A 69,509-nucleotide genomic window follows, 5' to 3' on the forward strand; every position below is an offset into this window, starting at 1 on the left:
ATAGACACAAATGTCAGTTTCTGATATTCATTGAAACATGATAGAGGAAGCCTGAGACTAAACTGCACTTGGCAGAAGTTATAAACATTTTATGCAGGGCAGATCACACATCAAATTCCCATCAGGTGATCCATCCCAATTCCCCTCAAGGAAATGAAAAAGGAAAAGAAAAATTTGCTCCAATACTCTAGTCACCTAATTTTGTACATAATGGGTCATGTTGCAAAAAGCTTGCATCTGCAGGCCCCCAGCCACCAAGGCAACATGGCAATCTCAACTTTAGATGTGATAGAAAACACTAAAAAATATCTTGTGTCCTCTTCCCAGCTGGTGGTCACTCCTGGAGGGTCCTGGGGTATATGTGCAGGGTAGAGGTAATTTCTCATTTCATGATTCCTCTCCAGGGTACCCACCCACCATTAGGTAAGAACAACTTCTGGGGCAGTAACTCAAGTTTATTAATCCCCACCCTCCACCCCCACCCCAGCAAAAAAAGCCTAGTTTCAGTCTGGTAAGATTTACCAGTCTGCAAATTTCTAATTTACTCAATGCTAAAATGGGGGAAATGCAGTAGTTGGATAGTAGTGTTGAAGGGACCCCTAAAGTTCAGGGGAGGGAACACCAAACCCAGAGGGGAGGAGGAAGAGGAGAAATCCATTCAAAAATTCTGGCAGTTTGGTTAAAAAATCTCTAGAAATGTAACAAGGAATAAAGAAATCCAATGATACAAAAATAGTTTTCAGCGGCTCTGAGGAAAGGCAGGAGCTGGGTAAGGAAAGTGAGTGGCGGGCACTCACATCACTGAACAGCCTCTGGAGGTTGTCCGGGGGTCTCCCTGAAAGAGAAAGTAAGAGACAGGGAGAGTTACACGGCCAGCAGAAGAAATGTTTCTCAGTAGCTCTTCCCTCAGTAGCCCCTTCAGTGGAAGCTAGCCAGCTTAAGCCAGATAAGCCATCCGCCCACTCACTCAGCGACTGATCTTTTTAGCTCAACACATAATTTGGAGCATATTCAGTTCAGGACACCTCAGGCACCTTTGTGCGTAGGGCAGATTATGGGTAAATTGATGACTATTCTTCAAAGACCTAAATAAGTTGTGGAAAATACCTGCATTTATTCTGCTTAACTCAAGGCAAAACTAGGATTGCTGAGTACATTTGAGGCACATTTGAACTCAGTCTAAAAATGTCCTAACAGTGAATGTTGTCCAGAAACACGAGGGGTGGGCAGCCCCTAGGGAGCCAGGAGCCCCCTGCACTGAGGACATCTTGTTGAGGGGACTGTAAAGCAACCTCTCATCCATTGTTGTTGTTTGTAAGGGGAGTGGAATGTTCATGCCTCAGATGGGCTGGTTTCTGGCGACCCTTCTAATGCTGAGAACCTAGGGCCCTAAATAAAATTGTTGACTCCTCAGAAAGACCAGTTCTGATAAGAAGGTTAAAAGCTTTCAATCATTATTCAGTCTTTTTTTCAGTCGTGTCCGACTCTCTGTGACCCCATTTGGGGTTTTCTTGGCAGAGATACTGGAGTAGTTTGCTATTTTATAGATAAAGAAACTGAGGCAGATAAGGTGAAGTGACATGCTACAGTTCACACACTTAGTAAGTGTCTGAGGCCAGATTTGAACTCAGGAAGATGAGTCTTTCGGACACCAGGCACTCCCATTATTTTATTCATTATTATCCAGCTATAAATTAAGGTCTAGTTAAGGGCCATGGATAACTACATTCTATCACTTAGGATGGTACCCTCTAGACCAGCGGTGAAACACACTGCACCCCCCCTCGAGTGGGGGGGGCCCAAAACAGACTAAAGTTTAAATGGGAAATATTATGTTTTAAAACTAAGTCAATTGTAGCCCACAGGAATCCCTATGTATGGATTAATAGCCCCCATTTCTATTGGTGTTTGACACTCCTGCTCCAGACCATCAGAGACTGATAAGCAATTCCCACCATGCGGTGCTTAGAAAACCTGTCTAGAAGTTAATCTCTTTCTGCTCCTGTTGTTTATTTCAGGCTTCAAAACTATGTTTTGGTAGCAACAGAAGGCCAGGTCTGGAGTCAGGAAGACCTGAGTTCCAATCTGGCCTCAGACACTTACTGGCTGTGTGACCTTAAGTAAGTCACTTCACCCTGTTTGCCTCAGATTCCTCATCTGTAAAACAAGCTGCAGAAGGAAATAGCAAACCATTCCATTATCTTTACAAAAAAAACCCAAAAAACCCTAAATGAGGTCACAAAGAGATACAACTGAACAACAACAAAGGTGTGTTTTAGGGCACAGCAAATGAACACATCAGGGAAATTCGATGTGACACCTGCTTTTGTGATTTAATGAGTAGGATTATGTAGGTACAAACTGGGGCCCTAAGTAGCCACTGATTATTACTCACATACAAGGAAGCTCTAAGGGAATAACTAAGTTGTACACACTTTCCTAGGCCTCAGATCCCAGTTTTATTCTAACGCTACCCTAAGGCAGACCAACACCAGCCTGACTCCAGCTTCTATGTAGCACCAACTATAACTAGAAATGGTACTGTCACCAACAGCTGCTCATGTGTCTTCCCCAAACTCAGCTGGACCCAGACCAATAATGACCTAAGAAGGCAGTTTCAGAGGATCAACTGGATCTGACCCCACCGAGCATCAGGTACTGATGTTTTAAAACAGAAAAACCTTGTGACAATCAGGTTGGCCTAAGTCAGTGGGGACTACAAGGGGTTTCCACTTCCTCCTCTATAAAATTGGCAGGCTGGATCAGATGAGCTTGGAGTCCAGTGAAACTCCTGTGAATATATCCAAACCTATCATTGGACAAAAACTCAGAAAGAAGGAGATGGATACTTACCTGTTGGTGGAAAAGGTCTTCTTCCCCAAAGTCTGCTTCTTCCTCCTCCTCTTCCTCCTCCCCATTCTCTTGCACAACTAGTGACTGAGTCACTGTTCTCACTGCCACTTCCTAAGCAAAGCAAACAGAGCCATCCTAAGCAAGCCACAAGAGGATGCCCTGGTTACCTCTTCTTACAGGGCTTCCAGGGTGGTGGAGAGCTCTGGCGAGGGAGTGGAAAGAGTGCTCCCTTTGAGGGCCAGGAAGATCTACTGGGAGTGCTCTGTTCTTAACCTAGCTATGTCCTTGCATAAGGAAACCCCCTCTCTGGATTCCAGTTCCCCACCATGCCCAGCATACAAGGATGTTGTGAGGATCAAATCAGGTAACTACTGGTGGGAAAATCAAAGGAGATTTCCAAAACCAAGATTTAAAAGGGCTCTAGATGTATAAGCTAATATAACTATGCCATGTGCATACACTTGCCTTCCTCTTTCTGAAGCATCTTACAGCACCCCCTCACCCCCCAACAACAGGAAGGCTCTGTCACGTGAGACAGAGGGCTGGCTATCATAAGAGCTTGTTTCTATCATAGAGAACCCTAGTCCTGGTAGGTTTTCTGAGACCCTGGTTAAGGGGGTTCTGCCAACCAGCTGGTGGCCCAAAGAACACATAGAAAATAAGACAAGTACGAATTCTGTCTGCAAGGGCAAAGAGCTGTGGCCCCATTCAAAGGCAGAGGATATTGTGACTACAATCCAGTTGGCCTCAGCAAAGCCCAAATAAAATACCTCTCCATCTGCGTTGACCAGGTATGTCCGAAAATTTCCACCAGTGCCCCAGCTGCTCTGGTTCTTCCACACAAGAACAGATGGTGGGCTATGAGTCACACCAGCATCTGCTGCCCAGATCTGAGGAAAAATACAGTGAGGGCTTCTTCCACCTTGTTCTCAGTTGCTCACATCCAAAGCACCCACAACCCGTATCAAAAATTTCTGAAGTTTCCAATCAGAAGCTGCCTCTCTCTGCCCTCTCATTTCCAACAAAGATATTTTTAATTGCTTTATCAGAGAGACCAGCCAGCTAGGAGACTGGCTCCTTCCTTCAAAGAAAAAAGGAAGGCTTCTAGTCCAGAATCCCCCCCGTGGCTCAAGTATTTAAGTCTTTCCTTGTCCCTAGGGCCTTGAAACTATTCTCCTGCCTCACCCCCTCCATCTCCTGCTTCCCCCCCAATCCCAGATGATTTACCTAAAGTTTAGACTCCTCCCCGCCACTTTGCTCCAATTTACAGTGTGTGCCCTGGTTCTCAGGGTCCTTCTACCTGGCTTCTGACCCAAGAAAAGTGATGACAGGAATTCTATGTGACAATAATCCAGGTAGCTGCTTCCCAAAAGCCTCAAGGGTGGGGAACTACTGCTGCCCTTTGCCCCTTCCCTCTCACACAACTAGAAGGTCTGCTTCAACCCCCTAGCCATGTGGTTCTTAAGGTGAAATGCTGCCTGAAGGCAAAAGGTGCAGAAGGCAATCCTGTCTTGCAAGGTAGTCACTGGATTATTTCTGGTCATCTAATTTTGGCTTTCTTGAATGGCACCCATGTCTCATACATGTGAAATATCACGCTGCTAGGCCAGCAGCAAAGCCTTCCATGTATTCCCCAGTCTTCCCCATGTAATCAAAAAAAAACAGGCAGCAGGTAAGGATGCTCAGGGAATAAAGCAGACACCCTCCTTTTGTAGCCTAAAAGGGCAGTGTAGCCTAACAGGCAGTACGGGTAGGAAGGCCCAGGTTCCCCCAGTTCATCAGGTAAAAAAGGCCCCTTGTTCTTCCTAAAGTCAAGTCACTAACTCTCACAGCACTTCAGAACAAAGGTTAGAGACCTTCCTTAATTAATTACATAATAAAGGAATTGTCAGGAGCAATGTCAGGACGACTCCCCTTTCGCACATTGGCAGTCATCATGCCACCCCAGACTACAACACACCAGGTACCAGCAATTGTACCAGGCAAGGTCACCAGCTGCTTGTCCCCTGCCTGAGAACAGTCAGGATCCTACCTACTGCAAGACTGGCAATTCTCCTGGCACCTAGGACTGGGGAAAGCAAGACCCCCAACCCCTAATCTAGCCCAATGACCCCAGCAGTGAGTTCTCTCTGACCTACCGTGACAGTCTGCCCAGCCCGAAGAACATACTTGGGAGTAAATTTATAGGCAATTTCTTCACCTTCTCCAATCTGTCTCTTTAGTCTCCAATTACCCAGAGACTGATCCTAGAGAAAACACACAAGGCACAAGGTTAATGGGCCAGGACAAAGCCCTAGTAGCTGGCTGGTTATGCTCATGGCTGAGCTCATAGTTTACTCTTTTATAATACATGAAGTTTTAGAAAACACTTTCCCTCTAACAATTTGTTTTCCACGTAGAGATGATAAAAACCTCCTTTTTGGTTCAACTGAAAATACTAAAAACACTGCTCTGGTCCACAAGCCTTTTCCAGACTTGCACCTGCCTTACATGTTCACCACCCCTTCTTCCCCAAAAGTGGGTAATAGGTTGAGGACTGAAGGTCTTTTCTTTAGGAAATGAATTAAGGTATGCTCGAGTTTCAGGGGCTTTTTTGAGGCAAATGTGGTAAAGTGACTTGCCCGGGGTCACACTGCTACTAAGTGTCTGAGGCCGCATTTGAACTCAGGACCTCCTGACTCTGGTGCTCCCTCCTGCACCATCTCCTGCCCCATGGGATACTGACATTTGAACTAAGAGTACAACTTCCTTATCCCTAGAAGAGATTAGCCTACCACATCTCTTTACTATTACTCATAAAGAATTTTCTATATTGATCATTGGGAGACTACCCCTTACAATCCTTGAGGGAAAGGTCAAAGAAGAAATTAATTTGTAACTATCCTAACCTCAAACTGTATCTTAACATATTAAGACATTTTCATTATTCAAGACTCCTATAAATGCTACCTTAAATTGTCTTGGAAGAGACATGTCCAAGGGCACTGTGCCAGTTTGGATGTTTCTCTAATATTAAAAATGTTTCTGGCAACCTGTGCCTAAAACACAGAGTAAATTATTAATGTTTTTTCTTTGACATCTTGATGAAGAAACTTGTCTCAACAATGTTAATAAAGTCACACATAACTGAGAAATACCAGAAGGAAGACTTGAACCCCCCAGGTTGCCTGGCTCCCTCCCACCAAGCTGCTTTCTGACTTGAAGCCCTTCTCCCCACCCCCTTTGCCCATCTCATGGCGATTGAATGAGTGGGACCCATTCTCACTTTATCAGAGCTATTCTTGAGCTGCACGAATTTTCCCTCCAAATCGATCTCCTCTATGCTGATGCTGCCCGAGGCAGACGCTTGCTGCGACAGCTGGAAGCTGCTACTGCTGGCAGTGCTGGTGCTGCTACCAGTGCCAATCCCACTGGTGCCACTGCCCGAATGCTCCTCCAGCTCGACCCGCTTCCTCTTGCTTCGAGAAGAGCGGATGGCAGATGTGCTGCTACTGCTGCTGCTCGAGGTGGCTCGGGACACCGTGACTCGGGACGATGGGCTAGGGGACAGTTTCAGCCTGCAAACCAAAAAGTAAACCTGCTCAAAGAGGGCTGCCAGAAATTCCTGGTGGGTGATACCTCTTCAGGGGAATGGATGTCATAGAACACTAGCCCAGGGCTGGAGCTGACCCCTCAGGTGTCCCATGGTGCCCTCTTCAGGAACAGAAGGCTGGCCTGGACAGGTCACCACTGACCCAAGAAAGCATTTCTGAGGTTTCCTAAGAAAAGCCAAGAAGCAGTTTGGCTGGAGTAGAGCCACAAGGAGGGAAAAGGGCAGTAGGTGTTATCTGTGAAGACTGAAGAGAATCCAGACTAAGGGTTATCCCAGATTCCTGCTTTCATGAAGTCTTAGAAGGGCTGCAGTTAAGGCCAAGAAACAAACTCTGGTCTCTAGGCTCCCTCTTTATCAATCAGCCAAGGTTTTTTTGAACTGTTCCAGCAAAAGGGTTTTAGCCCTAATATAATTTAGATGCCCAGCAAAAAAAAAAAAAAAAGTCAGGCAGGACAAGAATGGCAAAGCAGCTCTGAGATGACTTGAGTAAACTTGCCCACTGAGACAATACAGGGAAACCCTCCATTTGACACAGGTATACAAGGAGCAATAGTCCAGATTTCACACCTAAGCTGTACTTTTTTTAGATGCCAGTTATGTGGCTAACATAAATTGTGATGTGTCTACATTTTGACAAGTAAAGTGACTGGGAAAGAGTCCAGGCTAGAGTCCAGCCCCAAGGGACTCATGATTCTGTTTTGCCAAAAAGAACAGCAGAATGATCTCATTTTCCCTTTTCTCGAAATTCTCACATTATCATAGAGTTCACTTTATTCTTCTGCATGTGCCCGGAAAAGAGCAGACTTAAGAGCATGGTCATTCTCTTCCATCATGCTGAAGAGGGCCACAGCCAAAAAAGGCTAAACAGCAGACAGAAGTTATAAAGAGGGAGATTTAGCCACACGTAAGGAAGAACTTTCTAATAGTTAGTTATCCAAAAGCAGAATGAGATAATGCCTTCTCTACCACCGATAGTCTCTAAGGAGAGGCTGACCACCCTCAGATTCTATTGGAGAGGGGAATGCCTGCCTGCTCAGGAATGGCTTGGACTAGATGCTGAGGCCCTTTCCCATTCAGAGACTCTATGGTTCTAGGCAAACTTAGTGTCTTCCACCACATCAAACAAGCTGATGAGGGCTAGAGTCCTCTATAAGGGTATGGAGGAAGTACTCAGTAAATAACTGAACGGAAGTTATTTTAACTGTCTTGGGCCTTGGGCAACATCAGCAGTAATCAGAGTGATCAGTTAAGTAAATGGACTGCTGACCATCTACAGCAATGACTCACCTAGATGTCAATCATCTAGACATGTCAATTATACAGAAATCAATCGAGGAGAAAGTAACTGCAACAGAATATTATTGTGTTATAATAAACAAATGAAGACTTGAGGGGAACATGAGAAGACCCCTATGAACAAATGCAGAGAGCAGTGAGCAGAACCAGGAGAACAAAAAGATGAAGCTGAAGGCAGTGTAATTCTGACTAAATAGGATCAAGAGATAGCAATTCACGTCCCTCCAGAAGCCAGAGAGCAGATCATGGCTTAGCTGCATCTGGCAAAGGAGGTTTACTGGGTCAAGGTGTGGCTGGGGAGGGAAATGGGGAGGGGGGTGCAGAGTATGGCTGAAAATTACTGATGTAAACACAAAATAAATCAATAAAAGTCACCCAAGTGGCCAAAAGCCACGTCACATATCCAAGAACTAAAGTGTAGGTGTTTTTTTTCCAAAGGATTGTCCCAAAAGATTCGACACTTGCTTTATACAAAACTTTAACAAGCCAAGATTATCTACTTTCCCAGACCAAAGTAGTGTAGATGAGATAAAGGGAGAGCACTGCCAAGGGGAGCAACCACAGATGGGAACTGGCAGCCTGGCAGGGAGGAAGAGACAAGAAAAAGACAAGAAACAGACCCAGGAAAACGGGAAGCCCAGCATGGCAGGAGCCATTTGGTGCAGAAAAGCTCCACATAAAAATCCTGAAGGCCCTGTAGAGCAATGTACGCTCATCCTCAAAAAGGTGATTTCACCTACAATATCTCCCTGAAATGGCCAGGAGTGTGACACATTTTAGAGATTTACACCAAGAATTGGCTCAAGCCACAAAAACGATCTGGTTCTTAAAAGGAATCTGCTTCAAGTCTCTAAAAAAAAGTCTGTAGAATACATTCCCTAATAATACTAGACAAAAGAAGTATTACTATAATTCTCTTGAGCACCTCTGTGAGGACCCCAGGAGGGCCGTTCCTCTCTCCTGAAACATTTTTTAAGCCAAGAGGGCAGACTGCCCTCCCTTACCTCTCCTCCTCTCCTTCCAAGAGTTTCCGATACGCATTGATTTCCATGTCCAAGGCAAGCTTGACATCGAGTAGTTCCTGGTACTCAGTCAGTTGTTGCTGCATCTGGTCCCTCATCTCTGTCATTTCCCGCTCCTTGGCATCCAGCATCTTGCGGAACTTCTCCCGCTCCCCACCTAAAATCTCCTCCAGCTCACGGATTCGATCTTCTGCTGCACTGGCCTATGGTTTCACAAAATGTAGTTAATCCAACTGCTGAGACTCCCTATCACACAAGGAACCTGAGAGCCCCAAGCAGGGGGAAAAAAAGCTAATCCCAAAGGTAAGGTGTGAGCCAAAGAAGCTGATGAGAAGGAAGCCACAATTCTTCTTCCACAAGTGCCTTATACCAAGCTCACTTACAGTAATAGGTCAGCCTCAAATCCAGGGATGGGACCCCTCAGTATTGGTGTTCTGAGGACTCCTTGTCCCTGACCTCTCACCCAAACTTAGCCTGTCCTCCTCCTTCCACCCACCACTCCATAGCCTGGCCCCTGGGCTCTTGGCCTCTCTGCTATTTCTTCATGTCACTGCCAAAATAATCCTTCTTATGCAAAGATTACTTCCTATTTAAAACTCACCAGGGCTCAGCTCCCCTTGGGCTACCTAATAACTTGAAGCTCTTCTGCCTAGAATTCAAGGTCCTGTCAAATGTGGCTGCAATCTCTCTCTGGCCTCACCAAGGCCAGAGATCCTCCCAGGCCTTCTCATCTCCCTCTCACCTAAACATACCATGACCCCATCCTCTCTTTGTGTCCTTTGTCCCATGTGCATATAGCAGCACTTCTCAAAATTTGGTCATGAGGTCAACTGTTTTCACAAGATGTTATTTGACTATTAAACTAACTACTCTTCCCTTTTTCAACTATATATTTGTGTGAGGTTGCATTTTCCTCATATACCTCAACCAAAAAAAAAAAATCACAATAGCTAATAAACATTAGTTAAGTGCCTACTATGTGCCAGGCATTGTGCTAAGCAACAGACTGAATGAAGAGGTTATGAGGATCTAGCTTCTATTAAGTTGCAAAATCATGATATTCGTGAAAATATATAAAGCAATGCTATATTTCTTCACTAATTTTTATTTTGAGAAATTATTTTTTAACATGTAATGGGTTTATTATTTTTAAATGAACATTTTAAAAATGTGCCTTTTTATTTCTAATACAGTAAACACTGATAGAACTGACCCACACAAATACAAGCTCTTTGGGGTCCTCAATCATTTATAAGAGTATAAAGGGGTCCTGGGACCAAAAAGTTTGAGAACCTCTGGCTTCAAGTAACCTTCAGGACTCACACAGTCCTTTACAACCTCACTATGGAGCAGTACTACAATGGAACACTGCATATTCTAGTATGTATTTCCCTAGCAGGCTACGAATTCCACGTGGACAGGATCTATGTCTAATCTAGTCTGTTCTCCAGGGCACTGCATACGCTAAAGGAATGGTAACTGTTGAATGAATGGACTAGAAGAGCAATTTGAGTTAAGTCAGAAAAGAAGGGGTAGGAGGCTGGACCAGGACCTTCATATCCCTAAACCCAAGTTTCTTCATAGGTAAAATGCAAAGTGATACTTGTTTTCAGTAGAGTGCTTTGTCAATCAAAGAAAGTACTGCACGAAATGATGAGAATCTCAATTATTGTAATGAGATTACAGCTAGAAAAACATGCAGTTTCTTTGAGCTACTTGAGAATGAGAAAGGCATTGATGTCACATGATTTCCAGAAAGGGTCCAAGGCCTGGCAGTCTGAGAATGGACAGACAGCCCACCAAGAGTAGAGATGGCACATGTTTAAATGCCTGCTGGCAGAATTCAGCATGGAACCTGAGGGTAAAGGATCCAAAGGAGGACGCAAAGGGGACCCTGGGCATCACCTGTTTCTGGAGGCTGGAAAGCTGGTAGCTGAGAGACTCCACTCTCATGCGGGTTTCTTTCAGCTCCTCCCGAGCTGCGATGGCTGCTTTGTCATTTTGGTCAGAGCACAGTTTGGCATTCTCCAGCTGAAAGAGGGAAGAAGGGAGGATATAAAATGTCAGGCCACTTAGAGGAAAGCTGAGCTGACCCCTGCCCAAGTGGGAGCCCAGTGTTCCCCTCATGTGACTGCCTATCTGCCTTCACAACAGCATCTCTCCCCATCCCCTAGTTCTACCACACCTGCTCATGGCCTCAGGGCACAGTCCTCTTTAGAGTGCACAATGAAATGGGACCTCACAGGCCTTGCTGCACTGAAGACTGAGCAGTGATGTGAGAAGGGAGGCAAGAACACTGGACAGGAGGACTATGCTCCCACAATCAATGAGAATGAATGGCCAGAGGCTGCTGCTGGGACCATCAGTACCACTATTACAGAATGGATACGCCTTTACATACACATCCATCCACAGGCTGCCCTTGGATGCTCATTTTAGCCTGACTGGTGTTCAATAAAAGTATGGGAGCTGAGGAACTATGAACTCCTCTGGGGCTGATCTTGCAGGAACTGATATCTCCAGCCTCACAGGCCACCAAGTCTGAGGCAGCAGGCTCCATTCTCATACCTTGGCCTGGTAGGTCTGTTCCAGCTCCATCTTGTAGAGCCTCACTTGCTCATCATGCTGATTACGAAGGTCCTCCAAGGCCTGCGCCATCTTGAATTCATATTCCTGTTGACGGCTGCTATCAACCTCTACCAAACGGCGCTCGTGGCTCTTCCGAGTCTCTCGTACCTCCTAGCCCAAGAGAGAAAGGGGAATTACTAGAAATTACTAGAAGTCATTGGTCTGTTCCTCAGCTGAAGGGCAGAAAGCTGGAAGCTTCTTTGCTATAGCTTTCTCTTCTCAGAAGCATCAAGATAGTGAGGTGAGCTGACCCAAACTTCCAATAAGAGTTTGTGTTTCATGACAGATGTGAATAGCAAGGAAGAGAGAACAGACTGGGAAGAAGTCCTTTAAGTCACTGACAATTAAAGGCCCCAAAGCTGCCCTTGCTCACTTGACTGGGCAAAGTTGTGTCTCATTGGACACAAGATTAGGTACTTAATGTGTACCAAGTACCAGGTGTGAGGTGCTAATGGAGATAGCTTAGAAAGGACATAGTGATCAGCCCAAAGGCAGGTGTTAACTCCAGCTGGGTGAGGCTGTTTGGGCCCAAAACCTATCCACACTGCCACACTCTTCTCTCTAATTTCTGAAGATGCTGTGAGCTTTGAGATGGTGGCGAAGAGAGGCCCTGAAGGGAAGCCAGCTATGAGGTAACAGGGGAATGCCAGTGGTATCTGGGGATCTTGGAAGAGCAATGGGAGGCGGGGAAGTCTCTGACTCCTTCACAATATATTGAAAGCTGGCCTAGTCCTTGATTAGGGGTCGAGAAGAAAGGCCCAACAAGTCCACTTAGGAACTAAATTCCCCCACCACCCTGCAGGCCCTTTCTTCACAACAGAGCTAACAGGTCTAAGATACCTCTTCAAATATGTTCTTCCGGAAGTCTAGCTCTTCCTGCAAGCTCTGGTAGCGATTCTCCAAGTCCACCCGCATCAGTGTCTCCTTTTCCAACTGCTTTTTCGCCACAGCATGACCATCTTCTGCCTGATGTTGAGGGTTGAATCCAACATGTTCAAGTGTCTTCCTCTCACTCCCACTCCCCCACCCCCACTTAACCCAAACACTCCTGGGGCTCTTAGGTCTTAACAGTAGGCACAGTATTAATCCACAGGTCAGATCAGAGAGCTAGCACACCTCAGACTTTGGGTAATGTAGTGGAAAGAACCCTTACTGTGCAGTCACCTGAAATAGGTTGGAATCCCAGACTAGAACTTATTACTCTCAGTTTCCTCACCTGTAAATGGGGACAAGAACTCTTGAATCACCTACTTCATACGTTGTTAAGAATTAAACTAGGATGTTGGGTTCTTGGTGAGCATTCCAATTCCTGGCAGTTCTTAAGATTTAAATGCAAGTATGACTAAGGATGTGGCATTTCACATGGCTGTAGTCAATGGGGTCATACTCTAGCTTTGCATAAACAGAATTATCTTCTGCCTAGGCCATGGCAACATATGCATGTAGTTCTAACTTCGCACTTCCTTCCCATTGATTAGGCTGCCTAGAATCCCAAATAGGGTCCTCCAGCCTTACTTAAATGCCTCCTATGACAGGAAATGGAGATTTTAGATTAATGACAAGTAGAGGGAGTGGAAAAGAGTGGCCTAGAACACTGCGGCAGACAGCCAGGCCCATTCTAGAGGCAGAATGGTTGTCATACCCAGGGCCACTGACCCACCGGCCCACAAGCAGGTGAAGCCTATACCTTAGCAAGCTGGGCCCGGAGCTCAGCGACATCGTTTTCCAGATTTCGTTTGTCACTCAGGGCAGCAGAAAGTTCAGCCTCACTCCGGTGAAACAGGGACTCAAGGTCCTTTACACGGCCTTGGGCGACAGTCAGATCTCCATCCTTCTTCTTACAGCTGAAATTTAAGCAGAAATGCTGGGATAAGTAAAGGAAAGAGACAGTCAGGGATGACCACATGAGGCAATAGACTGAGCTGTGAACTGGGAGTCAAGAGCCCACGGTTCTAGCTTAGCTCTACCACCACCTGGCTGTGCCACCACGGGCCCATCACTTCCCTTCTCTCTACCTCAGATCTATGTAAAATGGAAAGCTGTTGGCCCAATCTAAAAACATTAAGTTTCAATGTATTTCTACTGAGCTACCAAAAAAAGGTCTTTGGGCTTAGAACCACATAAAAGGCAATAAAGATTAAAAGATGAGATTTTAAGCAAATACTCAATTGGAGGTCATTATAATAAATATAAATAAATATTTATTCTCTTTAAGCCACATCACTAAGTGCCCAGACAGACTTTATTTGAGCCTCTCCAAATGGATATACAGCAAGTATCCAAAGGAAAGTTCTTATCAGTCACTTCAGTTAAGGCAAGGGCCAAAAGAACATCCTCTAGCCCTCCCTTCCAGCAGAGAAAATCTAACTCAGCAGTCTCCAAGAAGTTCTAAGAATAGTGAGAAGGAAAAATCTCCCAATAAGCTCTGCTCCTTACAACCTGTATGACTTTGAAAAAGTCCCTTCCCATCTCATCTTTAATGTTTTCTAGGTTTCTTTAGATTAAATTATCTGAGGTCCCACCTTACTCTATGATATAAGTCACTGTCCACCCCACCCATCTAGTGCTATTTTAAGACCCCCAAAGAGAGGCAAAGGGGGCCAATTCTAAGCCTAAGTGATTATGCTGTTACGATCAACTTCACACCAAATCCAACAGGTTTCCTCCCAAGAAAGCCTATTGGTATGGTAGGACTCCCTCTGACAGCGCCTCCTTAAATAACTCTGGTTTACAAAGCCTCCCACCACCCCATTAGCTGGTCTCAGGGGGCTGGTATGAGTGGCTTGACCAATCACAGGGAGATGCAAGGTGAGAAAGAGGGTCTGGTACCTTACAGAAGAGTCCTGGCCCCTACTAGAAAGAAGGCACAGATCAGCTAATACACCCTAGGCATCACCCTCAACATGAAGGGGTTGGAGCCCTAAGGTGCACTATGGCGATGAGTAACACTTATTGTTGCACAGGGCAAATCAGGCATATTCCAGGTCCCACCAGCAGGGGGCAATAGGCCCCATCACAGGCCAATCCAGGTCAGCAACTCCCACAGGTGGTAGCACTAGTAGTAACTTGTCCAGCTTCAGCAAATTCAGTAGTTTTAGCATCATTCCCCTTAAAGAGCCTTCCTTCCCAGGTGATCAAAGGGAAGCCTGGCCTGCCTGAAGGCAGGGCCTGGCCTAGGCATCCCTGGGGAACCAGTCTGCTCTAGGATTTGCTGGTCAGTGGGCGGATTCCCAGGTGGAAAAGAGACTGAAGTCACAGGAGAAAGACATTAAAGTATAGGGAAGGGCTTCCCACAACATCCCTAGGAGCTAAGTGTAGGACACGCAGGCTGGAAAAGGACAATTCTCTAGTCAGGGCTCATCCCATTTTGTAGGAGGAAAAAAAAGCTCCAAGTAAGTAAAGTGTCCTGTCCAACTAGGGTCACACATCTCAGCCTGGGCACCCACATCTTTCTGATTCCAAGTTCCATTACCCTCTACAGCATCACATTAACCCAGATGAACATCCCACAGGGCAAAGGCTTGCAAAGGGGCCCCAGTATCAGCAGAATTATCACTAAACACTGGCCTTTGGACTGAGTATTGACAGCTAGATAAGCAACCCCTCATTGGGAGGGGCAGCCTTGGCCAGGCACTCTCTAAAGAAGGTTAGGCTACACCCTGCCCCAAGAGGCTATCACAATAAGGCTTTACCACCCCCGCCCCAGCTTTCCTCAGCTTCCCCTAGTGCCAGGTGGATGTCTAGGGCCTGAAGACCACTACCAGACCATGGCTATTCACATCTCCTGGGAGCTTTGTAGAATACAAGCCAGGTTCAGACAATGAGACAAATGGTAGAGAGTAAAGAGGGCCAGACTTAAAATGACAGCTCCTATTCTCAAATCCTGATCTCCTACCCTCCTCCTACCTGTGTGACCTCAGGCTCCATGCTGGCACCTATAAAGTGAGGTCCCTCCAACTCTAAATCTGTGGTCTTAGGTCGAAAGGACAGAAATTTCTGCCCATCACTGGCCAATTCTGCTCTGGTACAGGCTGGACTAAGCAGGAGCCTTCTTGGGTCCCTTCTCACTCAGAGAAGGGGAGTGACTAGCTCACAATCACACAGCCCAGGGCTCCCGAAGAGAAAAGCTTTCACGAGCATTGCAAAATGCCTGTTGAGATAAAGAACCCCAGCAGAATCCCAGGCACAGCAGGTCACCTGTGTTCCTTCAATGTGGTGGGGGACCCAACTACTGCCAGGAAGACATTTGGAAAGCTAAAGTATCAGCATATCAAATACTGACCTGGATTCTAGGTCAGATTCTGTTATCTAGCCATAGAAACATTTAAAAACCCATTTATAATAAAACTAAAAATATTAGCTATTTTCCTCTAAAACTTTTTCCAAAAACCTTGGGGAAAACCTCTAGGACAAAAAAGCTTTATTTAGGGAAATAAACTAAGGGTGATAGAGAACCCTTTGGCAAAGAACTCTGGTCTATTCAAGATGTTGCCCACCCCCATCTCTGACGTGACCTGGTGCTGGGCTCATCTAAGGGCAGTCTCCCCACAGTTACCAGAAGTGACTGTCCAGTGCTGACTCGCCTTTCTCCACAGAGAAAGGATTAAGATATTAATACAAGGGAGGAGGTTCCTTTGTCTTACTCCAGGAGTTGAGGAGTGGACCACAAGAATGGGATGGTGACTTGGTTATTCACACAACTGTGGAAGGTCAATACAGCTTGTTCTAGTCCAAGATTCCTACAAATGTTACCTGAAATCATCTTGGGGCAGAGTCACATTGGAGGGCAAGGGTAATTACGCCAGTCTGGACCACTCTGTATCTCTCCCTTTCTCTTTCTCCAGTATTTTTCTTCAAAGGTCACAACCTCAAGCCCAGCGTCATACTGTGAATTAGTGGCAGAAATTCCTCAAATCTTTTCCTTTCCTGTATCACATTCCATTCCACATGTCTTTTCTCTTTTCCACAAGGTAATGCATATAGTCAGCAAAAGATGTGGACATCTGCCCTGTGTAGAGGTTTTTTGTGCTAGGTGGGTTGGAGGAAGCTTACAAAATATAGCAGGAGGCCCAGTCCCTTAAGTCTTTTTTCATCAACTTATGATTATCCCTGATCCTCCTCATTGCTAAGTGTGCCCACCTCCTTTACTATGGGGTAGCTAGGTGGTACAGTGGATAGAGCACTGACCCTGGAGTCTGGAGGACCTGAGTTCAGATATGGCCTCAGATACTTACTTACTAGCTGTGTGATCCTGGGCAATTCACTTAACCCTGACTGCCTCCTAATTAAAAAAAAAATTTCCCTGTACTACACTTGCTCATAGCAAGTCCCTTTGGTTTTGTCTTTGTACTCCCTGCCCCTGACTCAATGTCTTGGACAGAGAAGTTGCTCATTAAGTTTGTTAAGATGGAATTATTAAAAGCATCACCATGTGTTTAGTAGTTCAGTGCTACCCTTTACCTTGAATTTTAAAAGGCCTATAATCCCTTCACTGCTAGAGATCCCAAGTCCCTTCACACCACAGCAGGCACTTTTATGAGGTGCGGTGAACCCAAAACACCCCCTACTGATGGCCAGCCTTCATGTGTCCTCAGTCCCCTACTCTGCATCCAGGCAAGTGTGGGAGGTCCAGCCAGAGCTTCTACTCCTCTGGCAAAGTCTAAAGAAGTCACCCCTACCCAGGATGAAGCAAAATTCAAAGGGGACCCTTAATGGAGGTTAACTAGGAAAGACTGAAAAATACCAGACCAAAGAAATTACACCTTATGTATGGATGAATTCATTAACAGAAAATATTTATGTGAGAAACATTGTGCTAAATGCTGGGGATACAAATAAAAAAGTTTTCCCCTTGACCCCCGATAGCATTTAAGAAAATGTGAGTGTTCAGCTTTCTAAATGTTAATGTCATTTTCACACCTGAAATCAAGCAGGGTGGACTCTGTTTTATGTAAGTAATGGGGTACATCCTCTCCTAAAGTGCAGTTCTACAACAGCGCATCAGTGCTACCATAGCATATCTTTCAAAAAACACAAGTTTGTTCCAACACAACTGTTACTGGGGAACATGCACAATTTCTTCCTCAGAAACAGTGCAGAAAAAATGGCAGCATTTCACAATGACTCACGAGCTGCAATCTTTCAGACGCCCACTTCCAAAATCGACCTCCAGGTCTTTATCATTGTAGAGTGTCATTGCATATTCTATCTTCAGGTGCAGAAAGAGCTGTGAGGAGAGAAGGACTGGCCCACACACTACACCCCCCACAGGCTCCTCTCTTAACCATTTAACATATACACAACTATTGACATTTTTTATTAGACTCCTATCTTTTTGGAAGTGTCACTGATGAAGTTTTAGAGCATCATGCCCCAGCCTCATGCTTTTGGAGAAGGCATGTGTTGTGTTATAGCCAAACTGACAGTCAACTTTTGGAACTCTAATCCTATAGAATTGCCCTCCACCCCCTAATTGATCTGTTTTCTAAGGATGGGACTTCTTAACATGATGCCCCCTATGTAAACAAGCCATAGAATGGATGTGAAATCCTCCCACAGAGTTAAATAGACCAGATGATTTCTTGCCATGGCAGGCCTGTCGGCACTGTGGTTGCTTTAATTAGGCCTAAATTATACCAAGTCAAAACCACTTACTTTTTATTGACCTCATCAAGTTCCGCTCTTAATTTTCCTATTTCAATCTGAAGCTTGGCTCTTTCCCTGGCAGTCTCATCCAGGACTCTCCGGGCATCAGCCAACTCCGACTCATAGAGGACCTTGATTCCGCTTACCTGGGGAAAAGAAAGAAAGAAGCCCTAAACAGAAAGCACAGAGAAGATGCCTCTGGGGAGAAAGAAAAGCAAGAAAAGTTGAATTCAGCCAGATGAGAAGCACCTCATTGTGCAGATCATCCTAGAGTCAGGCTGGCTGAGATCTTAAAAGTCCCTCTTCTTCCACAAAGCTAGCTTCAGGGAAGGAAAGGTGCTGCTCTCTCCAGAACCCAGGATCTGCTTCTCCACATTCCAACCCATACAATCAGCACAACCCACCAGAAAATACAAAGCATCCCACTGTTTTCTAGCTCAGTTTTTAACACATGTTGCCTGTTCTCAGCTCATAACCTCCTAGGAAGCCAGGACCTACAGAGTTAGGTATCTAAACTGGCTGGACTGTTTTAAATAGATATGCCCAAATGGTGACTGCTGAATAGCCAGAGTGAGACACAAAGGAAGGGTGCTTCTGTCCTGTCCTCAGGGGAGGAGGAGGCCACAGGTGTGGGAAAGGAAGCTTACATGGTCAGACACAATCAATATGGTCATTGGTTGGCCTCACTGCCCTTTTCTTTGACAAGGGTGGGACTATTCCAGGGTTTTAAAAGATTGCCTGTTCTAGGTTATGGTAAACAAGATCCTGAGCTGTGTTTATTTGTGCATACAGGAACATATATCTGCATATTGTGTATGTGTTTTGGTAACAATAACAGCTAGCACTTACGCAGTGGGTTTAGAGTTTGCAAAATACAATCCGGTCCTCATGACAGCTCTGGGAGGCAGGTGCCGTTATTATGCCCATTTTACAGACAAGGAAACCAAGGGAGATGGAGGTTAAGTGACTTGCCTGGGGCCACACAGCTGGTAAATCTGAGGCAGGATTTGAACTCCTGTATTCTTGACTCCGGGTCACGTGTGTGTGTGTGTGTGTGTGTGTGTGTGTGTGTGTAAGTAGATATGTACTTATGTGTACACGCATACACACACATACACACACCGTCCCAAAAAGTCCTAGTACAATTCTAAGGTTTATTAGCTCTTGGGACATGTCATGTCTAACGTCTTATTCACAAGGGCAGGGATGTCACCAAACTGATCTCTGCACACTCAAGTTTCAGGCACTGTAAAAAGAAGGCTGTGCCAATAAGAGTATGACTGAGTTAAATAAGCCACAGGTTCTAGTTCCCATTTTCAAAACAGAACCATCTGAACAAATGACTCCTCTCTCAAAACAGGATCACAACCTAGACCCAGGCCCAGAGCTGAGGAGAGGCATTCTTACAGAGGTTGTAGCACCTCCTAAGAAGGAAACCTTGGCCTGTGAGGTCCAACATCCCCTGGCAGCCATGGCTAGTCATCTCCCGCTCTGGCCCTACACTTACAGCCCCAAATGACACTGCTAGAGTCCCTGCCCTGCACACGTGCTGCGGCCTGCCTAGTTACTGGTCTTCACAATTAAAGCTCTGCCCTCCCCTAGGGCATGTGTCTCTCTCCCCTAGTCCAGCCCCACCTCTCTGAGGGCCAGGTTTCTGGTCAGGATTTAATAAGCACCAGTTGACTGAAGATATGAAAGAAAGCCCAAGAGAATAGGCATGATTACTGCACCACTGCAGAGGATGCACTAGGAGACTGAGCTGACCAACCCTGCATGGCAGGAGGTCTGAGAGGCCAGCAAGCTGACCTTAACCAAAGCACAAGTCACATGTGGATCTCTTCCCAGCAGGTGCTAGCCAACAGGAACATGGTGAGGCCTTTGGGTCAAAATCTCTGGACACAAGTCATGGCTCTGTCCCTTAGCTAAACCAATCACTAAATCTCTCCCAAGACTCAGTTTCCTCATCAATAAAATGGGAAGCAGTATGGCATAGTGGAGGTACACTGCACTTCTCATTAAGAGACCCGGGTTCAGATCAGACCTTCACACTACAGCAAGTCCCTTCTCATCTCTAAGCTAACAATACACAGCTGACTTCCTAAGTCGGGTGGAAAGTCGTCTGCAAACTGTACAACCCTATAACAAGTCAGTTTTTCAGCTGGTCAGGTCCAAGAGAACTGGCTATTCCAGCCCTGCTAAGCCCTCAGCAACGTGTGAGCCATGTCCCCAGGGCTGACACATCTGGAGAGGAGCAACTCACATACCAACTCATTTTCCAAGGCTGGTAAGAGTGGTTCAGAGGTAAACTCAGCTCTCCCCTCCCATTTCTCAGAAAGGAGCAAAAAGCACCAAGACCCACACTTGATCCCAAGAGACCCCCCAAGGACTGACTGGGCCTCCTGCTATATTTTGTAAGCTTCCTCCAACCCACCTAGCACAAAAAAACTCCTCACAGGGCAGATGCCCACATCTTTTGCTGACTATATGCATTACCTTGCGAAAAGAGAAAAGACATGTGGAATGGAATATGATACAGGAAAGGAAAAGATTTGAGGAATTTCTGCCACTAATTCACAGTATGACACTGGGCATCTTCCTTCTTCCCTGCTATGACACCCTATCTCCTCCACTGTGAAATTAAAGTGCTGAAACTACATCCATCTCTTCCCAAATTGTGTTCTGCACAATATGAACAATATGGGGTTCTGCTGGCTGGCTCTCCATGACAAGTATAAGTACTCTGAGGGGAGGGATTATTTTGGTGCTTATGCCTTTCTTTGTATCTCTAACAACTAGCACAGTGCTAGGCACAAAGTAAGCATTTAATAAATGCTTACTGATTAAAGATGTCAACACCAAAAACAACCCCCCCTCAAACATTAAACATGAAATTAAGATATCAGAAGGAATTATCATATATGCAGACTTTTTTTAGTAAAAGTCTTCATTTTCTTCCTTCTTGACCTCCCTGCAGCATTTGACACTGTTGACCACCATCTCCTTCGGGATCCTCTGCCTTCTCTAGGTTTTCATGACACTTGTCCCCAGGCTCTCATGTCAGTTCAGCTGATTCTTCTTAGTCTCCTTTGATCAATCATCACCATCTATTTCACATCCACTAATGGTGGGTACAACCCAAGGCTTTGTTCTGGGCCCTATTCTATCTCCACACTCTTACCTGATAACCTCATCACTCCTGTGGATTAATTATCATCTCTCTACAGATGATAGAAGCAGCATGATGTGGTGGATAGTGAGCTGACAGTGAAGGTGAGAAGGCCTGAGCTCCAGGCCTACCAGTGACACACACTAACTACAAGATCTGGATAAATCACTCAACCTCCCAGTGTTCTAGGCACCTCTGCAAGACCATAAATTGCCAAGATGGTGCTGACCTAGGGTAGAAGTTACCCCAAAATCAATGAAATCCCAGGTCCAGTCCCTATCCCTAGGTCTATACTGATAACTCCCAGAAGCATACTGTCAAAATGATCTTCCTAAAGTGCGTGTGGGATCACATCACCCCCTATATACCCCAGGAGTTCCTTATCACTTAAGACCTAGTTTGGCTTTTAAAGTCCTTCCCAACCTAGCCTCTTCCTACCTTTCCTATCTTCTTACCCCTCTCCACAAACTCTACACTCCAGTCATACTGGCCTCTCTGCTGTTTCTCCAAACCAGGCACTCCATTTCCTAACGTTTTCCTTGGCTATCCCAGGTGCCTGGAATGCTTCCCTTCCTCATCTTCATCTCCACCTCCCACCTTCCAAAGGAAGCCTTTCCAGATCTCCCTTAATGCCCTGAGATGCTCTCCAATTTGAACTGAATGGAGCTCATTTGTACACAGGTCTACATGTTGTTTCCTCTATTGGTCATGTGTTTTGCCTTTGTTTCCCACAGTGCATGGCACCAAGCAGGTGCTTAATATATGCTTATTGACTTGACCCAGCCCTGATTTCTTTTCTGAGATAGTCCTACATCATCAATTGCCTATTAGACATTTTGAACAGGATGTCCTGCAGGCAACTTCAACTCCACTCATCCAAGACAGCTCATTATCTTTCTCTCCAAACCCACTCCTCCCATCCAAATGTCCCTAATATTGACAAGTGCACCACTGTCCTTGCAGTCACCCAAGTTCCAAGCCTTGGCCCCTCCTCAACAGTTCAGTCTCACTCACCCCACAAATCCAATCAGTTGCTGAGTCTCATTGAGGTAGAAACCTCTACAACATCTCCCAAACACATCCTAGTTCAGTTGTCATCACTTCTTCTCATTCACCTGGCTGCCTCAATTCTCCCTCCACCTCAATCTATCTTCCACATAGCTGACAAAATGAATCTTCCTAAAATGGAGGCCTAACCATGCCACCCCCTTCTCAATAAACAGCATGACTCCTTATTACTTCCAGGATGAAATAAATTTCTCTAACTGGCATGTTAAACCCTTCCTAATCTTGCCCCTTCCACCCGTTCCAATCTTCTCACACCCAATTCTCCCCTCCACATCCTCTAAAGTCCTATTCCCACCAAATACATCTCCATCAATGAGCCTTTGCCCTGTCACACCTGGAATGTGCTCACTCCTCACTGCCCTCCCTTAGAATCTCTCATTTCCTTCAAGACTCAAGGATCACCTTTTACAAACCTTTCCAGATTCCCCAGCAGCTAGTGCTCTCTCTCCCACAGCTATCTTGTACATAACCTGTATACAGATATACATGCATGTTATCTACACACACACACACACACACACATACACACACACATTATCATAAACTCCATAAGGGAAGACTTTCATTTCTGTCTTTGTCTTCCTAGTGCTTAGCACAGTATCTGGTACATAGTAGGTGTTTAGTAAAGCCTTACTGACTGAGCCCTTAACTCCAGTATTTATCCAATTCAATCCAAATGTATTAAACACCCCCTGATGATTCAAGGCCCCTTACTGAGGATACAAGACAAAAATCTGCTTGCTAGAGTATTCTCCAGGATGAATGATTTCTATCCATTATTTCAAAACCAAAAATGTTCCATAGATCAAATTAGCTTTGGAAGCACTAAACAAGATAACCTCTAACAGCTCTTTTAGCTCTAAATTCTAGGATCCTGTAACCCAAGTTCTAGATGAGCTCAGGCACTGTTTGTGCAACCTTGATCAAATCACTTCCATTCTGTGTGCTGGTTTGCCCATTTCTGTAAATATCAGCACATCAAACCCCTTGCAGGGCTGCTATATAGCTTAAGTGAAAGATTGTGAGCATTTTGAAAGCATGATACAAATGCTTTCAAACAAATGTGAGTTTCCAGTAATAAACTGGGAATAATAAAGATCACAGATGCTATTTTTTCAACTCCACAGAACCAAAGAAGGAAAAGGTAAAGTCAAAAGGAAAAAAAAAATCAATAAACAATAGCTTGTTTTTACGGTTTTTCTATTTCTAAAAGGTTTTCAAGTACATTGACTTATTAAATTTATCTATAACAAGGAACAAGAAAGCCAGAGCTGGAAGACACATTACGGCTAATCTTTCCAATCTTCATGACTTTACAGATAGGAAAACTGAGACCCAGAGAAATGATGTGACTTGTGAAGTTAGTGAGTGGCAAAGCTAGGACTAGAATCCATGTCCATCTCCCAGGGCCATGAGAGCTCTGTTCCACAATGCCTCATAGTAGACCAGACGATTTGCCAAAATCCTCTCCAATTTGGTTATTTGAATTTTACATACAACAAATAAGTGAGTTTCTGGACACTCATCTTTCTGCATATGTAGTTTTCACAAAGAATGCTCCAGGGGGCACTATAGTAAACTGCTGACAAAAGGTAAACTGTTTTTATTTGAATGCATGACAACGGCAAACAGGTATGAGGAGCAAACCCACAGGAAACGTGTTGCCACATGTGTATGCCAAGGGCCACACAAACATTCCCTGACAGCTAAAATATACATACCTCCCCACTTCCTCCGGGGCAAGAAAAGAACTAGAGACTGTTCAGTTTGACCAATTACAACCCTGGAAAATAGACTTACTATGCAAATTCACCTAAAAACCAAGGAAGAAAAAACCCACCTCCAGTCTCACTTGCTCCATGACCATTCATTCAAACAAACATTTACTAACACCCCCTACCTGGTCTTTTCCCTACTCCCTGCTACCAGGCATTTAAAATCAAACAACTGGAAAGTTTTCCTTAATCTACCAGTGGACTTCTAGGCTCTGCTAAATGCTATAAGGGATGGAAAGCAAGTTTTAAAAAGTATTAGCCTTTTAGGAGCTTACACCCTACAATGGAACCCTTACCACTCTCTGCCAACCCCCCCCACAAGATCCCAAGACTTTTCTGGAAAGAGCCTCCCAACCTGGATCTCTCTGCTTCCACGGCCCACAATGATCATCCAACTTCTTCCCAGGTTCAAACATTTTCAGTGGCTTCCCACTGCATACAGGATAATTACAGAAAATCCTGGAAGGGCAGCAAGAGACCTTAGAAAGCCCTTAATCCAGCTCCCTCAATTCAAAAATGAAAAAACTAAGGCCAATCTCCTTAGCCACACATTCAATAATTTTGTCCCAAATATTTCCCTCTTTAGCTTCTTTCCTCACTACTTTTCCACCAAAATCTTCTCCCATGTTGCCGCTCTCAGCCTCAGTTTCCTCAACTGTAAAATGGAAATGCTATTTGCAATGTCACAGGTACGTCAGGAGGATCAAAGAAGACAAAGGATAAAAAGCACTTTTTTGTTGTTCCTGTTTAACTCGTTGGGTCTGATTCTTCATCTGTACCATCATCAACAAAAACTAATTTTTGCACACAGCTAATGAGCAAGAGTGACACTAGATGCCATCTAAGGTCCCTTACAGCCCCAATATAATCAAATGAGATAATGCCCTATATAAACGTCAGCTGCCTTTAGTACTGTTACATTATTGCATCTGCTAATGTCCCTTTCAGTTCAAATGCCACAGCAAAAAAGGTGGGGTTGTAGGGATATGTTAGACGGACAAGCTACTTTTACACAAAGGTCCACAGGAGATAACTTCTTTCCATGCCACTGGCCCCACTTCCCCCAAATGACCTGCTGCTCTCCAATGGTCAGATGGGTTTACACTACTCTAGGACACACCACCAGGCACATCAGATCCAGACACGAAACTGACCCTTCTCCAGTTTCCTCCTATCCTTGGTACCACAAAAGCATCCCAGAAGAGTGGGAAGGTACAGTCTATAGTTTCATTTTTGATAGCGGGGGATTCTGAGAATAGATCTTTACAGGTTACTTTATTTGCTTCAAATTAAATTTCCTTCTTCCTTAACATGTATACTCCTTAAGGACAGGGCCTATAGTACCTTTTACCTATAGTAGACATGCATTCTATGTTGAACTGAATTTTAAAATAGACACAAAATACGTGGCAGCTAGGTGGCGCAGTGAGTAGAGCTCCGGCCCTGGAGTCAGTAGGACCTGAGTTCAAGTCTGGCCTCAGATACCTGACACACTCACTAGCTATGTGACCTTGGGCAAATCACTTAACCCCAACTGCCCTGTCTTCCCCCCTCCAAAAAAAAATTGACACAAAATAAATTGTCCCTGCCAGTAAGTCTCACATTCCAAAAAGTTATTGGCATTTGTGCATTTTGCAGCTTTAGAAAAGTTGAGAAAATAAATGCAGAAATAATGCTTCTGAGTCAGGTGGCAACATCAAATTCTCTTGGCCCAATCCCTTTCATTCAAAAGATGTGATTTTTCTTGGTCTCCAATCAGCCAACTTAGAGTATTCAAACGCCCACTGAAATAATTCATTTCCTATAAGGGTCCAGTTTAACAGACACCTTTTGGAAGTCCTGGGACCTACCTTTACAATCTTAGTTGCATTTCCCCCTATTCTCTATCCTAGTCAAACTAGACAGCATAGGATGCCCAGATAAGATCCAGTATTTTCCTGCCTCTACCAATGCTCTACTCATCTACTCATCTTGATCTTCTGAAATCTTATCTGTCCTTCAAGGCTCAACTCAAATGCCACCTCCTCCACATAACTTTCTCTGGTTCCTCTAGCCAGGAAGTAACTTCTTCCTTTAATGAACCCCACCTACCCCACCCCACCCTGAAAACACCTACTTGTCTTTTATTATAAATATATTCCAGATAAGTCCTACAAGGACCCCATAAATTTCCTGAGCCAGCATCTCCGTAACCTTTGTATACCTGGTGCCTAACACAGAAGCAAGTTTGTTGAATGACTTTGTTGCAATTATTAACATTCAGTAACACAAAGAAAATACATATTACTTCGGCACTTGATTTTAAGTATAAACTACTTTATACAGTCTCAAAAGGACTGAAGCAGGATTTGCCTTTTATGATGCAGGAGAATTTCTTCTAGTTCAAGGGGGGGAGGGGCTCACTTAGTGGTTAAATAGTAGAGACACTGCACAGTTGATACTTTTGATTTAACTTGGCTTATACCAGGGAATCTCAGAACCTTAAATTTTTACAGCTTGAGAGAGGCATACCATAGCTCAACCCCTTTACGTTAGTTGACAGATGAGGAAACAAAGCCATAAGAGACCTGAGGCAGCTAAGTGGCACTGTGACAACTAAATAGTGATGGACTTGGAGCCAAGACTTGAGTTCAAATCCTGCCTCAGACACTTACTACTAGGGTGACCCTCAAGCCAGTCACTTAACCTATCTGCCTTAGTTTCCTAATCTGTAAGGGGTGAACAGCACATGCATCACACTTTCCAAACTTTAAAGTGCTACACAAATGCCAGCTATTTTTATTATTGTCCAAGTTCTAGTCCTGATTCACTAACTTGTCGTGTGACTCTGGGCAAGCTACTTTGCTCCCTTTGGGACTGTTACCCCTTCTCCTAAATTAAGATATTGGGACTCGATCATTCCCAAGGGCTTCCAAGCTCTAGTATTTTAAGAATACACGTGTGCACTTTAGCCATTTCAAAATCCTAGTATGTTACGAAGCTGCGTGGTATCCATCCGCTAGAAAGGCTTTGAAAGGGCTAGACTTCAGGGTAATTGGCACTTCCCACAAGCACTCCCCCACAAAACTGACCTGAATAACTGAGCCCTCAGTTTTTTTTAAGAGGATTTACACTGTAAACTGCAACAGTTTCACAAAATGTTAAACAGCCACATGTACTTTTCACGTTTACAATGAAGGATGATACATCTAGGATGGAAACAGACTTGCTCTGGAAAACTCCCACTTATCCTATGTCAAGAACTAAATGTTATAGGAGTACAGCCTTCATTCAGTGCTCTACAGTACACCCCAGCTCCAGAGGACCTTCAACTCAGTTTGAGACCTTAGTTCTCCCCACCTCCGCCCCGTAGGTGATCCCCAAGGGGGTTTTCCCTCCTCGGGGAAATCGCCTCCCCAAGAAAGATGCCTCAAGCCAGCCTCGGGTGGACTCCTCTCCAAGAAGGAATTACCCTTCCCCCAAAGGGGACCCCGGGGCTCCCAAAATGATTCCCCAAAGCCAGTCTCAAACCCTGGGAGTCCAAGAGTTCCATCCACGGATCTCCTTTTACTCCTTCCCCCAAGAAGGATCCCTCAGCCTAACCCCCCCCCTCACCCGGGCATCCTAAAGGCACCTCCCATTGGATCCACTCATTTAACTAACCTCCGACCAACCCGTGCCGAAACAGAATTGGGGAGGGGGAGGAGGGGTGTCCAAGTACGGAGAGCTCCTTCTTGTTCACGGAGAAGTCCACGCGGGGGGCCGGGGTTGGAAGGACACGCTAGTGAATCTCGCTCGTTAGTGGTTACCGACCAAACTTCCTTCCCGGGAGTCCCTACCTCGGTCAGCTCCCCCTTCCTCGGGCTGCCGCCTGCACCTCGCGCGTGGTTAGCCCCATCCACCTACTCCCCCGGCAGCTCCTGGCGGGACGCCGGCTCCCCAACCCCCCCGCCCCTCCCTCACACGCAGCCCACTCCCCTTCCCACGCGCCCTTCCCCAAGCCAGATCCGTTGTGTCCCACGCTCCTCGCATGGCCACGGCACCCCGCGCGTGGTCTCACTCGCGGCTCCCAGCACCGCACCTCGTGCGTGACCCCCTCCCCCTCACGCACGTCGCGCGCGGTGCCCTCTCGAGGAACTTGGCGCGCCCCCTCCCCCCGGCCCCCAGCGCGCGGTCCGCCGCCCCTCCCCCTCCCCGCGCCCGCGGCTCCGGCGCGGCGCGATCCCAGGCTGGCTCACGCACCTCTCGCGTGGTGACCTCCTCCTTCTCGGACACCTGCAGCAGCAGCCGGTCGTTCTCGAGCTCCAGCGCGCGCACGCGGTCGATGTAATGAGCCAGGCGGTCATTGAGCTCGCGCAGCTCCTCTTTCTCCTGCAGCCGCGAGATGCGCGCGGGCGACAGCGGCGTCCCGGGCCCGAGACCCGAGGCCGCACTGCGGCTGGACAGCGGCGTGGCCATAGTTGGGCGGGGGCCGGCGGCCTGCCTCAGGCTCCCTCACTTAAGTGCAAGCTGCGGCGCGGGCGGGCTCCGCGGGCTCATTCAATCCGGCGGGAGACCGGACTGCCAAGATGGCGGCTGCTCCCCGCCGCCGCCGTGCCGCCGAGCAGCCTGGGACATGAAGTCCCGCGGCTAGTGCCTAACTCAGCCAACGGCCGCCAAATGGCGGCGCCGCACCGCGGGGCACCCTGGGACATGTAGTCTCCTGGACCAATCTCAGCGCGGGAGGGAGGGAGGGAGGGGCGCGGCCTTTTGTGAGCCTGCAGCCCAAGAGCGGGAGATAATTTCATTGAATCGAGCCTAGGAAGTCAGAGCTGAACTGACAGACCAAGACGCTCACTTCCAGTGCATGAGAGCGAAGCCAGGGACAAACCATTCTCGAAAGAGCAATTACAAACTAGTAACTACCTTAGGAAACAATGTCCCAAACCACTAAAAATAAGCGAAATTCAAATTGAAACACCGCTTGTTTCAGCTCACAACCGGCGACTGCTGCTTGTGGTTAAGATAGATACAAAGATACATAGATACAGATAGAAAGACAGACAGAGAGACAGACACATGCCTACTATGTGCCAGGAACTGCAGATAATAAATACAAAAAATAGAACAATAATAATAGCTAACGTTTATGTAGTACCTACTATGTGCCAGGCAGTGTATTAAGTGCTTTACAATTACCTCATTTGATCCTTACAACGATCCTAAAAGGTAGGTGCTATTAATCCCCATTTTACAGATGAAGAAACTGAAGCATACATTGATTAAATGACTTGCCTGGAGTCACACAGCTAGTAAGTATCTGAGGTCGGATTTCAACTGGAGTCTTAAGCTGGATAAAGATGGAAATAGTCAATGCTGGAGGGGTTGTGGAAAGATAGGCACACTAGTACAACGTAGGCAGAGCAAAAAATTGAAAAGCACTTAAAAATTTGCTAAGAAGGTGTCTGAAATGGCCATGCTTGTTGACCCAGAAATCCCTATTGCTACATCTATATGTATCTATGTGCGTATACCTATGTAAGGAGATGGAGGTGGAAAGAAAGCTCCCCCTATGCACCCATGTACAAAATATTTACGGTGGCACTTTTTCTAATAGTTTCTAATTGAAACAAAATAGATTCCCATTAATTAGGAAGAGCTAAACAAACTGTGGTATGTGAATGCAAAGGCAAATAACTACACCCCAAGTCAAAATGCTAGAGCCTTCCCTCTCTTGATTATCTTCAATTTATACCGTATATTTCTCCTTTGTACATATTTCGATGTTGTCTCCCCCATTAAACTGTGAGCTCCTTAAGTCTGTCTTTTGCCTTGCTTTGTATCCCGGTCACTTAGCACATAGTGTTTAATAAATGTTTGAATGACACACTAATAATGAATATGAAGAATATGAAGTACAGAAAGACTTATGTGAACTGATGCAAAATGAAATGGCCAGAAACAGGAAAACAATATACCCAATAACTATATCAATGTAAATGAGAAGAAAACAAAATCAGAAGTGAATACCGTAATTGTAATGGCTAAAGATGGTGCAGAAGTAGTGACTGGAAAATATATCTTTGCAGAGATAGGGGACCGAGCTGTGGAAGACTGCATTTACTGTCAGACTTGGTTGATGTGTTAGTTTTGCTGAACTGGTCCCACCCCCACCTTTCTTTCAATTACAACCTTTGTTATAATGGATAGCTCTCTGTGAGAAGAGAGAAAGATATATTTGGAAATGAAGGTAAAATGAAAACACAGAAATATAAAAAGAAATTTTAAGATAGTGAAGAACTGGGAAAGATCTCAAGCACCATCTAACTAACCTCTCATTTTCCAATGGCAGAAAATAGACCCAGAAAGAAGAGACTTGCCCACAGTCACGAAGCCACAAAATCAATAGCAGAAACAGGACTAGAAGTCGAATAACTCCTATTTATTCAACAAACATTAAATGCCCAGTGTGTTCAGAGCCTATGCTGGGCCCCAAAGCAACTCGAAGTCCAGTAGAAGAGAAACTGAACACAAATACAGCCACCTGGAATACCCAAAAGTTCAAGAATAACAATATAGCACTTACATGGTGCTTAAAGTATGCAAAGAGCTTTCTATATCTCATTCCATACTCACAGCCACCCTCAGAGGAAGGCACTTAAAATTTATCACCCCATTTTATAGAGGAAGAAACTGGAATTTAGCAAAGCCAAGCCATTGCCCAGGGTCACACAGCTAGTATGTCTGAGACACGATTCAGCTCTTGCTCTTCTAGACTCCAGGATAGCTCTCATCTTATGGGTCACCTAGCTGCCTCCAGTGCTTCGATTGATTCCCAATTTCATCACATCCTCAAAGGATACCCAATTCCATTACTGGAAATCAATAAATCAACAAAATTACTTAAGCCCCAACTTTGTGCCTGACACTGAGCTGGGTTCCAGGGATAGAAACTATGATTGCCCCTTTGAGGAGCTTAATCAGGAGGGGTAACATGTATGAATGTCTGCAAGGTGATATGAACTACATAATATCATTTCAGAAAGACACCACCTGTAGCTACGGGGATCAAGAAGAGTCACAAGTAGGAAGTAATGTTTGAGCTGACTTTTGAAGGAGATCCAACCAGGCCTCATCCTATAGATTCTTGCCCCAAAATCCTCCACAGGGCTTCCACTAAATTAGGCTTGAGTCAGGGCTTCTTAACCTGGAGGGCCCCCTGGAGAGATTTCAGAGGGTCCAAGAACTTGGATAGAGTAAAAAAAAAAAAAACAACATGTTGATTTTCACTATCTTCTAACAGAAATTTAGCATTTCATTCAGTTATGATGTAGGCAACAAACATGATTCTGAGAAAGGATCCACAGTCTTCATTAAATGGCCTACCAAAAGGATCCGTAGCACTAAAAAAAAAAAAAAAAAAAAAAATGAAGAAACCCTGGCCTAGGTCTTTTTTCACAGATTCATGAATCTCAAAATTAGAAACAATCTGAGAGGCTAACTGGTCTAACCTGTACCCAAACAAACATCCACTCTACAACATACCAAACATGTAAGTCACCCAGCCTTTGCTTAAAGAGCTGAAGGGGCTCAACCCAACTCTTTTTTGAAGCAATCCTCTTCACTCTTGGACAGCTCTGATTGCTAGGAAGCTTTTCCTAATATCAGTTACAACCACCACCCATTGCTCCTCATTCTGCCTTCTAGAGTCCAGCAGAATAAGTCTGACCTCATTTACCGGGACCCCTCTGTCTACTCATCATCCCTCATGCACACTCTGTGACCAGCTTCCCACATGAGCTTCCTGGGGTGTGGGGGAGATAGCAGTCAAGGAAATCCCACAGTAATACAAGCAGGTGAGGGATGAGGGTACAGGAATATCCTGTTTTATTACTCTTCCCTTTTTTGAGTTCCACAGATATTACAGGGGCTTGGGGTTTTGATTGAATTTTTTACAAATTGAAGGTTTGCTGAACAAATCTATTGGTGCTATTTTTCCAACAGCATGTGCTCACATCATGTCTTGCGTCACATTTTGGTAATTCTCTCAATATTTCAAACTTTTTCATTATTATTATATCTGTTATGGTGATCCATAATCAGTGATCTTTGATGTTACTATTAAAATATATTGGGCCATCATGGACCTGGCCTATTTAAGATGGAGAATTTAATTGACAAATATTGTATGTGTTCTCACTGCTCCACCTACCAGCCATTCCTGGTCTCTCTCCTGCTCCTCTGTCTTCTCTATTCCCAGAGACACAACAATATTGAAGCATATTACATAAACTTAGCTGATAAATCAGAGGCAGTGTTTGAGAAGATTGACACCAATTTTAAAAGAAGTTCTGCTGTGGGTCAAAAGTTTCAAACAGCATCGAATGTTACAGAGAAATCTTTTGTGAAAGGAAAAGTCAATCAATGCTGCAAACTTCATTGTTGTCTTATTTTAAGAAATTGCCACAGCCACCCTGACAACCTTCAGCAACCACCACCCTGATCAGTGAGAGGCCGTTAACATCAAGGCAAGACCCTCCATCAGCAAAAAGATTACAACTCACTGAAGGCTCAGATGAGGGATAGCATTATTTTTTTTTAGCAATAAAGTATTTTTTAATTAATGTATACATTTTTATACATATTGCATACTTAAACTACAGTATAGTATATTCTATATGCACACACATATATATAAACAAAAAAAAATCATGGGACTCACTTTATTGCAATATTGGTTTTATTGGTTGGTCTAGAATTGAACCCACAATATCTCTAAGTTATGCCTTTAATATGCTATAACCTGCTTACACCTCCTCTGAGTACTATGTGGCAACTGGGATTCTTCTGAAAATCGGGCAGGCATTCTATGATTCACACACATTTAGCCTCACTGGGAGAACACTGGTATAGAAAGTCTTCAGAGCAAAACATAGGATCACTGAAAAAATATAGCAGTGTAGTAAAATAAGATGGCTGGCTTTGGGGCCATTTGACTGGGATTCGAATCCTAATTCTCCATTTTCCATTCTGTATCTCTGCTCAGCTGGAAAATTAGAGATTTGAACTACATACATCTTAAGGTCTCCTCTAGTTCTCAATCTTAGATGCAGAGCAAGAGTCAACAAACTATGACCCATGGGTCTAATCTAGCTCGCCACCTGTTCTTGGGCAGCATGTGAGCTAAGAATAGTTAAACCAAAAACCATTGTTAGCAAACAGACTGTACAAGTGTTTGGTTTAACCATCCTTAGCTCACAGGCCACACAAAAACAAGTGGCTGCTAGATTTGATCCACAGCCCATAGTTTGCCAACCCCTCATTTAAATTACATCTGAAGGGCTGAGTCAAGGTGGTACCTTAGTTCCTTTATCACCTCCTCACAATGACCAAAAAGAGCACCAGACCAAATGTTAATTGGGAAAACCAAGTACATGGGTAACATAACCACAGGGTAAAGGCAGCGTGGAAAGGTGCCAAATGCATTGGATTTAAAGTTAGAGAATTTAGGCAAATCCCTGTTCTTGTACTAACTGGGTGACCATAGAAAAGTCCCATAATCTTTCTGGACCTCACTTTCCTCACCTGTAAAATGAGAGGGTTGGACCTATCAGAGGTGTCAAATATGCCACCCAAAGGAGAAGTCCACAACACTCTCGGTGGGGCCAAACAAGATTAAAATGTAATCGGGAAATATTTAACAAAATAAATAAAAATGATAAAACATAGATAATTTTATATTTTAAAACTAAGCCAGCATGCAGCCCATGGATTAGTGGCTCCCCCTTTGTATTTGGGTTTGCACCAGTGGATTAGATGACCTCTAAGGTCTCTTTTGGAGCTAAATCTATGATCCTATATTGTTGTCATTCAGTCATTTCAGTCCTGTCTGACTCCTCATGACCTCATTTAGGGTCTTCTTGTCAAAGGTACTGGAGTGGTTTGCCATTTCCTTTTCTAGCTCATTTTATGGCTGAGGAAACTGAGGCAAACAGGGTGAAATGACTTGCCCAGGGTCACACAGTTAGGAAGTTATCTGAGGTAGGATTTGAACTTGAGTCTTCCTGACTCCAGGCCAGGTGCTCTATCCACTGAGCCACCTAGTTTTCCCATGGTCCTATATTAGGTACTTAAACTAGTACTTACATTAAGTCCTTAAGTACTATATTAAGTCTGAAAAAAAAAGGTTCTCATCATCCAAGAATGTTTGTTAGGCTTTAAAGGAAGAGTACTGAAATGAGAATCAGGAGGCCACTTATTTGTGTGACCTTGTACAAGTCACTACCCCTTCGATGAGGGGAGTGGGAAGACTGACCAGTCAGGTTGTGTGCAACATACTCTGCCCAGTATTAGCCCGTATGGCAGCTTAGTGAGTCAGTACTTTAAGTTTGAGTTAGCTGGGACCAAAGTAATAGAGAGTGGAGTCTCAATTTCCAATGCTTTGTGCTTAGGTTCTTTCTATATCTTCTGGGTACTTATCTCTTTGTAAAAGTCAACAAACATTTATTAGGCACTTACTACATACCAGGTATCATGCTTAGCACAAGGGATACAAAGATAAATAAAAAAGAAAAATAGTCCCGGCTCTCAAGAAGACCACACAGAAAAAGCAGTTGAAAGGTGGTGCCTGGGTGAGTGATGGGGAAAGAAGTGATCTGGGATAGGATAGATGCTGGGTTATGTTATGATGAAAAAAACAAATCTTGAGAATCAGGAGTGAAGCCCTGAGAGCAATGAAGGAGCAGAATCGGCTCCACTTTCCTTAAAATAGAAGTTCTAGGAGGAAATGATCAGAGGAAAGGGCCGCAGGAACAAGTGTGATTTTCCAGGGAAGGAGGAAGAATGGGAGGGAATCTTTGAGGGAATTGCTGCATGGACCCCTGGAGCTGATTCCTCTGACCATTTATGAAAAGGTGAAAAGGCACATTAAAAATTAGATTTAAAATATGAGAGAGTGATTTCTGGGCTGGCTTTTGTCTGTATCCCCAGCGCTCAGCAGGATGCTGGCCGCTTGGTAAATGCTTAATAAGTGTTTGTGGATTAGGAATCCCCAGTATAGAGATAATAGGATTTAGAGCTAAAAAGAACTTCTAAGGTCATCTAGTCCAACCTATGCCCTTCATTTTACAAGTGAGGAAACTAAGGACCTGAGAAGCAGAGTCACAAAGCTAGCAAATGTTTGAAGCAGGATTTGAACCCAAGTCTTCTTACCCCAAATGCAGCACCCTAGCCACTATGCCCAGAATCCCTCAATAGCTGAATCTATGGGACCTTTTAAGAATGATAAGGGGACTTGAAGAAAGCCTGCTCTTCTCCCAGTCCTACCAAGGAACAGCTCACTATGTAACTTCTCCCTGACTCAGAGTTTTTCTGTTTGTAAAATGAGGAGGATCATATGTGTAACTATCTATCTCATGTGCTTTTATCTGAGTAAATCAGAGGGCCCTATGGAATTGGGAAGTGTATGTCTGGGCCTGCTCAAAGAGTTCTAATAAGAGGGTCAAATGTGTGTATGTGTCTGTACATACAGATATATACATGTCCATGCATACATACATATAAACAGATATATTTACACACACATTTTTGTTGCTGTTGAGTCATTTCAGTGACATCTGACTCTCCATGAGTCAGTTTTGGGGTTTTCTTGGCAAAGATACTGGAGTGGTTTGCCATTTCCTTCTCCAGATCCTTTTACAAATGAGGAACTGAGATAAGCAAGGTTAAGTGACTTGCCCAGGGTCACACAGCTAGTAAGCATCTGAGGCCACAGTTGAACTCAGGTCATCCTGACTCTGGGGCCAGAGCTCTATCCACCGTACCACCTAGCTGTCTCTCTCTGTGTGTCTCTCTGCCTCTCTCCATCCATCCATCCATCCATAATATATAAATGTATGTATGTGTACTATGTATGTGTATATATGTACATAATACATAGTGATATCATTATGGTCCTCTTTGAAAACAAAGGACAACAACCAACCATATGTATATGTATATAGTGCTCTGCCAATCTTAAAGCTCTCCATATAAATGCTAGCTATCACTATATTATTATTATTGTAGTTTATTGGCAAAACTACTACCAGTGGTAAAACTACTACCAGTTAAGAATTGGAGGGCTAGGGTTGGAATCTTCTTCTCTGTGTGACCTTGTACAAGTCACAAGCTTTCTGGTCTCACTTGCCTTAACTGCAAAATGAAGAGGTTAGATTTAATCAGACCTTGGTAACCCGAGGTCTGTGAACTTTTAAAAAATATAGTTTGATAATTGTACATTCCAAAATAACTGCTTTCCCTTTGGATCCTAGGGGTTTTTATTTTGTTCATTTAAAAACTTTATTCTAATAAGCGCTTTGCCCAAGGGATCCGAAGCACACAGAATAATGTTTAGAGGCACTGGACTAGAGGCTCTCTAAAGTGCGTACCAGCTCTGACACCCAAGATCTAAGCTGAGTGGAGGGTGGGGAGGTCAGGGAAGGGTCCTGCAAAAAAGGTGGGGCTATTTGGCAACCAAAGCAGAGAAAGCACCACAATTTCTCCTCAGGGCATACACTCTGCCTCCACCCTTTCTTTAACGTCCAGATTTCCAGCCCCTGGCTCGGAGCCAGCCCGGCCTCCGGCCAACCCTGGAAGGGGGAGGGGGACTACAAGTCCCAGAAAGCGCTGCAGGACCCACCTCCTGCACCCCCCTCCCGCCGTGGGTGTGGCCCGTGGTCCTCTCCTCCGGCCCTATCTCCCCCGCCCCCCCTCCCACCACACACACCCCTTGTTTATTTCTCCAGCTCTGAAAGCCTGAGCAATTTTTGAATTTTGGCGCTGCCTATCCCAGCTCGAGAGTAACAGCTGCGCGGGGCCCCGCCCGCCCGCCTACCCGCCTGCCTGCCCGCCCTGGACCTGGCTTGGGGCCCAGGAGAAAGGCAGCTGCGGCTGACGGGGGGAGGGGGGAGAAGAGGCCCCTTCTTCCACTGCCCTGCACCAGCTTGTGTTTGTAGAGTCACAGCCACTGAGGGCCGAAAGGGCCCTTAGACATCATCTAATCCAGCACCGTCCATTTACAGATAGGGAAATGGAGGCACAACTTCACACAGTATCAGTGGCGGAGTCCAGGATAGCCCCAGGAAGAAATGGGGAGTTATAAAATCAACCCTGTCTGTTACTTAACCAAACTGCCCAGTTTTGCACACTCCAGTCAGCCCTCTTGACTTTCATCCCCGACTTTGCACCTGTTCCCCTCTCATCCCCTCCAGCCTCCAAAACCCCCCAGACCCTTGGAGACAGCTGGTAAGAGAACTTGGATTTAAATCCTGCTTGTCTCTAGTTCTAACTAACCTACGACCTTGGGTAAATTTCTTCCCCTCTGTAGGCCTTGGTTTCATCTTTTGGACACAATGAGGGTGATATTCTTTGTAAGTTCTAGGGACCCATGATTTTCCTGCATCCCCTCCCCACTAGTCAATTAGTAGCCAAGATGAGTTTATTCTACCCCTTTCGTGACTCCACCTCCAATTCCCAAAACCATATTTGTTCCATCCCTTCATTTCTACCAACACATTAATCTAACCAACCATTCAACAAGCATTAAATGATGACTTTGTAGCATTGTGTTCCGCACTCAACCCTAGGAATAGAAACATAGAAATTGAAACAGTGCCTTCCCTTGAGGAGGTTTCATTTATAAGGGAAACTGTATACATATAAGTAAATACAAAAATACATACAATGTAACTATAAGAATTTTGGGTAGGAAGACACAAGGGGGAGTTCAGGAAAGACTCCATGTAGAAGGTGACCCTGGAGCTGAGATTTGGAGGAAGCTAAGAGAGGGAATGTAGAGAGAATGCATTCCAGGCATCGGCACAGCCAATACAAAAGCAGGGAGAGGGGAGATGGAATGTCTTGTGTGAAAGCTAATCCTTGTATAAATAAGCTGGAAAGAGACGATGGAGCCAGACTGGGAAGAGCTTCAAATGCCAGAGGAATTTGAATTTTTCTCCGAGAGCAAGAGAGAAAGATGGGAGTTGGTTGAATAAAGGAATAATGTAGTTAGACCTGTGCTTTAGAAATATAAATTTGGCAGGTATTTAGAGGATAGGTTGGAATGGGGGGACACTTGAGGCAGTGAGACCAATTAGGAAGCCATTGCAATAGTCCAGGTAAGAGGGGATAAGGACATGAACTAAAGTGCTGGCTATTCAAAAGGGAAAGCAGACAGATATAAGAGGTGGAGGAGATAGAAATAACAAGATTTGGCAGTTTGGACATGGGGGTTGAGGGAGAGTAGGAAGCTGAGAGTGACTCAGGGATTGCAAACCTGGTGATAGGAAGGATGGTGGTTCCTTCAAAAGAAACAGATGTAATGAATCTCATCTGGCCATCTCTCAGGGCTAGGCAGCCTACACCTACCCTTCAGGGTTCTAGAATAACCTGAAGAGTTTGGGGCATCAGCTAATCCCTACTATTGTGTGCCCCCTCATTTTTAGGGGGCAGTGACTAGAAACCTCCACGTGCACCCCTCCAAGTTCCATTTAGGCACTTAACATTGAGTAGTTTTTACAATGGGACATTTGCTTCAAAGATATAGCTAGAAAAAATGCACAAGCATTTCTTCCAAGACCTTAGGGGCATGATCTCCCCTACACCTCTGGTTTCTGGGGGAGCAGGGTCAAAACTTAGCTCAGTTTCTACATAGCATTGTTCCCATAAAATTCAGATCTGAAGGTGGTGTTGTTGCTGGATGAATTCTTGTCTCATCTACTGCTGCAATGAATCCAGAATATCCATCACTTTTTGCTCCTTAGGGCATTGAGACTGGACTGGCTGCTATCACCTGATCTGGAGCATCAGGTCCCTAGGGTACCTTGAAGACAACATTTTGAACCCACTAAATGGCGAGGTTCTGAACCCTATCATCTAGAACAGAAAAAAAAAAAACCAAACAAAAAGGCTATGGGGCTTGAGAGGGAAGAATGTTCTAAGGCTCACAGTGTGGTCTCTCATCAGAGGCCACGAGCTAAGGAGTCATTGAATGAAGTTGAAAGACAGGCCATGACTAAAGCTAACAGGTCTTTTTGAAGCTTCCAAAATTCCTGTCTAGGAAGCCAACAAAAAAGGCTTCTCCTAACCACATAATGAGCCAACAAGAACAGGTTGCACGATGTCCACACATGAGACACAGTGTCTCCAAGGCACCTCCCTCATCCCTCATTGTGATTCTCCTGGAAGCAGGCCCCTTAGTATCCTCCAGGTGGAGAGGGTGCGCATTAGCTGAACAAGCTGATTCGGTCTAGCACACACCAGGTTCCCCATTATATAAGGGAGTTAAGAAGACAGATGGGTTTTGGGGAAAGGATAATGCGTTCTGTTTTGGATGTTGATTTTGAGGTATCTACAGAAAGTCAAATTGGAAATGTCTAATGGGCCCTTGGTGATGGGAAAGACTAGAATACAGGAGAGGATCTTGGACAAAAGATATAGATTTGGGAGTCACCTGGATAAAGATGATAATTCATCCCATGGGAAATGATAAAATGATAGAAAAAGAAGAGAAGAAGGCCTAGGTGAGCAGTGGGCATGACCTGAATGAAAAGCCAGCAAAGGAAACCAAAGAGAGGCCAGACAGATGGAAGAGAGAGGGTGTCATGAAACCTAGAGGAGTGAATATCAAAAAGTGGGTGATTAACAGTGTCAAGGGCTGCAGAGAAGTTAAGAAGGATGAGGACTGAGAAAAGGTCACTTTTGTTGTTCAATTGTGTCTGACTCTTTGGGCTTTTTTTGGCAAAGATACTAGAGCAGTTTCCTTCTCTAGCTCACTTTACAGATGAGGAAACTGAGGCAAACACGATTAAGACAACTTGCCCACACTGTAAGTAGACACACCCTAGATACATTTGTTGCAAGTATGCTCTGGCCTCAATTCCATAGAGCAAAGTTGGCTACGTCTGCCTCCTCTGGGTTCTAGGGGTACCCTGAAGGTTTGAGGAGTATCTCTTCTCCAATACACAATGCCCAGGGTCATGCAGCTAGCAAGCATCTGAGGCTGGATTTGAACTCATGAAGATGAGTCTTCCTGATTCCAAGCCCAGCAATTTATCCACTGTACCCCCTAGCTATAGGTCTGGCAGTTAAGAGACTGTAACTTTGGGGAGGGCAATCTCAGTTAAATGATGAGGTTAGCAGCCAGATTACAAGGAGTTGAGAGAAGAATGAAGGATTAAGTGGAGGTGATGTGTGTAGACAGCTTTTCCTAAAACTTAGAACTTGGGTTGTGAGAGGGATGAGAAATAAAGGGTGACAGCTTGAGGCATAGTAGTATCAACTGAGGGTATGTTTTACGGATGGGAGAGACCTGGGTATCAGCACAAAGCACTGAATTAGGCATTAAAGATAGAACCTGAGATGCAGGAGGCCTTGCCTCCTTCCACCACTAGCTCCTTCCTTCTGAGATCACCTTCCATTTGTGCTGTAGCTATCTTGTACATACACACATGTTTGCATGTTGTCTTCCCCACTAGAATGCTGTTGTTCATTTCAGTCATGTCTGACTCTTCATGACCCTATTTAGGGTTTTCTTGGCAAAGATACTGGAGCGGTTTACCGTTTCCTTCTCCAGCGCATTTTACAGATGAGGAAACTGAGGCAAACAGGATTAAATGACTTGCCCAGGATCATGTAGCCAGATTTGAACTCAGAAAGAAGAGACCGCCTGACTCCAAGCCCAGCATGCTACCCACTGTGCCAACAGAATGCAAGCTCCTTAAAGGCAGGAACCTGTTTGTTTGTTTTTGCCTCCCGCCCTGCTCCCCACCATTTTTTTTCCCTAGTAGAGTAGCACAGTGCCTGGAACATAGGAAGCCCTTAATAAAATGCTTGTTGACTGAGTCGAACCTAGAAGGAAATTAGGTATTCCAAGAAACACTAGGAAAAAGGGAGTACATTCCAGGCATTGGGGCCAGCCTGTGCAAAGCATAGAGATAGAGACGGAATGTTCCAGGAGAGCCCATGGACCAGTTTGATTGGAAAATCTAAATTGCAATCTAAAATGAGTCTGGAGCCAGGCCCTGGACGGCTTGTGATGCCCTTACTGCCTTCCAGTGGGGGTGAGGTATGGTCACACTCAGCCTTAAGAAGATTATTTGGCAGCAACCTTGTGAAGGAGGTTTAGGGAGGGTAGAGACTGGAATGCACCTGTCAATTAACAAGCATTAAGCCCTTGCTTCCTGGGTTTGAGGCAAGTTGCTATACTAAATGTAGAGGAAATGAGGAAAGCTAGTCCCTGCCCTCAAGGAGTTTACATTCTGATGGAGACAACTTGTCCATACTGTAAGTAGGCACATCCTAGATACATTTGTAGCAAGTATGCTCTGGCCTCAATTCCATAGAGTAAAGTCGGCTACATCTGCCTCCTTTGGGTTCTGGGGGTACTCTGGAGGTTTGGGGAGTATCTCTTCTCTAATGCACAATGCTCAAGCCCCTACCAGCTGTGTTTCTCCCAGATGTTAGGCGCCAATAACTAGCACCCCAGTCCCATTTCACTGCTAAACATCACTTAGTTCTCACAAAGGGATATTTACTTTGAAGAGATAGTAATAAAAATGATACAAACAACTCTCCCCCCTCCCCAACGCTTCCAAGGAGTATAGGTATACACTGTCCGCTATCCTATACCAGCCTGTGAGAGTAGTCTGTAATAGCTTTGGTTGAATCTACTAGAATTTGGGTTGAGTGGGTGGTGAGTAGAAGGGCAGCTAGGTGATATGTTAGGAACTTCCTGAGTTCAAATTTGGTCTCAGACATTTACTAGCTAAGTGACTCTGGGCAAGTCACTTAACCCTGTTTGCCTCAGTTTCTTCATCTGTAAAATGAGCTGAAGAAGGAAATGGCACACTGCTGCAGTATCTTTGCCAAGAAAACCCCAAACAGCTTTATGAAGACAACAGTAACAAGGGTGGAGGGTGAGGTTATTAAGGAATTTTCATTTGAGTTAAATGGGTGGTGGGTGAGGTTACAAAGGTACCAGGGTGGAGACATAAAGTACAATAACAGAATTGAGACTCAAACAGAGATTCAAATGACCACAGGTTAATTGAAATAAAGGGTAGAGATAATTACTGGGCAAGAGGTAGCTAGGGCCTGGAGTGAGGAACATTCCTCTTCCTGAGTTCAAATACTTACTGACTGTGTGACCCTGGACAAGTCATTTAACCCTGCTTGCCTTTGTTTCCTCATCTGTAAAATGAGCTGGAGGAGGAAGTGGCAAACCAGCTAGTATCTTTGCCAGGAAATCCCCAAATGGGGTCACAAAGAGATACAACTAAAATGACTGAGCAGCAACAACAGCAAAAAGACCAGAGTTAGAGTGTGGCCTTTGAGGAATCTCAAATAGACCATTACGGGCGGAGGAGACCAATGTATTGGAAGACTAGGGAGATCTGCAGATGCCAGATTGGGAAAAGCTTTACCTTTTTTTTAAAAATAGATTTATATTGCTATCTTCTGCTTTATCTTCACCAACATGGGAAACTCTCTGTGCCAAAGACGCCATAGGTTCTAGCTAACAAAAAAAGCAGAGAAAAGACAGGAGAGGAGAGTCCCTCCTCCTACAGAGTCATTTCTTAAAACAACAACAAAAGTAAATAGGTAAATAAATAAAGAGGAAGCAGTGGGGTGGGGGGGGGGAGGAGCAGGAGAGAGGGAGAGAGTTAGGAACTGAAAATAAAAGTTGCCAAAAATTAAATTAAAATTTTAAAAAAGGGGAAGAGAAAAAAAATTCAGCGAGACCAATCAACACATTGAAAAAAATCTGATGTTACATGCGATGTTCCACATTCATAGATCCCTATCTCTTGTGAAGAGCTTTAAATTCTAAGCAGACAAAATTTCCTGAAAACTGGGGAAGGAGATGTACGGTAATACCGGAGAAAAGCAAACATGATCTGAGCCAAGGTGATGACCATGTGGATGGAGATCAGATGGGAGAGAGAATGTTCAGAAACAACCTAGGTTAATGCCAGGACCTGGGACTAAATTTCTCCCTCGTACACCATTATACCAGTTTTCCCTCTCCTTTTTTGATAGGGCCTGGGGTGTCATTGGCACGGAGAAGTCCCAGTGAGGAATCTCCATCTAATAAAGGAAGTCACCAGCAGCCACTCTGCCCCTTGCTTGGGACACTGAGAGGCTGACTTGTCTCCAGTTCCAGCAGGACTCCACTCAGATCTTCCAGATTCATAGGTCAGCTCTCCATCCGAACCTTCCTTTGCAATGTACCTCCCATGCCTTCCCCTCTTGTATCTGCAGCCTGATCTTTTCTTCTTCTTCCTGCCAGATTTGGCTCAAAGTCTACTTCTTCCAGGGAGCCTAGTCTGCTCTACACCCCTCTCCTCAAGCCACATGTGACCCCTCCCTCCTCCAAACCTCCGAAACGCTTGCCCCCTTCCATTAGCAGGGTGCCCATGATCTTTAACCAGTGCTTTGCTAAAACCTTTTCTGTGTTGTGGCTGGCAGACTGGAGAAGCCTACCAATTCGTTCTCAGAATCATGTTGTTAGATGAATGAAATAAAAATATGGGACATGATTAACTGCAATTAGAGTTCAAAAAAGATACAGATGTGGAGTTTTTTCCTCTCCAAGTTCATGGACCCCCTGAAATCTATCCACAGACCCTGGATTAAGAATAGAAACTTAATAAATGTGTGATGAATGAATAGATGTCACTTCAGCTGCCCAAGCCTCAGTTTTCTCATTTGTAAAATGGAGACCCCCTCACAGATTTGTTGAAAGGCAAGCACTTAGCAAACCTTGAGAGCTCTAAGGAAATGTGTGTCATGATTCTCTCTTCTCCCACAGCTAATTATTTATTTGTGTGGGCATCTCAAGTCTCCAGTCAGAGTAGGAGTTCCAGGGATCCGGGACTCAGTAGTTAGTTTGTAAGTGAATTCTCCAAGTGCTGAAAGGCAGTAAACAGCAGCTCCCCTTCCGAGCGCCTCCCCCTCCTTCACTCTCAGCCCTTTTACTCCAGATCCAAGGCCTCATCCATCACCCCCCACCCCCACCTCCCTTCCCTTTGGGAGAGCCAGGGCCAAGGGGCTGAGGAGGAGGACAGAGATCTCCAAGTGTGTGAGCCTGAATAAAGCTGTAAGGATAAACCCCAGACCCTGATGAGATCATCTCTGGCTCCCAGCCCGGAACTGGCCACACCCACGCGGGAGCTTTTGGCGCCAAAGTTTCAAATCTCAGCCTTAACTGCTGCAGACTGCCCGCCCTAGGCCTGAGGAAGTAGGGACCCTGACCCTATAGCCGGAAGAGGCAGGGGCGTTACTGACTGTGAAGGAGCCCTGGGCACAGTGATAAAAGGAGAAGCAGCCTCAGGCTGTTTCCTGATCTGAAAATTGGGAAGGTAATCTTAAACCTTATAGTGCCTGCTTATAATCATAAGTCTTAAAGTACTATACAAGTGTGAATCTTTGCCCCATGAACAAGGCTACATCTTCCTTCTCCCTTCTGATTGATTCCTTACACCCCTAAAGGCCTGGGGGGACTGGAAGGCTGGGGGAGAGGGGAATGAGTTGTTCTCCGAAGTCTAGGGACAGCACCCTAGAGAACTGTCCCCCAGTTTAGGTGATTTGACTGCTCCATACAGAGCCGGAGAGAAGATGTAAGGTGCAGTTTGAGGAGTCAGTGAAGCTAGGTGACTTAGTGGATAGAATGCCAGGTCTGGAGTCAGAAAGAATTGAGTCCAAATCTAGCCTTAGATACTTACTAGATGTGTGACCCTGGGCAAGTCACTTAACCCCTGTTTGCTTTAATCCACTGAGGAAAGAAATTGCAAATCACTCCAGTATTTTTGCCAAAAAACCCTCCATGGATAGGTATGGGCATGGGGTCAAGAAGGTCAGACATGACTAAAGAACAACTACAGGAGGAATCTTGGAGAGACCAGAAATGGATATTACAGTCCAGGCTTTTCACAATCAATGAGTGACCTTGGAGAAGTCTCTCCAGGCTTCAATTTGTAAATTGTAAAGTGAAGGTTAGTGCCTTCCCAGGATTGATTATCTCCAAATTATCCTGTAAATATCTTCCTTGCACTGAGTCGTTGGCATGTAGACCCCACCCCTAGCCCTGCTGGCTCCAGACCTTGGGCTCATGGAAGGCACAGTCTCTTGCACGTGGGAGTGGCATCATTCCTAGCACAAAGGTGCTTAAGAAATGCTTCTTGGTTAACTGATGACTGAAGAAGCTGGGCCATATCCTTTCCAATTCGGTTTTTTTTTAATTAAAAATATATGTAATTGTTGCCTTTTGTCATTGTATAATGATCATTTTGGGAAAAATTTCCTCCAGATTGAATCTTCCCTTGAAACAAGGAAAGAGAATCAAGCAAAAATCCCCTGGATACAGTGAGTACATCTGAAAATGTATAAAACATTTTGCACCCCCCCTCCCCACCCCAACCCCTTGACCAGGAGGGATAAATTTCATTATTTATTCTCTAAGCCCTTTGATGATTTTCCACTTCCTCAGAATTTGGCCTCCTTTTGGTTTAACTCAGGGCTGTCCAACCTTAGGTTATCTTAGGGCTGCCTTAAAATAAAATAATTATTCAAGGGCGGCACCCCGAATAAAAAATACAGTACACTAATAGAAAGTGGGGGACCGCTTGTCATCAGTAAGACAGGAGAAGGAGCCAATGGCAAAAACAAGCACAAAACAACAAAGCTACGATGCAACAGTATAAAGGCAGGTGCATACTGACTAGTCTGCATCATGCAGACGGAACACATCCCACGGATGGATTGAAAATTCTGTGCAATATGTTCTGTCTGCAATACTGCTTAAAAACAATAAATAAAATTAATATCAAGGAGATTATTTATTAGTGACAGAATTAAAAAACCTAATACTCATTCTATGCATTCCATTCCATTATTTTATTTTTTCCGCTCATGAAAATTAAAGCCCACAGGTGGGCCGCATAAAATCTCACTGAGGGCGGCATGCAGCCTGCGGGCCAGATTTTGGACAGCCCTGGTTTAACTTGCTATAATCACCATGTATAGTCTTTCGTTGTTGTGCAGCCATTTTTTCTGTTACTCTCTGTGACCCCATGTGGGGTTTTCTTGCAAAGGTACTGGAGTGCTTTGCCATTTCCTTCTCCAGCTCATTTTATAGATGAGAAAACTGAGGCAAACACTGTTAAGTGACTTGCCCAGGGTCACACAGCTAGGAAGTATCTGAGGTCAGATTTGAACTCAGAAAGATGTATTTCACTAAGGATCAGTTCATAAAAATTTTCCCATGCCTCTCTGAATTCCTCATATTTGTCATTTCTTCCTGCATAGTCATGTTTTATTACATCCATAAACCACAATGTTTGAAATTTTTCCCCTCACATTTCCCAACTTGTGGTACACTGGAAAGAAGTACTGACTGAAATTCAGAGGACCTGGGCTCAGTTTTCATACTTAGCATTCCATCTCCCATCTCCTTGAGGTATTTTCCATAACTAGAATATTCTGCACCACTAAACAGCATGATGGACAGATCACCAGGCCTGGAGTCAGGAAGACTCATCTTCCTGAGTTTAAATCCAGCCTCAGACACTTACTAGCTGTATGACCCTGGACAAGTCACTTCACTCTGTTTGTCTCAGTTTCCTCATCTGTAAAATGAGCTGGAGAAAGAAATGGCAAACCACTCTAATGTCTTTGCCAAGAAGACCCCAAATGGGGTCTTGAAGAATTGGACACTATCGAACAACAGTAAACATTCACAGTTTGTAGAAGAGATGAAAGCTTCAGTGGCTCACACCCGGAGTGACCTATTTGTGCGTTGTAAAGGAAACAAGACTGGGAGCTGCACATTGTTCATCCCTCTGAGATTTTGTTTTGCTATCATTCATATTCTAACCTGGTGTTGCCTTGGCCACCATCTATCTCCTTCTGCTTGGGAAGTAAGCCAAGTGTTGCCAAGGTTCTTTTTAGCTTCCTTTGGTGACCTTGCCCTGGTCATTGTTTTATACTGGTTAACCTTTGGGATGAAAATAATGTAATTTTGTTGATTCTATTTTTCTTGTCCATTACTCATTTTTCATTATCAATTATTCATTTAAATACTTCAGGATTGAGTTGTTGCAATACCTTCTCTCACTAGTGTTCTTTCTTTTAGCTCTTGACTAATTCTGATCTTTCCTCTGACACCTCAGTGGTCTAACTGTGTGCTTGCACCTAATTCAGGAATGACTACCACTTCAATAACAAATCTTTTATTGGCATCGATTTCATTGTTTTGTGATTTTATTTGGTGCTCACCATGTCCAGCTGCTATTCAATTCTTTTTTTGTTTGTTTGTTTTTTTTTTTTTTTTGCAAGCAATCAGTGTTAGGTGACTTGCTCAAGGTCATATTGCTAATAAGAGTCTGAGGTCAAATTTGAACTCAGATCCTCCTGACTCCAGGGCTGGTATTCTACCCACTTCACTATCCAACTGCCTCTCCTTTCCAATCTTCTTATACCTTGCCTTCCTACTCTCCCCCATTTACTCTTTGATCCAGTGACACTGGCCTCTTTACTGTTTCTCCCACTAGATACTCCAAATTTTCCCTGGTTGGCTGTCTCCCCATGCCTGGAACTCTGTCCCTCCTCATCACTGTTCCTTGTCTTTTCTGACTTTCTTCACCCCTTAACTCAAGTCTCTTCTTCTGCAAGAAGCCCCCTCAATTTGAGTGCCTTCCCTTTGTGGATTATCTCCAGTTTCTCTCTCTCTCTCTCTCTTTCTCTCTCTCTCTCTCTCTCTTTCTCTCTATCTCTCTGTCTCTCTCTGTCTCTGTCTCTCTGTCTCTCTGTCTCTCTCTCTCTCTGTCTCTCTCTCTCATACACACACACACACACACCTATATCCTGTTTGTACTTGGTTATTGGCATGTGTCTCCCCTATAAGACTGTAAGCTCTTTAAGAAAAAGAACTATATTTTTTAAAAATTCCCAGCACTTACAGACTTATAGAACCTGGCACAAAGAACTCTCTCTCTCTCTCTCTCTCTCTCTCTCTCTCTCTCTCTCTCTCCCCTCCCCTCCCCACCCCTCTCTGCTACTGCTTTTTCTTCTTCTTCTTCTTCTTCTTCTTCTTCTTCTTCTTCTTCTTCTTCTTCTTCTTCTTCTTCTTCTTCTTCTTCTCTCTCAGTAAAGCCAAGAAGATGAAATTTAATGTGATAAATACACTTGAGTTCAAAAAATCAACTGCACAGGTACAGCATGGCAGCGATGAGGCTAGGAAGCAGTTCATAAGAAAAAAAAGCAACCTAGGGATTTAGGTGGGCTATAAAACCAGTGAGTCAGCAGATTGAGCTAATATGATCAGAGGCTGCATTAACTGAAGTGGAATATCTAGATAAAGGGAGACAGACAATCACGCCCCATATCAACCTAATCAGAACTCGTACAAAGCAGGCTCTTGGTAAATACTCGTTGATGGACTGACAAACACTGTCCTAAATGCTGAGGATACAAATACAAAAACTAAGGCAATCCCTGCCCCCAAGGAATTTGCATTCCAATAGAAGATAACACAGAAACAGAAGAAAGGAAAGGGGGAAAGGGTGTTTATTAAGAGCCTACTTTGTGCTAGGCATGGTACAGTGCTTTGTAATCTCGTCTGATTCTCACAACCACCCCAGGAGATAGAAGCCGTTATTATCTCTATTTTACATTTGAAGAAACTAAGGCAGACAGAGGGTAAGTGACTTGCCTAAGGTCACAGAATTAGTAAGCATCTGAGGTCAGATCTGAACTTGTCTTTTTGACTCTAGGCCCAGCACTCCATCCACTGTACCTCCTATAGAGTGGTAACCAAGGAGCTGTTTTTAGATATGGAAGTCACCAGGATATTAAGTCGAGTTACAGGGCAATAGAATTACAAATTCTTTCCAGAAATGGTAGTGTGGATTTGTTTGTTATCCACCAAGCTAGAGATAGAAAGGGGAGGGAAGAAGATTCTTGTGCTATAGCATAGTATGACCCATGTGGGGAAGACTTACCAATCTGAAGCCAAGGGCAGGAGGTGGAATACCAGGACCAGGGGTGGAGTCTGGAGCTCAGGAGTAGGACATGAAGGGGCTGGCAAACATTCATTGTGAAGTCAATCAGTATCAGAGCATGTGTTTATCTCCCTGGAAAGGTCTTATTGAGGTCTTTGTAGAATTTCTCTACCCCTTCATCTTCTGCAACCCATATTGGTGCATAAGTTGCAATTATTTTCATGTGTAGTTTTTGCAAATACTTATCATAAGTACTTCAATGTGAAGTGACCAAATATCCAATGTAAGAAGGAAGGAAACAAACAAACACTCATTAAGCATCTACTATGTGCCAGGCACTGTGCTAAGCATTTTGCACAAATCATCTCATTTGACCCTCACAACCATCCTGGGGCACAGGTGCTACTATTATCTTCATTTTAGAGTTCAGGCAACTGAGGTAAACAGAGGTTAAGTGATTTGCCCATGAACACAATGAAACCAACTCTACCAACTCCTTTCTTCACTCCTCCAAGGAGTACCTAGGAGCCATCCATCTATTTGGCTGTAGCTTTCTCTTTTCTTCTAGTTTCATTTCTTAGTTACTCCAGGAGTATGTCCACTTGAGGGTCATTGGACGAGGAGTTCACATTTAGATTAGCAACATTCTAATGGAAGTGTAAAGAGAGTCTGAAGACTATATTGATTCCTCACATCCTTTGTCCCCTTTTATACTGTTCTGTCATTATCTCAGCAGATATAGAAGGGAGCCACAAAGACCAGGATTCTCTTTGTTCCATGGGTTGCCATGGTCAAAGAATTCATCACCAAATTGCAAGCCATCATTCTATTGATGAGCCTCTTTGCCAGGCAGATACTATAAAAGTGGACTCAGTCTACTGCTAGGGCCACATTCAAAGCTTTCTCAGCATGGTAGAAACCACCAGACTTACTTTCCACTAGCATAGCCTTCCAGGACCCTGGGTCACCTGTCTGGCATGATGAAGCAGCAGAGGACTTTGTAGAGTAAAAGCCAAAGTCCAACAAAAATGAGGAGACAGGGCATTGAAGCCTAGAGAGGTTATGTATATAAGGTACAAAGTTTCACAGCCTTGTCTGAAATCCAAGTCTTCTGACTCCAAGTATAGCACTCTTTCCACTTTAACAGAGGTCCTGCGGTCTGTGAACTTTTTTTTTAATATTTTGGTGAGAATATTTCTATCAACAAGCATGAATGAAATATTTACTATTTGGTAGGCACTCTAACTGTTGGGTTTCAATATAATGTAATAACATTATATGTTTTAATATATTGATTAGTAAATAAATATTGATTAAACACTGATTAAACATTGGTAAAGCATATTGATTGATTTATGTGCCAGGCATCGTGTTAAGCACTGGGGAAGGGCCTTGCAGAGCCCTTTCCAGGGCTGCTGGTCCACTTTTGGTGTCCACCAGATTCACCCAAAAGGCAAAAGATCATCTCTGCTCTCAAGGAACTCAGGGTGTAATCAGAGAGGATAATGCTTCGTTTCCAAGATTTATTGAGAGGAAGATGAGACAGTATTTGCTACCCTAGTGACTTGCCTTCTTCTAGGCGGGCACAGAGGGGAGAAATGGGAAAAGGAGGAAATGGCAAATGATTCAAGGAGATGGGAGTGGGTTCTATTAAGAAAGAACTAAAATTCTCGACAACCCATCTGAAGCCTAGGAAACTCCTGACATCTAGTGGAACAGAGAGGTAATGCAGTCCTTTCAGACCAACATTCAGCAGTTGCCCCTGGGTCCTCAAGGTACTAGGGGATGAAGAAAGCAGAAGTCCCACTAGTTCTAAGGCTCCCTTGCCCTTTTCAGCGAGCTCACAGACTATATGGAGACACACACATATGCCCACATGCACGCGCATGCTCTCTCTCTCTCTCTCTCTCTCTCTCTCTCTCTCTCACACACACACACACACACACACACACACACTAAATGTCAGAACATCAGGAGGGAACACAAATGGCTTTCTGGAGGCCATAAGGCCCTTTGAATCCAAACTTCACAAAACAACTGAAGTTTGGATTCAGTCAAAGGGCTGCACTTGAGGACCTAGAGGGCCACATGTGGCCTGGGGCGGGCACAGGTTCCCCACCCCTGTATAGACAGGTGATAGATTAGATAGACAGATGAGCATCTGCTTCAGCTGCCTTCATGGCTACAGGAAAAAAATGTTCTCATCCACCCATTCTGCCAGGGGGAAGACTTCACATGCTTCAGGTAGATAGATACCACCCCCCCCCCATTCACCAATGGTTTTGAGACCCCTTGGTTACCATCAACCTTGTTTAGCCCCTCTGCTGAGATGCTTTACCAAGGGTGTGGCCATTGCACATGCTACAGCTTCTTGGAGCCACAGCTGAGAGAGTTGGGTGGATCTGGTGGACGCCAAAAGTGGATGAGAAGCCCTGGAAAGGGCTCTGCAAGCTATCCCACCAGAGGTGCTGGTCCTCCCTGAACACACCCCTTATAGATGATAGATAGGTAGGCAGATGGATGGATGGATGGATGGTAGGGAAATATGTGATAGACATATGAATAGGTAGATAATAGGAAGGTATTTAGATTATAGATAAATAGATTAAAAAGATGGTAGACAGATAATAGGTAATTGGTGATATATGTATATATATATATATATGTATATATATATATTTATATATATATATAGGCAATCTAGATGACATAGCTCCATAGGTGATAGGAGATAGATAATTGGTAGATTATAGATAGACATACAGACAGATAGATGATATCAACCGGACGGAACTGGCCTCTAACCCGTGGGTGGCCAGAGCTCAACAGAGCAGGTTAGAGACAGGAGAGTCAGGAATCCAACAGAAATTTAATTTCAAAGTGAGGGAAATGGCTCTCAAGCAAGGACACATGTGCTGGGGCCCCGCCAGTGAGGGGGACCCACTTAAGCATAGACAGATCTTTGTACTTATATCTATGGCTATACAGGGAGCTGTGTCCCTGACAATGAAGGGTAACAGCAGCAGGTGCTGATCGAAGTAATTTAATAATTATATGAAACAATTCTGGGATTTTGTGGCTGAGATCTTCCAGAGGGCAAGCGCAAAGGAATGTTGTTATGCCAGGCTTGGGGCACAGCTTGTTTGCTGGGCTTTAACTCTGGAAAACAGGGTATGTCCTTCCAGAGTATCAATGGAATACATACAGACATTCTACAACTGAACCCCATTAACTAACCACATGATGAATTATTAGATAGCTAGTGAGCCAGAATGGATGCTTTCAAAAGGCACTGACCAGCCAAAGGGAGTCTCCTTCCTCTTTTCTGCTTGGCTGCACTAGAGGGTGATAGACATTCTACAAATCTCTGGATGCACCAAGCCTTGGATCTTGTGGATATGAGCCTCTGTTTTTTTGTCTCTTTGTGTTCTTTCATGCTTTAGGTGAGGGAATATTAGTGATGTCCCTGACCCTTTTGAAATGTACACTAGAGACTGCCTGAAGTCCAGGATCTGCAGTCCACGTCAGGCTTTGCAAGGAGCCTGAGAGTGAAGGAACAAAGAAGGCATGAACAGCTGCCTAGAGGAAGCTACAGTGTTTCATTCCTTGGCTACATGGACTTCAGAAGTGAATTTGGGGAGGTGGATGCTACATAGAAACTGCTTTAAGTTTAAGTTCACTCTTCCAGGAACCAGGATGGCACAGAGGTGATTATGCCAGGAGGCATCAAGAGGAAATACTCTGTAATTTTTGCCTTTATATTTTTTTCAGTAAAATCTACTCAATGTTAATTGGTTAAATGAAATTTTGGCGCTAATTGCTGGTGGTTAACTTTGGAGAGAACACACCAGAATAAGGGGCTCAAGCTGATACCATTAGAGAAAGATACCCCTAATCCCTCTGAACTACCCCTAGAACCTGAAGTGGGAGAGAAGCTGTAGCCTTGCTCTGGGGGACCCAACTCATCTGTGAGAGTGGAAGTTTGGATGGGGATTCCCAGAGCTTATAAGGCTACAGATAGAGCATTTCTTAAGTGCTTACTATGTGTTAGGGAAGAATGGAAGTTTCTTCTGTCAGTCCAATACGCTTCAGAGTACTTTGGCTTGAGAAAGCTGGCATGTTTTTCAATAACATAAAAGTGCTTTGTACCATGCCCCTATATGGTCATTTTTCACCAAGATCTTTCTTTTCAATGGACTTTAAAGTTGATTCTTTGTAGGTGGCACAGTGGATAGAGTACTGAGCTCGGAGTCAGGAAGACCTGAGTTCTAATCTAGCCTCAGACACTTACTAGCTGTATGACCCTGGGCAAGTCACTTAACTTTTACCTGCCTCAGTTACCTCGACAGCAAAATGGGGACTGTAACAGCACCAACGTCTCAGGGTTGTTGTGAAGTTCAAATGAGATAATAGTCATAAAGCATTTAACACAATGCCTGGCACATAGCAGGCACTTAATAAATGTTTATTCCTTTCTTCCTTGTTAACTTCAAAAACTACATTGAAGAAATTGTATATATTTTTGAAACAAGTGGCTATGAATCATGTAATGTGTCTAGGTTGCCCAAGGGGCCACCTTTTCCCTCTTAACCCCATCTTTGCCCTTCCTCCCACAGCCCCTCTCCCCCTCAGCCCCTTTGCTTTACATCATGTTCATTTCTGAATATATCCTTTCATCCTTCCCTATCCATCAAGGCTTTTCTTGTAACAAAGGTTAAACAAGAGGAAAAAGGAATTCTCAACCAAGTACATTAATCATGTCTAAAACATTTATAATATTCCATACCCATTGTCCCTCAGGTCTACAGCTAAAGGAGAGCAATACATTTTCTCACCTTACCTTTGGAGTAAAGCTTGATCTTGGTTATTACCCAGTGGGGGGGGGGGGGGCTAGTCTTTCGATGCACATTGCGGCAGTCATTTCTTTTCTTTCTTTTTTTCTTGGAGGGGACAGGCAAGGCAGTTGGAGTTAAGTGACTTGCCCAAGGTCACACAGCTAGTAAGGGTCAAATGTCTGAGGTCGGATTTGAACTCAGGTCCTCCTGACTCCAGAGCCAGTGCTCTATCCACTGTGCCACCTAGCTGCCCCCTGGCAGTTATTTCTATATCATTCTCCTGGTTCTGCTTACTTCACTCTGCACCAGCTCACATTGGTTCTCCCTCAAGATCTATGATCCCACATTTCTCTGAATTATTTCTATGTATTGTTTCTTATGACACAGAAATGCTCCTTTAATAACAGCTAACACTTACAGTGCTCTTGTTCTGTGCACCACACTGTGTTAAGTGCATTACAGTTACTATCTCATTTGAGCCTTACAACAACCCTGGGACGTGGGTGCTGTTATTATCCTCATTTTACAGATGAGGAAACTGAGGCAAAGTGAGGTGAAGTGACATGCCTAGGGTCACACGTCTAGGAAGGGTTTGAGGCCAGACTGGAACCTAGGTCTTCCAAATTCCAGGTGCAGCTCTGTGCACCATAGCATCCCCTAGCAGGCTTTACATTCATGTACTGCAATTTGTCCAGCCATTCTCCAATCCATGAGCATCTTCCTTGTTTGTAGTTCCTTGTTAACATAAAAAAGTGCTGCTATGAATATTTTGGTTCATATGTTCTTTTTTTGGAGGGGGGAAAACAGGGCAATTGGGGTTAAGTGACCTTCCCAAGGTCACACAGCTGGTAAGTGTGTCAAGTGTCTGAGGTCAGATTTGAACTCAGGTCCTTCCGACTCCAGGGCCAGTGCTCTACTCACTGTGCCACCTTGCTGCTCCTATTTTGGTTCATATGAAACCTTTTTGTTGTTCACTTCCATGGGCTCACTGGGTCAGAAGGGAAGAACATTTTAGTTGTTCTAGCTATATTATATAGTTAATTATAACATAAAACATCATCTATTTTATGCTAAAATAATTTTAGAATTTTTAGTTTTATTATTTTATTAAATTTTTACTTTTAATTAATTAATAATATTAATAATTTTATTATTAATAACTATCTATTAGCAGTTTTAGTATTATTATACACTGTTTTCCAGAATAGTTGAACCATTCACAGCTTTACTGATGATAGAAGTGCATCTACCTTTGAGTGTCACCTCCTGCCTACATTGACTATCACCATAATTTGTCATCTTTGCCAGTTTACAGTCTACAAGGTGAAACCTAAGAGCTCTAATGAGCTCTATTTCCCTTAGTAGTGGTCATTTGGAGCAATCTTTCCTATGGTTGCTAATTGTTTTTGAGAACTATATGTTTATATCCTTTGTCCATCTCTTGGGGGATAACTCATGGTCTTACAAATGTGTTTTTTGTGGTACTGTTTTTTTTCAGTTGTGTCTGACTTTTTGTGACCCCATTTGGGGTTTTCTTGGCAAAAATACTAGAGTGGTTTGCCATTTCCTTCTCTACCTCATTTGACAGATGAAGAACCTGGCACATAGGGTTAAGTGACTTGCCCAGGGTCACACAGCTAGGAAGTATCTGAGGTTGGATTTGAAGTCACCAAGATGAGTCTTCTTGATTCCCAGCTCAGTGCTCTCTATCCACTGTGCTACCTAGCTGTCCCTATAAATGTGTGAATTTCATGTATTTTGGATATTGGGCCCTTGTCAGAGATATCTGATGCAAAGATCTCCCCCCTGTGTTACTTTCCTTTATCTTAGATACGATGATTTTTATTGCCTTTTCAATTTTATATTATTATGAAAGAAGAGTCACAATTTTAACCAGTGCTTGTAGATCTGTGTTTTATCCTGCTCTAGATGAGATCCCTCATGTAGAGTCCAATGCCATACTTCCACATTGTCATTTTCATTTTTTAAAAAAGTGAATTACATTAAAATTTTCTCTTGATAAAAAGACAACCACATCTATAAAATACTTTAAAGTTTATAAAGTGCTTTGCAATTTTTTTATTTTTAACATTCATTTTATTGAAAATTTTGAGTTCTGAATTATCTCCCTTCCTCCCACCGCCCCTTACCCGTTGAATAGGTAAGCAACATGATATCCATTATATATGCCATGCAAAACATATTTCCAAATTAGCCATATTCCAAAAAAAGACAGTGAAAAAAATTATACTTCATTCTTCATTTGGAGTTCAGCAGTTCTCTCTCACTCTGGAGGTAGACAGCATTTTTCATTATGAATCCTTTGGAATTGTCTTGGATCATTGGTCAGAGTAGCTAAGTCATTCACAGCTGATCCTTGTACCATTGCTGTTAACTATGTATAATGTTCTCCTGGCTTTGTTCATTTCACTTTGCATCTGTTCATGTAAGTCTTCCCAGGTTTTTCTGAAAGCATCCTGCTTGTCATTTCTTATAGCACAATAATATTCCATCAAAATCATATACCGCAACTTGTTCAGCCATTTCCCAATTGATGGATATCCCCTCAATTTCTAGTTCTTTGCCTCCACAAAAAGAGCTGCTGTAAGTATTTTTGTATGTATGGGTCCTTTTCCCTTTTATTTGATCTCTTGGGGATATAGACTTAGCGGTAGTATTGCTGGGTCCAAAAGTATGCACAGGTTTATAGCCCTTTGTATATAGTTTCAAATTGTCTTCCAGAATGTCCAGACCAATTGACAAGTCCACCAATAATGCATTAGTGTCCCAATTTACAAATGTTTTTTCATTTTGTCAGCACAACAGTTCTGAGAAATAGGTGCTATTATTACCACCACCACCCCCCACTGCCATCCAGTTTACAGGTGAGGAAATTAAGGCAGGCAGAAATTAAATGACTTGCTCAGGGTCAAGTAGCTAGCATTGATATGACATCACTGTCAATAGGTCAGTAGTATTAGTTTAATTTCATTATTAAACATTTCAAGAAACAGTAACCTTTCTTGAGCTATTTCCATTTTTGACAAGTTTCAGTTCCATGAGAAACTAGCTGATCATAATCTACTTATCCAAACGAGTGTCATTCAGAACTATAACAAGCCATTTGGTATTTTTAACCTCCACACAAAGATTGTTTAACTTCCAGGTTCCATGCAGACAGCAAAGCAATGACACAGGTCTCTGAAGTCACCAGCTTGTGTCAACTGATGGGGACAGTGCTGGTGTCTATGGAGAGCTTTGAGATTTGCAGGTGCTCATTTGCGCATAGCCTACTAAGTAATCAGTGGCTGCATTCACTCGTTGGAGAAAATTCGCTGCTTTTCCTGCTTTCAATGACGTAGGCGAAGAGTTTTGTTTTCATTGAAAGAAGTGGGTATATTTATGTGGGTGTTGTACTAAAAAATAGCAAATAATTTGGGTCGTTGCTTCGCAACTCTCTGCTCTCTCCCTGTCTCATGCCTCATGTTTGTTCCCTAGTGGGGACCTTCCAGCACTGTTTGGAGAACTCTGCCATAAACCAATGAAAGCACAATTCCAGACAAAAACAGCCTTTATTACTATTATTAGATGACATTCGTGTAGTACTTTTAAGGTTTCCAAAACAATTTGTGTGCATGATCTAATTTGATTCCCCCAATAGCTGTGTAAGGTAGGCACGGATGATGTTGTATCCGCTTAACCAAAGAGGAAATTAAGGCCCAGTATGTTTAGAAGACTTGCCCATGCTCACAGTGCTAGTGAATGCCAAGGGAGGATCTGAATCCTGCCTCAGGCACTAACTAATCACCATACTGCTTTCGCTCCATTTGGAGCAAATTCACAGTTATTCTTGTAGATATACTCTCTGACCTTCCAGCTGTAAATCTATGATTCCAATGTTCCTGTGATTGGAACTCAGGCCCCTCCTAACACTAAGTCCAATGTTCTTTCTGCTACACCCTTCAAAAGGTGCTAAAAATTGAAGTTTGCTGTGTATAAGGATATGAGGAACTGTCTGAATACACACTTCTAGTACCAATTAGATTACCAAAGCCATTTTGCCTTGGTGGCAAGAAGTCATATATAGTTATTCAATTGTATCCAACTCTTCATGGCCCCATTTGGGGTTTTCTTGGCAAAGTTACTGGAATAGCCCACCATTTCCTTCTCTTGTTCATTTTACAGATGAGGCAAACAAGGTGAAGTGACTTACCCAGCGTCACATAGCTAGGGAGTGTCTGAGGACAGATTTGAACTCAGGAAGATGAGTCTTCTAGACTTTAGGTCAGGCACTCTATCCACTATGCCACTTAGCTGCTCTAAGAAACCATATGTTCACTTATAAATTCATTCAAAAAGGATTTATTTATGTACTTCCTCTGTGCCTTACATGGTTGGCTAGTATAATCAGGGGACTGGTCAAGGAGGGCCCAGCCCTGAGAGCATTGAAATAGTCTCTACCTGGTACTAGCCCATAAGGAGGCTTGGTGATCCTGCTTCCGGAAATGCATGATGGAGGGGCCCTTTCCTTCTCTCCTTCAGAGAATGGATAGGTGTTTTACCATATGGTTATCAAAAGTCTTTTAATAGGTTGTTGAGTTGAAACTGAGTGTGCAAACAAAAAGTTGGACCAGATGAACTTGTTATCCCCAGGTGGCTTTTCTGAGGAGGAAGAAGGTGGGCCTCCAGGTGAGAGAAGTAGCAATTATGGCAGCATCCTACATCTGGGGCCGCCTTTCCTCTACAACCAGCCACTTGGTATTCATGATCACATGGCACATCTGTATCTTCTGTCTCTGTTATGTCTCATTCTGTCCTGATCTTAGTTGAATCAATGTTGAAGATGGAATGGTTATGGATGGTTATGATCTTATGAGCTTTAAAAGGTCAGAAGAGTCTTCAAAGGTCCCCTCAGTAACCAGAGCTGGCAGCAGCCACCACCAAGTCAGCTGAGGAACCAGCCCTGAGGAACAACCTATTTGGCCCAGCCCAGCAGTGCATAGCTAAGGCTGAGACATTGTGTTCTTTAAGGAAAGGGAGTGACTCATATGGTGGCTATGCTCCACCCACAAGTGAACTCAGATCACTTTGTAACAACTTCTCTAAGTTTGCACCCTCTCTCCCAGGGACTGAGTAGAGGGGAGAAAATGCTCCCAGTTTGGAAAGTTTTTGGATTTCGGCTCTTGCTAGGCCTTCTCAGTAAATATTTCTCTATAAAATTAATTGGCACTAATTGGTAAATGATCTTGAGGAGATATTAACTGGTGATCGATATTGGTAGAAAGCACATTGGATGATGGCTCAATTCATTCTGAAGTGTTAGGAATTGAATATGTTTTCTCTTACAAAAGTATCTGCATTCTAAAGAAAAAAGAGGCTAGAGGGGCCTTCCATATTTATATTAAAGGAAATAAATTGCTAAGGGTGGAATTTCAGACACTGAAATGTGACAAGATTAGGGACCTGGTGACCCCTTTAGTTTCACTTTAGAGGGGCTCAGTCAATTATTGTTTGTTCAGTCATTTTTCAGTCTTGTCCAACTCTTTGTGACCCCATTTGGGTTTGTTTGTTTCTTGGCAAAGATACTCCTCCAGCTCATTTTACAGATGAGGAAACCAAGGCAAACAGTTGTTAAGTGACTTGCCCAGGATCACACAGCTAGGAAGTATCTGAGGTCAGATTTGAACTCATGAACTTGGCATCTTCCTGACTCCAACTCCAGCACTCTATGCACTTCACCACCCAGCATTTATTAAGTACCTACTCTGTACCAGGCACTGTGCCACCTCCTGGGATACAAAGAGAGGCAAAAGATAACCCCTTCTCTCAAGGAGCTCATAGAAAAGAAAACAAGCAAACCAAGATACACAAACTATTGTAGGAAAAATAAGAAATGTAACAGAGGGATTCAGAAGCTTCCTGTAGAAGGTGGGATTTGAATTGCTTCCCTTAACTCTCTCCCTCTGGGGCCTCACTGAGGTCTACCCTTCACTTGATGCCCTCTTTGCTCTCCCCAGCCCCATATCTAGTAGCCCCTTTGGCAGATGGGTCTTATACTTTTCCTCTCCTAAATGACCAAATCTATATCCTTCCACTCCCATTGCTGTAGCCTAGACCTTGTCCCCATGATAACTCTCCTTGACCTCTCCTCCCCAATGCCCAGTGATTCATGTGGTGTTCACATGTGCAGTTTGGCAAAGACTCTGGAAGACAGAGTGAGCCTGAGGACTCTGTGCGACTCTGCATCACTTCAATCCAATGCATGAGCAAGTTAAGACATCACTCCATGAAGTCATTGGTCCTCTTTGAAAACGAAGGACAAACAACAATAACAATGAGGATGCACCAATATATGTATGTTCAGTAAGGATATATCCATACAGTATGTTCTGTATGTTCAGTAAGGATGTATTCACATCCTTAAGTAAGGATGAAATGACACATGTATGTTTAGTAAGGATGTATTCACACATGTATGTTCAGTAAGGGTGTATCCATACATGTATATTCCATAAGGAGGTATTCACACAGTATGTTCAGTAAGGATGTGTTCACACATGTATGTTCAGTAAGGATATATCCATACATGTATGTTCAGTAAGGATGTATTCACACAGTATGTTCAGTAAGGATATATCGATACATGTATGTTCCAAGTGATGCAGGGAAATGAATGCTAGCCCTAGAATCAGGAGACCTGATTTTGTGTCCTGATTCTGTCATTTACTTGCTATGTGTAACCAGAATGGTGGGGTCATCTTTGGGGAAGCTCTTCACCTTTCCCTGGTGCCTGCTGCTTCTCTTCCGGGGCAGGAAGCCCAGAGACCATGCCAGGAAGCAGAGAACTTCCTGTGTGATGAGTCATGGGGCTGGCTGAGGGGAGGTGTTAACTCCAGAGCCATGCCCTATTGGGTGTTAACCTAGTCTACGCTGGGGGAGGGGCCAACTCAAGAACCAATTGGCCCTGGTCATTCAGGTGGCGCTTGATGATGTCAAAAACTCTATAAGAGGGGAGAAGACAGCTTGAAGCTCTCTCTTTCCTTTTCCGGTTGGCGTGGGAGCAGTGGCAAGTGTGACTCTGGGCCAGCCTTTGCTCTCGGGCTGAGCCCAGATGTTGGTAACTATGAATTGTACTGAGTCTGTCTGCTGATATTTGTAATTTGTTTGTATTTTGTTCTGAAGTTCGGGGTGCTGGTTTTGTTTTCCCCCGAACTAAATGAATGTTCTGAACTTCAGGGTGCTGGCTGTTTGTTCCCCTGAACTAGCTGACTGTAATCTGTATTTGGCCTGTCTATTGATGCTTGCCTGTATGCTCCCCTGAACTAACTGAATGTTGGATTAAAGTAAGCTGGTCAACCCCTTCACCGTGCTTTCCTTGTTTAAGCAGATAAAAAGAACCTGTGCTTTCCCTGTGTGCCGGCAGCCTCCTGGGTGCTGGCTGTGGAGGGATCTTACGCCCCTACAGAAGCTGCCCGCCAGATTGTTAAAACACTATGTGACTTTGGACAATTTTCTTCCCCTTTCTTGGCTTTTTTTAAATGAGGTAGTTGAACTAGATCAGAATTGTGGTTTTTTTTTAAACTGGCATGCGTGTGTGCGTGCGTGTGTGTGTGTGTGTGGTAGACCTCTTCTCAGAATAATGCTTTAAAAAAATTCACAGTGGAAGGTAATGCTCATTTAGAGGTTAGTAAAAAAATAAAGAAGTTATTTTCCCCCTTCCAAGTTTACAAAGAAGCCTTGGGGCTCCATGAACCACAGATGAAGAACCCTGGACTAGATGATCTCAATGGTCCTTTCCCTCTCCAATGATCTTAGGAGTCTTAGAGTGGCCCACTGGAAAGGGAGAGCGCTAACCATTGCACACTCCCGGCCACCCACTGGTGGCAGGAGACCAAACCCATTGTGTTCCTCTCACCTTCCCAGATGATCAGAGGCCCCATCTGGAGGGATGATATGGAGCATGAAGAGCAGCTTCCTTCCCTAGCTGATCCCACAGAACAGTACGTCCAAACCAGGGCCCTGTCATCTGGCCAGCTGTGGCACCAGCCACATCAGCCACAGCCTCAGGGCTGGCTGCCTGTGGGCGTCTTCATGAGTTGTTTAAAGCACCTTCCCTGACTGACTCACCCTTAGGGGCCAGGAGAGCCAGGAGGCCAGCACAGGGAACAGGGCCAGCCTGGCAGAGCTGGAGGAGAGGAGCTGGGAAAGGTCCTTCCACCTGTCCCCCAGATACCTTCTGAGTCCCCACCAACTGCCCTTTGGTTCTCCCATTCAGGCCAGCTCTTTGAGGGGTGCTAATGACTAACACTACTGTGGCATAGATTTTCTGCCTGAAGGAACTTGGGAGGTCAACTTACATCAAGAATAAGAGTTAGCATTTATATAGCACCTTAAGGTTCACTTTACAAATGTCATCCCATTTGAACCTCACAACAACCCTGGGAGTGACATGCTAGGATTATCCCCATTTTGCAGATAAGGAAACTGAGGGACACAGTTTGCCCATGGCCACACAGCTGATAAGTGTTTGAGGCTGGATTTGAACTCAGGTCTTCCTTTCCTTTCTGCCTTCTTCAATCCAGCCAGATTGGCCTCCTCTATGTCTCAGACCTGACTCCTCATCTCAAATCTCCAGTGCCTTTGAACGGATCACTCCACATGACAGGCAGGCCTTCCCTCCTCACCTCTGAGGCCTTGGAGAGCCTGTCTCTTCCTTTAAGATGCAGCTACACCAAGCTTTTCTTGATCCCCTCAACTGCTAAGTGCCCTTCCTCTCTGACTATCTTGGATTCAATGACTTTGTATGTTTATATTTATTCATGTAATATTTGTGCTGTACATATTTTTGTAAGTACTTGTTGTCTCTTCACTCAGATTGTGAGTTACTTGTTAGTAGGGATTGTTTCATTCTTTGTACTTGGATCCCCTGCATCTAGCGCATAGTAGGTCCTTCATAAGTACTTATTGATTGCTTGCATAATATCTGGCCTCAACCCAAGAGGTTGTTTGAGGGATGATGCGGCCACCTCTGTCCCTAATGTTTCTCCCAAAGGACCAAGACGGGCCTTAAATATCTCCAGCTCTCCTGGAGGGCTCTGCTAATATCAGTCTCTGATCCAAGAGACCAAAGACACTTCATAGAATGATAGACTATCAGACTTGAAAGGACCTTAGAACATGGACTGTCAGAACGTCAGAGCTTAAAGGTCATCTGGTCCAATGACATCTTCTCTACAAGGCACCCAGCCTCCTCTTGAAGATTTCCATTAATAATAAACCCATTACCTTCCTAGAAAGCCTATTTTTAAAAATTTTAAAGACTTAGTCATATTTTATTTTTTCCAATTATATGTAAAGATAGTTTTCAACATTCACTTTTATCAGATTTTGAGTTCCAAATTTTTTTTCTCCTTCCCTCTCTCCCCTCCCCCCTCTCCAAGACAATCTGATATGGGCTATACATGTACAATATATTAAACATTTCCACATTAGTCATGTTGTGAAAGAAGAATCGGAACAAAAGGGAAAAACCAAGAGAAAAAAAAAGAGAAAAAAGTATTTTTTGATCTGCATTCAGATAGAAAGCCTATTTAATTTTTAAAAAGCTCTGATTGTTACATGCATTTCCTTACTTCACTCCTAGATCTGCCTCTCTGTAGCTTCCATGCATTTCCGCACCTTCCACTTGGAAGGGCTAATCCCTCAGTAATAACTAACCACTGTGGGGCCCAGTGAGGCTGGGGTTCTTGGTCCTCTTCTTGCCTACAAAAGGGAGCTTCTCAGATCAGGACCCATGCACTCATGAAGAGCCCTTCCATTTACCCCCATTACACTCCTCTGCCACACACTTTAATTACTTGAAAAGATTTATCACATCTCCCCCAAATCTCTTCTCCAGGCTAAAACATTCTTCCTTCGTTCAATGAATCCGTATACAGGACTGTATCTAGGCCCCTCACCTTTCTAGTCACCCTCAGCTGGGTGTTTCTAGTTTAGTTTTAGTGATGCTATAGCTCATCAATATCCTTCCTAAAATATGGCACCCAGAACTGAAATGTCAGGTGTGGTCTGACCACATCAGGATACAAAAGGTTAGGTTGGTTACCACAAAATGGCTCCCTCCAGTAGCCCAAGATCACCTTGGCCTTTGGCTGCCATATCAACTCACTTTGGCCTTGCAGATTGGACAAAACTTCTCCCACCATTTCAGCCATTGTGGGCTGGGGAACCCAAGGAACCACATGAAATGTATTGTATCATCCCAAAGCAACTAGCCCTTCAGCACTGAGTCACATGCTTCCCTGGAAATAGATGGGGCTAAAACTAACCCCCCCCCAGAACTTTTTCATATGAACAGTTGTCTAGCTATGTGCCCCCAAACTTATATTCCAAAGTTAATTTTTTTAAAAAGCTCAGGCGTAATGCTTAGGGAAGCTTCTTGGAGTGGTAGATAGAGTACTAGACTTGGAATCAGGTAAATTCGTATCTTGTCTCAGAGACTTAGTAGTTTGTGACCTTGGATAAGTCACTTAACCTCTCAGTGCCTCACTTTCCTCATCTGTGAAATGAAGGGGTTGGACTCAGTGGAGGTAAAAGTCTCTCTGATCCTATCACTTTTGCATTTATTCCCATTAAATTTCATCTTATTAGATGTGGCCCTTCATCCTTGCCAAGATAATTAGAATCCTGATTTTGTCATCTAGTGTATTAGCTATCCCTCATGGCTTCATGTCACCTCAAATACATTAAATATGTCATCTATGCCTTTCTCTAAGTCACAGGTCAAATGTCAGGGCTAAGGTCACATCCCTGGGTCACTCTACTAGAAACCTCTTTCAAAGCTGATATCAACTCTTGAGCTTTGGTCATTCAATAAATTCCAAATTCACCTGACTCTACAGTCATCTAGCCCACATCTCCCTATCTCATCTCCAAGGACAGCATAAAAAGTTTTTTTCCATTAGACTGTAAGCTCCATGAAGGCAAAAACTATCTTTTTGCCTCTTTTTGTATCCTCAGTGCTTAGCACTGTGCCTGGCACATAGTAGGCACTTAATAAATGTTTATTGATTGCCAACTGCTTTGCTGAAAACTAGGTCAACTACATTTAGAGTATTCCCCCAATCTACCAATCTAGTAAGCTTTACACAAAACCGGAAATGAGCTGTTTGGCATGACCTATTCTTGAAGAACCCACCCTGGCTCTCTGTGGTCACCACTTCCCTTTCTGAATTTTCACGAGCCAGCTCTTTAATATTACATTTGAGAATTTTGACAGGAATTGAAGTCAAGCTCACCATCTGATGATGTGCAGATTCTACTCTCTTCCTTTTTTTGGGAAAACTGAAGCAACATTGACTTATTTCTAGGCATGTGGTAATTTTCCTATTCTTCAAGCTCTTCCAAAGATCATGCCCATAAGTCCTTTCTTTCAGTGGTCTGTGACATGGTTTGTCTGGTCTTGGGGACTGGATCTTGCTGGGGGTATCCAGTCACTCTCTCTCCATCTCCTTACTATCTTCAGTTGCAATCCCCTGTTAACCATTTGTGATGTCATTTCCAGTTCAAAGCTCATCCTCCTTGGAAGAGAAAACAGAGGTAAAATCAGATTGGAGTAGTTCTTCTTTCTTTCCATTACCTTCACCCCATCCCCTATCTTTTCTTTGAGCCTCCTCCTGCTCATAACACAACTGAACAAGTTCTTCTTTCTTTCCATTACCCTCACCCCATCCCCTATCTTTTCTTTGAGCCTCTTCCTGCTCATAACACAACTGAACAATGTCCTCTTGTCCTTTGCATTTGTTGCTGGTCAGCCTGACATGATGCTTCTAGGGCCACTCCATGTTTTAGAATTCTTTCTCCATCATCTGTGTCTACTCCCACCTTCTGCACTTGTCTTCATAAGACCTTTCTCATTATTAGGGCAGTTAGGAGTATGTATAGATGGAGGGCACAGGTGTGAGTTGAATATGATGGGATGATACCTAAAAAAATAAAATAAAGGGGTGAGAAAGAAAAATGCGCTGGGAGAAAGGGAAAGGGAGAAGTAGAATGGAGTAAATTATCTCACATAAAGAGGCAAGAAAGAACTTTTACAGTGGAGGGGAAGGTAGAAGGTGGTGGAGAATACTTGAACCTTACTCTCATCAGAATTGGCTCAAAGAGGTAATAACATACACACTCAATTGGATACAGAAATCTATTTTACCCTACATGAGAGTAGGAGGGGAAAGGGACAAGAGAAGCAGGTACATGTGTGTGTGTGTGGGGGTGATAGAAGGGAGGGCAGATTGGGGAGGCAATGGTCAAAAGCAAAACACTTTTGTGAAGGGACATGGTGAAAGGAGAATAGAATAAGTGGAGGGAAATAGGAAGTGGGGAATACAGTTAGCAATCATAGTTGTGAAAAAAATTTTGAAGCAAGTTTCTCTGATAAAGGCCTCATTTTCAAATATTTAGACAACTGAGTCAAATTTATATAAATAAGAGCCATTCCTCAATTGATAAAGGGTCAAAAGATATGAACAGTCAGTTTTCAGATGAAGTAGTCAAAGCTATACGTAGCCATATGAAAAAAATGCTCTAAATCGCTATTGATTAAAGAAATGTAAATTAAAACAATTCTGAGGTATTGCCTCATACCTATGAGATTGCCTAATAGGACAAAACCAAAAAATGACAAATGTTGGAGGGTATGTGGGAAAACTGAGACACTAATGCATTGTTGGTGGAGTTGTGAACTGATTCAATCATTATGTAGAACAATTTGCAATTAAGCCCAAAGGGATATAAAACCATGCATATCCTTTTACCCAGCAATACCACTACTAGGTTTGTATCCCAAAAGAGACAAAAAACAAAAAAAGGACCTATATGAATAAAAATATTTATAACAGCCTTTTCTGGTGGAAAAGTATTAAAAATTGAGGGGATCCCTCTTAGTTGGGGACTGGCTGAACATGCTATGGTATATGATTGTGATGGAATACTAAAGAGTGAGATGCTCTCAGAAAAACCTGGAAAGGCTTACATGAATTGATGCAAAGTGAAATGAGGAGAACCAGGAGAACATTGTACACAGTAACAGCAATATTGGAAGATGATCAACTGCGAATGACTTATTTATTCTCAGCAATCCAAGGATCCAACACTACTCTGAAGGACTTGTGATGAAAAATGCTATCCACCTCCAGAGAAAGAACTGATGGAGTCTGAATGCAGATCAAAGCACACCTTTTTTTCTTTCTTTCTTTTTCTTGTGTTGGGGTTTTTTGTTTTTGTTTTTGGTTTATTTTGTTTTGGTCAGAAGTACTGACTCCTTGAGGTAGTCTCCATAACTAGAATATTCTGCACCACTAAGTGGCACAGTAGATAGAACAGCAGGCCTGGAGTCAGGAAGACTCGTCTTGAGTTCAAGTCCAGTCTCAGATTGCTGACTGTATCCCCCCCCCCCCCCACCAAACAACACGAAGAAGGGGAGGTTGCATGTGACAGGGAGGTAGCTAGGTGACCCAGTAGATAGAGTGAGTGCTGGACCTGGTATCAGGAAGATCCAACTTCAAATTTTGCCTCTGATCCTTAATAGTTGTATCATCCTGGGCAAATCACTTAACCTCAGTCTGCCTTGGATTTCTCACCTATAAGATGGGGAGTGGGTGGGGTTAGACTAGAATTCGGGGGAAGGGAACCTGTGGCCTTGAGGCCACATATGGCCTTCTAGGTCCTCAAGTGCAGCCCTTCAACTGAGTCCAAATTTTACAGAACCGATCCTTTTATTAGGGGAATTTGTTCTGTGAAGTTTGGATTCAGTTGAAGGGCTGCACTTGAGGATCCAGAGGGCCACATGTGGCCTCGAGGCTGCAGGTTCTCTACCCTGATTTCCATCTCTGAGCCTATGTACAGATGAGTATTTCACATTTGTGAAATACTATGGGCAGATGTGTTTGTTAATGAGAATGAGAATGAGATAGCTCGGGCAATTTCCCAGGCCTGTGGGACCCAGCACAAGGTCTCAGCTGGTTCTGATGTCTTTTTCTACAGGGGAACAGGGATCAGTCGACCCATCCTCATTAACTCAGTATTTAGATATCTCCAGGATTGTATCACCACCCCTCACGCCCCACCCCCATAGGCTCTAGGAAGCCTCACCCAGTCAATTCTTAGAAAGCCCAGCGTGGCTGTGTGGAGAGATATAAACCTGGAAACCTACTCTGTATAACCTATGGGGAGGAGCGGGGAAGGATGATTCAAAGGAAAGAGTAGGTTGAAAATAAAAAGATCTTTGTCATAATCAATCAATCAACAAGAATTTAAATGCTTACTATGTGCCAGGCTAGGAGCCAGGGATCTAAACACAAAAGGAAACAGTCCCTGTCCTCACAGAGTTTACAATCCATCATTGGAAACGCATGTATGTGTATGTGTATATAAAATAAATACAACGTTATTTGGGGTGGGGTAGGGAGACCACAGGCAGCTAGGAGGAACTCTGCCACCCAACATAGTGCCTTGCACATAGTATTGTTCAGTTGTTTCAGTCCTGTCCAACACTTTGTGACTCTATTTGGGGTTTTCTTGGCAAAGATATGGAAGTAGTTTGCCATTTCCTTCTCCAGCTCATTTTACAGATGAAACTGAGGCAAACAGGGTAAAGTGATTTGCCCAAGGTCACACAGCTAATCATACTTTAACAATGTTTGCTGAATTGAATTATAAGTTCTTGGCAAAAGGGATTAGAGATTACCTAGACCAGGGGTTCTTAGCCTTTTTTATGTCTGGGACCCCTTTAGTTGTCCAATGAAACCTATGGAACCTTTCTCAGAATTAGGTTGGTAAATGCATGAAATAAAACATGTAAGATTAGAAAGGAGTACAATTCTATTGTGATATAGTCTTCAAAATAATAACAAACCAAGTTCAGGGACCCCAAGAGAAGTACCCCTGGTAAGTCTAATCTCCTTATTTTCACAGATGAGGGAAGCAATGCATTGCAACTCAGGTAAGTGACTCAGCCCAATTCATCTCTGCACAGTTAGCAGGAGCAGAGTTTTGCTCCCTAGAACATTGCACAAAGAATGACTGAGCTTTTAGAGACCAGTGAAACCTTCTAGCCCAACCATGCCACATCTGAGGCCCAGAGAGATTCAGTGACTGTGTGACTTACTCAGGGTCACCTAAGTAAGGCAATCGGGTTCTCAAGCCAGGTCCTTAGTCTATCTCCAAATTGAGAGGTTTTTTTGGTTTTGGTTTTTGTGCTTTTGGTTTTTGCATTATAACCAGCCTTAGGAAGCCTCCTTAGTTTATCTCATGGCAAGGCATGGTTTGTAGGTGAGGAGGGAATGAGGAAGGGAGGGAAGAAGAACAGGAGGAAGTGAGGGCAGTTTGCTCTGACTGGAATGAGAATGGAAACATACAGTGGAAAAGGGGAAAAAGTGGCTGGGGAAATCAGAGGGCCTAGATCTGAAATCCATCTTTCACATTTAGAACCTGAGTGAGTGACTTTGGGCAAGTCTGGGCCCATCTGTAAAATGAGGAGCACCAAATGTCCTCTGAGATCCCTGTGATCCTCCCCCAGTCCTGCTGGCTAGGTCTCTCACTCAGGCACATGACTGGTCTTTGACACCTGCCCTCCCCT

At 44.0% G+C, this 69,509-nt stretch overlaps 1 protein-coding gene across 1 annotated transcript; it reads right to left on the reverse strand.

The window, feature by feature from the left end:
- Nucleotides 1-501: 501 nt before the first annotated feature.
- On the reverse strand, nucleotides 502-28,579 carry LMNB2 (lamin B2). The gene is made up of 12 exons (XM_036761729.1): nucleotides 28,267-28,579; nucleotides 18,046-18,182; nucleotides 13,079-13,235; nucleotides 12,232-12,357; nucleotides 11,332-11,502; nucleotides 10,669-10,794; nucleotides 8,746-8,966; nucleotides 6,119-6,410; nucleotides 4,992-5,099; nucleotides 3,624-3,743; nucleotides 2,854-2,964; nucleotides 502-835 (listed from the first exon to the last, which is right to left on the reverse strand). Exons 1-12 carry the CDS (start codon nucleotides 28,480-28,482, stop codon nucleotides 794-796), a joined length of 1,827 nt encoding a protein of 608 aa, XP_036617624.1. The 5' UTR covers nucleotides 28,483-28,579; the 3' UTR covers nucleotides 502-793.
- Between the last annotated feature and the right edge of the window lie 40,930 nt (nucleotides 28,580-69,509).

This window comes from Trichosurus vulpecula, chromosome 1 (assembly GCF_011100635.1).
Source record: "Trichosurus vulpecula isolate mTriVul1 chromosome 1, mTriVul1.pri, whole genome shotgun sequence".
Taxonomy (NCBI): domain Eukaryota; kingdom Metazoa; phylum Chordata; class Mammalia; order Diprotodontia; family Phalangeridae; genus Trichosurus; species Trichosurus vulpecula.

Excerpts from the sequence above, each read along its gene's own strand:
- LMNB2 (XM_036761729.1), bottom strand. The coding sequence starts at position 28,482 with ATGGCCACGCCGCTGTCCAGCCGCAGTGCGGCCTCGGGTCTCGGGCCC. Across the intron at positions 12,358-13,078 it reads TCCGGGCCCAGCTTGCTAAG|GCAGAAGATGGTCATGCTGT; the intron begins GTATAGGCTTCA and ends CCTCAACATCAG. Across the intron at positions 10,795-11,331 it reads AACAGACCTACCAGGCCAAG|CTGGAGAATGCCAAACTGTG; the intron begins GTATGAGAATGG and ends TCCCTCTTTCAG.